General features: G+C 39.5%; 1 protein-coding gene and 2 long non-coding RNA genes across 4 annotated transcripts; 1 reads left to right on the top strand and 2 right to left on the bottom strand.

Moving 5' to 3' along the window:
• Positions 1-21,729: 21,729 nt before the first annotated feature.
• LOC143742418 (uncharacterized) lies at positions 21,730-28,824 on the top strand. Its single transcript, XM_077235266.1, has 17 exons — positions 21,730-21,816; positions 22,445-22,574; positions 22,868-22,936; positions 23,439-23,831; positions 23,974-24,075; positions 24,155-24,387; positions 24,683-24,861; positions 25,088-25,181; positions 25,612-25,738; positions 25,850-26,025; positions 26,285-26,402; positions 26,492-26,583; positions 26,767-26,884; positions 27,657-27,761; positions 27,869-28,054; positions 28,141-28,320; positions 28,571-28,824. The coding sequence occupies exons 1-17, from the start codon at positions 21,745-21,747 to the stop codon at positions 28,822-28,824; spliced, it is 2,628 nt and encodes an 875-aa protein (XP_077091381.1). The 5' UTR covers positions 21,730-21,744.
• Positions 28,825-33,344: 4,520 nt separating this feature from the next.
• On the bottom strand, positions 33,345-34,851 carry LOC143741484 (uncharacterized). The gene is made up of 4 exons (XR_013205073.1): positions 34,423-34,851; positions 34,229-34,380; positions 33,789-33,850; positions 33,345-33,412 (listed from the first exon to the last, which is right to left on the bottom strand). It is a non-coding gene; the product is annotated as an uncharacterized LOC143741484 (long non-coding RNA).
• A 1,189-nt stretch (positions 34,852-36,040) lies between these two features.
• Positions 36,041-45,947, bottom strand: LOC143741485 (uncharacterized). 2 transcript variants are annotated; one of them, XR_013205075.1, is made up of 4 exons: positions 45,751-45,947; positions 38,436-38,518; positions 36,219-36,302; positions 36,041-36,125 (listed from the first exon to the last, which is right to left on the bottom strand). It is a non-coding gene; the product is annotated as an uncharacterized LOC143741485 (long non-coding RNA). The 2 variants fall into 2 exon arrangements; XR_013205074.1 differs by lacking the exon at positions 36,041-36,125 and having other exon boundaries at positions 36,168-36,302; positions 45,751-45,944.
• Between the last annotated feature and the right edge of the window lie 26,142 nt (positions 45,948-72,089).

Raw genomic sequence — 72,089 nt, 5'->3', positions numbered from 1 at the left:
TTCAACTGAAGCCCGCGGGCCACCAGAAGGTAGACCCGCGGGAATCAGCAGTTCACTAGCGGGCACCGTCATTGAAGAGGGGGGCTGGGGTCGCGGACACATAGTCGGCGCCTTGTTCCAGACCGTAACCCTCAGATCACCCTGGCCACCAGCCGCAGGACGGGGGGTGGATGAGGGGACTCTCACTCTTGCGAGTTCACGGAGTCTCGACCGTAATGACGCGATGGTCATGTTCCCACAGAGAGAACATGAGTCATCCACGAGCGCTGCTCTAGCATGATCAATGCCCAAACATACTATGCAACGCTCGTGCCCATCAGAGTCCGATACCAATCTGCCGCAACCAGAAGTACACGGGCGAGACATCTTTAAAAAGACGTGCCACGTGTAAGCTCTTTTAGTGAGAGAAAACTCAAGTGTTGAAGCACCCGGGGAGAAACGCACCGACTGGCAGACCACTGCAACAGATCAGCAGGAAGCACGCTCTCGCCGTAGATCGCCGTCACACCAACACTCGAGGTACTCGTTTGTAAAGCTGACAATTCAGAGATGGCTTGTGGAGAGAAGAATACACTTGGCTCCGAAGCGAAAACATATCTGCTTGCTGCCGGCTTCCTCCTTTTATACCCACGAGGTGGGGCGGAGTTACGCCATGCAAATTCCGCAGACCCATGGCATTCTTCGTTTTGTAATACTCGAAGTTGATAGGCTTTCTAAGCGAAACCCCATTCGTCGTCATCCGACGTAACTCGGAGTGACAACGAAAGGGAACGTAAAATGCATGAGCCGTTCTCTGATTGTTTCAGGAAAAGATTCGAAGCATCAGGAATGTTGAAAACAGTGCCATCTTGTGGCAGGTCAAAACCCCAAATGTTTACAGCTTGTTGTTTTATCAACTAAGCACAAATAAAAAGCCTGACAATGCTAAATGTTTTTTGATAATATAATACATTTACATAATAATAATAATGAAGTGTTTCAATAAATTAATGAATACAATTTTTCTGGCTATTAATTAAGTCATAAGAGCTTTTTAAGTCACTCCAAGACCATCGCAAAGATTAATTTTGATCCTGAATTCATCAGCTCTATTGTGTCTTGTTACTCTAATTTAAATTTCTGATTAAATTGTAAGAATTTGACACAAAACATGATGCATACATCTAGCACAGCATTCTCAGAAAGGTTGAATCTGTTATGATAGCAATTTTTTTAACTAATAACTGAAAAAACATTATTTCCAATTATTGCTCTTGATATTGTAATAATGAATAAAATAGATTTATTGAAATGGAAAGAACCATTTAGGAATCAGTTAATTGATTTTTACGCATTAGAGAAAAAAATAAAGTCTATCTATCAAACTTTAAACTATTTTAACTGTAGTTCATAGCTGCTTTGTTCATTAATAAATATGCTGTCTGAATGAATCTGTTGAATCTCAATGACCCACCCAATTAAAGTGACCTGCTAGTGGCATTTTTAATTTCACATTTAAATATAATGCAAAACACATTAATTGAGATGTATCAACAAACTTTTACATTTTTCATGCATTTGTGTTAACGATTAATATAGGTTTAAACTCAATGACTCACTCAATACAAGTGAATTGCTGCCACCTAGTGGCGGTTTTAATTTAACATTTAAATTTTAGTTTATATTTTATTTTATTTTATTTTTAAAGTAAATGTATAGGCCTATTTAACGTTTTATGTTTAAAACAAAGTATTGATAATGTCCTTTACTAATTAAGCCATTACTAATTCCCTGTGAGCTGCATTAAACAATGCTATTTTCAGATGCTGCATCTGTTTTACCTCAGCATTACACAGATTATTTTTTTCACTGATTGTATCAGCTCTATTGTGTCTTTTTACTGTAATTTAATTTATTATTTCTTCGTAACTTCATAAAAATAATGAATTTTATTTGAAATGAGTGGGGAAATTACTTCAGAAAATACATTTTTCTGTCAGAACCCCTTCTCAGACTAAATCCTGTCAGAATATATTTGTTGTAATTCATTGATGAAATGCAAGGATTTGACACAAAAGATGATGTAGCAGACAGCATTCCCCAAAAGGTTGAAGCTGTTATCAAAACCACTATTTACCTTGTAAGTGAAAAACATCATTATTGTCGATCATTGTTCGTGATATAATGATTAATGTCATTACAAGAATACAGTAAACGTGTACTCAGTAAAAATGTGTGGGCCCGGGGTCATTCTTGTGTGTCGCAGTCAAGAACCGTTTATGAATTAGTTAATTGCTTTTTATGTATAAGACAATCAAGACATTGTTATTTTAGTAGCATGAAAAACAAAAGGATTATAAATCGATATCTTACTTACATCGTATCTGCAATTTCCCACAAAAGAATTCGCATCTAACTGTCTGACTGACTGACTGAGGCGAGCATGAATTTTCTTCACCGGAAACTAAACTAAACTAATCTGATTGGATATTGCATTATGAGCTCAACAGAGACTTGTGTGATTGGTGGTAATGCTCAACGATGCAGAAAAGTATAGAAGGTAATCTTGAATGCCACGTGAGCATCTTTAACTGTAATGACGCAACACTTTTTTTTTCACTTTTCACTTCAATAGTGACAGTTTTAATAGATTAATTTAGATTGTGTAGAATATATTTGTTAACCCTTGTCGAATATGCAGTTTTGTCCATCTAGGGGAAACAGGGCAATTGTGTCTCAAAATGTAGCAATTTCATTTCCTCATTTCCTTCACCTGGTTACTGTGACAACGCGCGGCCATCCCCACATTAGCTGTTCTTACAATATAGCTAATCTTATTATTATTACGAGTTGTTGCTATAAAAGTTATAATGAAGATTTTAAAATATGCTCACTGATAAAATTGAACCATTGAGGCTGTAAGTGTAGCATACACATCTATCTATCTATCTATCTATCTATCTATCTATCTATCTATCTATCTATCTATCTATCTATCTATCTATCTATCTTACTTTAAACTAATTTAAACTATAAACTAATTAAACTATAAACTACTTTAAAATTCAAACTAATTTCTTTCTTTTAAACTTAATTAAGACTAAATTAAACTTTAAACTAATTTAACCTTCAAACTACTTTAAACTTCTTCAAACTTTTTGTTCCAAACTTTCACAAGCCAACTTAAAGTTTGTCTCGACGAACTTTTTCTAGTTATTATTATTTTTCTGAGACTAAAATTTCCAACTCTATCTCCTCCTAGAGCTTTAACTCCACATACTCCAAACTCGGCTCAGACACTCAAACTGTTCCGACTCGAGTTGCTATATCTTTTCTAACTGATCGGACTTAAGGCCCGTTCACACCAAGCACGATAACTATAAAGATAACGATAAAGATAACTATATACGCGTTCACACCAACAACCGATAACAGTCTTTTTATTCTAAGCACGCACGCGCCCGCGCTATGGTTTCAAAGTATCGAAAATGGATGACCTGCTGCTGCTTTACGCTACAAAAAAATATCAAAAGAAAAACAGGCGCTTTTGGGTACACGATAACCTTAAAAGAGGAGAGGAGTTGGGAGAATCAGAATTTTATTATAATTGTTGTTTACAACATGTCATTGAATATGTTTTTGCTGTTCTTATTGCCTTTACACGTCTTTGCCAGCAGATGTCCTCAGCCAGCATGCTATGTCCCGAGCAAATCTAAACAGTGAATCTAGCAAGTCTAGTGTAATCGATCTAATCTAACTGTGAATTTTGCTGACGAAGTCAATGATGGGATAAAAACATCGACTAGTCAACACCTTTATGTATACAACGCCCTTTTCGCTGCAACTTCAGCAATGTTGTCAAAACTAGCGCTGGATAGCCTAACTTACCTGAGGTAATTTTGTTACACTATGCTAAACTGCATAATATCTCATCGTTAATACTTCTCACCATTTATTCCCAGGATACGACCGATTGCTTTCCATATATCCATCTTTTTTAACGTATCCTTGAAAAGGGGGTTTGAACTGTCAAACAGTGGGGGATTTTTTTGTACCTCGACGATTAACTTCTCTGCAGTGTCATCTTCCATTTTAAATGCGCGAGACCTTTAAATTAGAATGGATTCTGATTGGCTGTCAGTGTTTTATCGTTCGACAGCTGGGATAAAATCATTCTGAAAGTGATCCCAATGATATCGTTCCTCATATCTTTATCGTTATAGTTGTGGTGTGAACTCTGTTATTCTTTAATATGGAGAACGATTTTTAGAATTAAATCTTTATCGTTACCTTTATAGTTATCGTGCTTGGTGTGAACGGGCCTATACAGTTTTCCTAAAAATGACGATCAAACTCAGAAAAACTCCCATTGACTTAACATTGCGGAATGTTCAGATTTTCAAACTGTCCAACTGTCAAAATTCAAATCTATCTAAACTTAAACTCTTAAACTCATAATAAATCAATAAACTCTAAACTTGAACTCTTAGACTAATTTAAACTTATAAACTCATAAACTCATACACTTATAATCTCATACACTTATAAACTCATGAATTCATACACTTATGAACTATTAAACTCATAAAATTAATAAACTCTGAACTCTTAGCCATTTAAACTTATAAACTCATAAACTCATACACTTATAAACTCGTGAATTCATACACTTATAAACTCATGAATTCATAAACTTATAAACTCATACACTTATAAACTCTTGAATTCATACACTTATAAACTCAAACTCATGAATTAATAAACTCTAAACTCCTACTCATTTAAACTTGTAAACTCTAAACATATAAACTCATGAATTCATACACTTATGAACTTTCATGAATTCATACACTTATAAACTCAGAGCTCATAAACTCGTACACTTATAAACTCATGAATTCATACACTTATGAACTGTTAAACTCATAAATTAATAAACTCGAAACTCTTACTCATTTAAACGTATAAACTCTAAACTCATACACTTATGAACTCATGAATTCATACACTTATGAACTTTTAAATTCATAAATAGTTCACCATAGCAACCACCAAGAACACCCTAGCAATCACCCAGAACACCCTAGCAACCACCCAAAATACCTTACAACACCCTAGCAACCACCCAAAATACCATAGAACATCCTAGCAACACCATAGCAACCACCCAGAACACCCAAGCAACGACCCAAAATACCTTAAAACACCCTAGCAACACCATAGCAACCACCCAGAACACCCTAGCAACCACCCAAAATACCTTAAAATACCCTAGCAACCACCCAAAATAGCATAGAACACCCTAGCAACACCATAGCAACCACCTAGAACACCCCAACAACTGCCTAGCAACCTCCCAGAACACCCTAGCAACCAACCAAAATACCTTAGCAACCACCTAAAATACCTTAGCAACCACCTAGAAACCACCCAAAATACCTTTGCAACCACCTAGCAACCACCCAGAACACCTTAGCAACCCACTAGAAACACCTTATCAACTTTAAATTACCTCAAACTATACTTTCAACTACTTTAAACTAATTAAAACTTTAAACTACTTTAAACTAATTCAAACTTTAAACTAATATAAACTTTAAACTAATTTAAACTTCAAACTAATTTAAACTTTAAACTAATTTAAACTTTAAACTAATTTAAACTTCAAACTACTACAAACTTCAAACTATTTTAAACTTCTTCAAACTTATTGGTCCAAACTTTCACAAGCCAACATAAAGTTTGTCTCGACGAACTTTTTCTAGTTGTGATTGAGGATGTAACGTTACTAAGAAATGTGCGCATCTGTGAATCTGACAATGAGCTAGTATTACGCCACACACGTCAGAGCCGGCCAAGGGGCGTTTGCAGTGCGCTACTGATCCACAGTTTCTGTCCACTAGCCTATCAAGTGATTGCCTCCTGTGATGCGAGTGTTCCCCCCACCCCCTCCCCAAAATATATATCATATATTTTTTGAGGGGGATAAAATCATATATGATGAAATTTTGCAACTTTTGGGACTATAATCATACTTTTTTTGTTTTTCTTGACCCTGTAATTTAGTAACTATAGAACACATTGAAATTAATACAGTTTCTTGTCAATCTATGTCTATTTTAATGTGAACAATGCACTGCCACTTTTATTCAGTGCGGCACTCAACGGACCACGCCTTAACTTCGAAGTCGTTTTCTCCTGCCGCCGTTCACCTGTGGTTATCCGGCGTCGACGAATATCTTTATTATTGCTTTTAAGAGCGCGAAGCGTTGTTCCAAGTGGCTCGCTCATCTTGTATCATGTGCGGATGCTATCTGCAGGAGGCCGAAGGACACACGAGCTGCATCTCATGCCTGGGAGTTCACCTCACAGAGACTGCACTCTCTGCCGGCGGCTGCTCTGCCTGTGAGAGAGAGGGGTATGGCGTTTATTTAGTCTCAAAACTCGCGCACAGGATACGAGGGCAAAAAACAGTATACGCGCGCAGAATGCCATCCACGCGCGGGCGCGTTTCTGCACCGCGAGCGCGCACAATGCCATCTTTGAGGTGTGATTTATGCATTTACTTTGTAAACTAAGCAATCATCGTGTCGATCGTCACGTACCTTGCCGTGACCAATGACGTGTGATAACGTACGCGTGGATAAATATGGAACGCCAAAAGGGTCAAATTTCGGCACTAACCAAACGCGTTTCATTCTCAAAACGCCGCTTTTTACGGCGTTTAAGACGAAAAGACGCCGCAAAGTACGGCGTTTACAAAGCAAAAGCGCCGTCATTTTCGCCATTTTTTATATCCAGCCAATGACGCTGTTTCTGACGCCGCAGGCCATCCATAGTGCGCCGTCTTTTGCGGCGCTTCTGTCTGACAAAGACGGTGTAAAAAGCGGCGTTGTGTATAATATTATAATCAGCCCCACCCTTTTCTTCAAAGTTCAGCCCATCTAATGAAGTAGATGGAAAGACATATGTAGTAGATTGTGGATCTGAATGGCGATCCTCTTAAGGCTTCTGTTTTTTTTATGTTGTTAGGACTGGTGTTGGGCTGTTATCGTGTCATATTTTTATTTCTTCATTGGGCACATCCAGGCCTATCCCCCTTTTTCCTTTATCATATGTGGGTATATACAGTACAGTATGATTGTAGACTCTCTTTACATTCATGTCTGTGAAATAAATTAGATTACCAAGCAAATTTTATATCTTCAGTAGGGCATTGGTCTGTGTGCATGGAGAGCAGTGTCGTTTTGCTATTAATGACAGGGGTTCTCCAAGGTCCGACCGTATTTTTATCTCCGCTTTGTTTCTTTTGTATTGGTCTGTTGGTGTATGTCTTTTAAATTTCGGAAGAATACCCGACTGCTGACAACATTGAGTAGCAGGCTGTAGGCTACTTATTAACGAAATGACAGCAACAACTGTTTTAAGTCCGTGTACAGTGGCTGCTGTGGGTCGCTTTATTGCTGATTATAATGATTTAGATGGGCCAAGGTATATGCTTCACGATATAGTCCATTTCGCTTTTTAGTTAATAAGACTATTTTAGCAGTTCACAGGATACACAGGTAGAGCCTTCCTATTAATATTGTTAGCAGTGAATAATATATTTTGACCTACCTTGTTCAATCTGATGTCATATAATATAACGATTTTATGACGTTTTTTTTTTTTGTAACACTAAATTATTTTATTTTCTGTAGAATCAGAATCAGAATTTCTGGTGTTATTTTTAGGAGACCATTGCAGAAAAAGGGGGCTAAAGATGGAAAATGTCATTTTTTTACGGAATTTTCCATTAACTCTAAAACACAGCACAATAAATGCCTCAGTAAAAATACACAAGCATTTTTTATTATGATCTGAGAAACAGACATCTCACCAAAAAACATAAGATCCCGTATTATTGTTATTAAACAGTTGATGCTGTCATAATTTGTCAGTGTGTGATAGAATAACTTGCTCCGGTCATTGCTTAAGCAAAGTAATGTATTCTTAGAAAGATAGATAGTTATGTTATTGTAGTTCCTACAGAGTGAAGCGAAATGCATTTTGTCATTCAAGGAAGTCTGCAAGGTTACAATGCAATGCTTAGTCTTTCTGCCCCAACTTGATGATCTTGATTTGAATGGTTGTTTTCAAAGCTGACCTTCTGAATTAATTACAAATTCAAAAAAGTAATTGTCATGACATGTGTAATAACTACAACAATACAGAAGAACATGTTTTACTTACCATTTCATTATCAGCATTATCGTCATCATGATGACTTAGTGAGGATACTTCACTTTCATTGATGACCTACACATTAACAGGCAGACAAACAGAAATGTAACAGTAATAAATACTAAATTAAAAAGTGAAGAATTAAGTCCGATTCACAACACGTTAACGCAGAGGTATAGTTACACTCACGGTAAACTGTAGTTATTTGCATTAATGCAAGTTCATTACTTGAATCCATTTTAAAGGTTTGTGGTTTCAACTTTTCATTAGCGTGCTATTCTCATAGGTGTCGCTTACACTCAAAGAGCGCATACATTAAATAGCAGGTTATTACTGGACTGAATTTATTTTTAGCACCCAACACTGTCAAATACATACAAGGTTTACAAAGTACTGTTTGGTTTGTCTTAAGTACTGTATAAGTATACAGTTGGATGAAAATAGGATGTGTGTCTGATATTAGATGCCTGCAAGTCTTAAAGGGGTAGCAGTAAACATGCTGCAGCTTTCCATTAAAGGGATAGTTCACCCAAAAATGTATATTCTGTTTTGTCATCAATTAAATCCAGTGTTGGGAAGGATACTTTCAAAATGTATTTCGTTACAGAATACAGAATACATGCCCAAAAATGTAATTTGTAATGTATTCCGTTACGGTACTCAACCTGAGTAACGTATTCTGAATACTTGGATTACTTCCACATTGAATTGCCTTTAAAAGTGTAAGAATGCGGCCATCAAATCCGGCTTACAAAACAGGCCTATTCTGGTGGGGTGGGGGTGCGGTGGTGACGTGTTCCTGTAACATGTAAGGGCGGCGCTGCCAATAAAGTATCTAAAAGCTGTCACAAAGAACCGGCAAAAGTAATGATTATGAATATGTCAAATATAGCAAGGAGATATTTTAATTTTTGTCGGCTAAGATGAAGTTGACGATGCTGACTCGCGATCTTCAGTAGTGAACGTGCCAGAGAGAAATGCACATTTCATACGGATTACAAAAGCAGAGAGCAGTCTGTAGTCTGTTTCCTTTTTGTTTGAATTGTTCTGTTTAAAAGTAGACATGTCTGTGAGGCAAGTAGGTTACCTTATACGCTGAGTTTCGGTTCATTTATGAGACGAGCTCCAGTTCACGCGCTGGCGCCTCCGTTTCGTGATTATCTATCGTCTGCTATATTTACTAATTATTTATTAAATCCAGGCAATTGGTTGATGAAACATTGATTAAAATTAAGATACAGTTAATACAAATCGAAATTCAATTTAAAGAAAGTTTTTGTGCTTTCTGTTTGATGTCTCTGTGAAAGTTTTAAAGCATCTTTTAGTGCCGCTTTCAGAGCGCTCAGGTCCTTAACGGAGAACTGTCGCGTCCGTAACATTGTTTTTCCTCATAAATGCGAACACGAAAAATAAAATAATATAAAATGAATATTTTATGTTCTGTGGAGACTGAGAGCCAACCCTTCTTCATCCGGTGGGTAGTAGTATTACTTTGGTTTGCGCAGTGTAATTCACAGAATTACAAAAAAATATTTTGCCACCTAAAAGTTAAATATTGTTTTGTGTCACGCATGTTTCCCTCATATTAAATATAAAACCCATGTGTAGACAAATATTTTTCTAATGTCTGGACTCCTTTATTAAGGGAGTATGGATATAAACAGACGTTTCAATATATTGGTATTAAATGCATTTTCTGGCAGAAAGAACCAAAACATATGCGGCAATCTACCTGTGTTTTGTCAGCGTATGATAATTCTTTGTACGAAGAAGCTAAAAGGAGATATAAGGTTAAGCTTTTATATAACCAGGGTTCATGTTCTCTGCCTGATCCATATCACCTGAGTGAGGATTGGAGCAAAAGCCCGGACACATGGCCTGATTTGACATTCGGCGACATCAACCTGTATCTCATCGACACGCCATCTATGTTTACCAGAGAGTCAATGAAGGCGTACAAATCTTTAGATGCCTATAAGTCATAATTACGATTATTACTTGTTTTAACTAAGGATTTAACTGGTTAATGTGTTACAACTAGAGTAAAATAGAGGTGCAATTTGTCCATGGGCTATATTTCGAATCAAAATTATCTTATCTCTGATATATAAAATTGGTTAACATATAGGCCTACGTAAAAATGTATCAAAGAAAATACAATAATTTGCCCTTAATGTATAAGGGTATGTACACAGATGATACACAGTACAGTAGGCTACAGTACCCAATCTTTGGGTTAACTTATGTCTTTATAATGCTGTGCGGCAAACGGCCATTACTTTTCTGCCAACCAGAGCGCATGTAACCGCGTCGTGACGTCACGGGCGAAGATCCCTATAGTTTTTTTTTTCTCTCATCAAAATCGATAAATGTCTATCAGTGGTTTTATATAATGATATGCAACCACTGATAAACATTATCGGTTTTGAGGAGGGGAAAAATTATATGAGTGCGGATTACAAGCCAGAGAACAGCAATAATAACCAACTGACACGTTTGTTTGCATTTTAATTTGCGCTTTAAACGGAACGAATAGAATCTCTGCAACGGATTTAAGCGCCCGTCCGAGTGAAGACAACACATTTCAGCACTAGATCGACTCTTATTTAACAAACGAATGCTGCTAGTTAACGGGATATGGTTTATTTGTATTGGTACATCCGTGCCGCTAGATGTTTCAAAAGTGGTGGTGGGGACAATATCGACACTGGCAAAAAGTGGCGGGGACATGTTCCACCCGTCCCCCCCGTAAATGACGCCTATATATGTAAATAGGTGTAATTTGTGTTTTAACAACGTTTATCTCGAGTTATTGACCCGGGAAGATCGAATCTGTGATAACTGTCAATTTCACTTGAGTTAGGCCTATAGCAGCAACCGCATTTCTTTATATTCGAGTCCAAGTTCAATGAACCGCTCCATTGTTAACGTACGGAGCTCAATGCCAATTACACCCAGAAGAAAACCACACATTTTTAATACGTGGGCTAGGCCTAACTTACTTCATACTTCATAATAAAAACGCTATTCGATTTTCCTAAGTAATTAAATCTTGTTTAAGCCTTCTGTAGTCATGTTAGCGATTTCATCTGTGGTTGCAAGCAATAAATGTCATTTAAATTACCAAGCTTAATTCCAATGAAGTGAATGTTCAAAAAAAAATAGGGTAAAACGAATAACGTAACTAAACAAGAAAAGGCGGGGTAACGACCGCAAACTATTTCTAAGGTCTCTTAAAAAAAAAAAAAATTTAAAATAGCACGGGAACATCGCAATGAGTAGCATAAGTTACTATTTTGCTCAGCTATGCAGAAACTATGGAAGAGTGCAACATACCGAGCCCATTATTAGACATTCTCTCAACATACCTTTCATTTGGCGATGACATCTCCTGATCGTCTTCTGTGCCTCTTCTTTTACTGTAAACACCAAAATTGAGTTCTTAAGTTAGATATAAATAACGGTATCCCGACCCGACCAAAGCTTTGCCGAACAAGTTTTTATACGCAAGTTAGTTTTGGACACTTTGTAACATTGACATTCACATTACACAATAGGCATTCTTATTGTTATGCGTGCTTGAAACATCTCTTCTTTTATGTTCACATTGATAATTGAGTCGGTAATTTCAGGTAAAAATGCATAATCACGGCACAATCAATGCATAACCTCAAATATTGAATATATATATATATATATATATATATATATATATATATATATATATATATTCCAATTACCATCACTGCTGTCGTTGCTATTTTGAAGCAGCTGTTAAATAATACAAGAATAGTAGGCACAAATTTCTTACCAACAGTCTCTAACGTCGTTCACCTTAATAGTGTAGTTTCGTGTTTCGCGGGGTTTTTTTGAAGAGCCAAGCCCTGCCTTCTTTTTATTTTTTTTTATTTTTTTTGATTGGCCAGCTATGATCTTTGAATTTCATTTAAAAGAAAATGCTTCTTTCTTGGTTTCATATCTATAAACTCAATAAGTCTATTCTTATTTTATTTAAAATAGTCGTTTTAAAAATATGTCCTTATTCTTTCAGAGCTGGAAGGCTTTCAATATATTTAAAAAAAAACACAAAAACATTTTTTAGTCCGCGTTTTTTAATGAAAATGGTCCTTTATGGTCACTTGGATGGATGTAGGTTTAGTCTTGCGATATACACTTTACAGAAAATATACAATATATTTTTATCATAATAAGCATAAATATAGGCTATACTATTTAATTAAAAACACTTAATAAAGAATTATATATTATATTATGTATATTTGCCATAGTTGCTGTTTTGGGTCTGCTGCCCTCTAAATCCAGCATTACTTTAAAATAAAAATTATATATATATATATATTCTTTTAAAGTAATACTGGATTTAGAGGGCAGCAGACCCAAAACAGCAACTATGGCAAATATACCAGGGCACTACATATAAGGCTCTTGAAATGTCTCAAATACATCAGAAGATAATCAGATGGCTTCCAGACTCACTGAATGGTATCACTGCCAGATTTAACAGTGGCACAGGAATAATTATTTCATAATGTCTCCGAAAGCAGTGATAACTCGCCTGCCACTTGAACACCTTTTTTGTTTGTACACATTCGTTTAACATCTCTACATGCAATAGGCCTACATCCAATTTTGTTTTCATTGATGTACAGCCACGGGGAGTATTGTTTCCTCCATATTTCTAACTGATTTCTCCAGTTATCAACTTCCTTGCTCTGAGTTTTTGTGGTGCTGAGCCGTTCAGAGCTGTTGGTGGGAGTTAGCTGTTCTGAGCTGTTGCTGACCTGCTCTTTGCTTTTGTTGATCTGTGCTGAGCTGCTGTTGCTGGTACAGACACATATAAAGCTGTTATCACTGCATTTGTCCTCTTCTGAGATCTTGTCGCTGCTAACCTGTGCTGAGCTCCTGCCACTGCCCTCTGCTAAACTGGAATGGCCTGTGCTTGCCTTGGAGGTCCTCTTTACCTGCACACTAGACAATGCCATGTTTTGGTTTCAATTTAAAAAAAAAAAAAAATACACATAATGAAATGAAATATACACTATCAGAAGTTGAGATCTATACAATTTTTAAATGTTTTTAAAAGTCTCTTCTGGTCAAAGCTGCATTGATTTGATAAAAAAAAAACAGTAATATTGTGCAATATTATTTTCTATGTTAATATATAGTAAAATGCGTGATCAACGCAGAATTTTCAGCATCATTACTCCAGTCTTGAGTGTCACATGATCCGTCTGAAATCACTCTAATATGATGATCTGATGATCAACAAACATTTATGTAATAAACATTTATTTTATTTTTCAGGATTTCTTGATCAATAGAAAGTTCAAAAGAACAGTTTCTATTTGAAATAGAATCTTTTGTTACATTATAAATGTCTTTACTGTCACTTTTGATCAATTTAATGCAACCATACTGAATAAAAGTATCAATTTCTTTCCCAACATCTTTTAAAAATACATTCTTACTGACCACAAGCTTTTAAATGGTAGTGTATAATGCTACAAAAGTTTATATTTCAGATCTGAAGGATCATGTGATGAAGACTGGAGAAACGATGGTTAAAATTACTGTTTTTACTGTATTTTGCATCAAATCAATGCAGGTTGGGTGAGCAGAAGAGACTCTTGAACATTTGAACAGTAGTGTACATCCAACAGAATGATTCTAGCTTTATTTACCAATGTAGTTTTTACCCTAAAAACAACTGGATGATTAAAGTGGATTATGTGACACTGATAATAATGTTTGTTCCAAAAGACTTGATTAAATAGATGAAACTTGTTTATTAGATATTAAACGTATAGATTGTGACAAAACAGACTGTCAGTCTGTGTGTTGGTGGGGATTTTTCAACTATTTCAGCACATGCGATTTTTACATAGTTACGTCCAGTAGGTGGCGGAAAAGCACTGTTATGAGTGAGCAAGTCAGCAACTAGGCTATTCAACCACCATTTCAGTGGAAAAAGGCTGCTTTATTCAGAAACAAACAATGCCATGGCAATCAATGTCAATTATTGCTATTTCAAGAGTGAATCCCGCATAAATGCGTATGTAATTCCTAAAACTTTGTGTTTATGTGGGCATTTGGTCCTGGCAGCATGAAAAACAAGTTTTATACAAATTCTGAATGGAAATTAGAAAGCATGGAAAGCACACAACGATCGCTCCCTTTACTAAAAAGCTGTTATCCATCTCCGTCGAGATCTCTAGCACTCCCGTAGAACCAGGACTATTAATAATGAAAAAAATAGTAACTTAAGCCTAAATGTTTCCAATTTACGCAAGGAATACAAAAGCCCCGATATGGTGTGGGTAGATAAAAAGTAGAAAGATATATAGAGAGAGACAATTACCCCTCAAAAAAGTCGGTAAGAAGCTTTCTCTTCCCGACCTCGAGTGGAGGTTTATTTTTCTCCATTTTTTAAAAGTTAAAATTACTCTTTAGATGTGGGGCGGGGCGTTTAGGCCTACATTTTAAAGAGACATGGCAACTAGCCAACTTAAAGGTGCTCAAAGCGATGTCACGCGTTTTTTAGGCCAAAACATTTTTTGTCACATACAGCAAACATCTCCTCACTATCCGCTAGCTGCCTGTCCCATGAACACACTGTAAAAAACGCGGTCTCTGCAGACACCCCAGGCTCCACAAACGGCAACAAAAACAAACTGGGCTTACCCGCACCACGAAACACAACAAACTGTTCCAGCCAATGACCGACAAGAAGGGTTTGGGGGTGGGGTTTGGGGGCTAGTGCGCGGATGAGGAGGAGGGAGGGTCTAGCTAGCCTCCGTTTTGTTTGACAATAGTTCGAACGTCAACAAGAAGTGATGTCACCCAGGATCGCTTAGAGAACCTTTAAAACAAATTATTGTAAATAATCAATTCACGAAATTTACCGTATCCTTGGCATGCATTTAATCAGATTTGTTATTATCATTTTTTACTAAAATAAAAATATCTGAGGGAACCCCCTAATTCTATTTTTTACATCTAATCGTGCAATCTTTCAAAGAGATATTTGCACTAAACCTTATGTAATTTCCTATTGTAGCAATTTTGTCAATATGGTGGATTGGAAAACAAATGTGGATAAATTGTAAATAAATTCAGAAGTTTCTTTTGAATTAATATATTAGCAGCACATTAGCAGAATGTGAACACAAAGCACTCACTTACTGTAATATTAGACTCGGTTATGGTTAAGCGTTTTTGCTTTACTTTCCTATAGAAGCGATAGGAAAAAGTGTCTATCGCAATCACGTTAATACTATGGGTATATCTGCTTGTCTATATGTACATACTCAAGTGTACTGGGTTGCCAAGTAATAGTTTTAATACATTTACATCATCACGAATGAGTGTTTGATTATTGTTCATCCAGACAAATTTTTAAGTTAAAATATAGAATGTTCAATAGAAAGGTAAATCGTTTTTTTTTATTATTGTTCTTAAAGCTATAAGATGTTATTTGGTTTCTAGGGTACCTGGGGTGGTTGCTAGAGTATTGCTTTGCAGTTGCTTTGGTATTCTGAATAGTTGCTATTTGGTTGCTAGGGTATTCTGGGTGGTTGCCATGCCAGTAGATTGGAAATAGTAGATAGACAGAGACATAGACAGAAACTTCAAAATGTCTGTTACAGACCATTTGTAAATGAGCAAACAATTTCAAAAACACATCCATAGATACAAACTTCCATTTGACATGTCTGATCTGCAAGTGTGCAAAGTAGAAAAACAATTGGTGCAGATAGCCTTATGGGTAGCGCACTGACACAGGACACTGTTGCGCTTCTGGTGTCCCGAGTTCCGGCTTGTGGACCTTTCTCGATCACATCCCCCTCCAATTAGGCTTCCACTTAGCTTTTTGTCCATTCTGTACTGTCCTGTCTAAAAAAATGTGAAAATAACAAAAACTGATAAATAAAAAAAATACAAAAAAGTAAATAAAAGTCAAGTCATATGGCTAGTTTGGAATCCACATCCTCCGAACCTAAAGGAGTTAAATGAATGGTAGGACAATGAGGTTCAGATCCATTTTAGTGATTTTTCACTACTGAATGTTGTTCAAAACACTTTGAGCAACCATCAGTGCCTCCTGGTAAATATCCACACCAAACAAGTCACTGTTTTTGATAGGGTCAATGCTACCCTGGAGTTGTGCCTCCAGCATCTCTCGAAGTGCTGGTTGCGTCATTGGAATGTCAGTTTATTGTCGCGGATCTTCAACAGGAACTGGTCCATCCCAATCAATACCCCAGTCAGACATTTCAACCTATAAGAAAAATAAATAATAGTAAGGTACGTTAATAATTTGTAATAAGATTTGTAAATATAAACATTGGTCAAGAGTTCAATATTGAAGTAAATCTGGAACTGTTTATACCTCTTCAGGGAGCTGTTGTGGTGCAACAAGTAGTCCAGCCACCCACAGCTGCTGGGGAGACTTGTAGCCCTCCGAAGAGAGGGGATGTCGGGCTCAGGTGTCAGAAAAGAACTTCAGATGCCAGTTCAGTCTCGGAATCATCACAAAGTGTAGGCATGTGATATGAACATCACTGTTCGGGTCAAGAGCTCCAATGTCTTCCAGGTGGCGGAAGGCCGCATAGTAAATATGGATGACTGTGCACCATAAATCTCGCCATAGCCTCTCTATGCGTTGATTATGGACACTCTTCCCTGTGATGTAGCTCTTGCGCTCTGCCAGAGAATGTAAACATTTAATAATCTTAATTTAACAGAAACATCAATAATTCAATAATTCAACAAAAAAAAAACTGCAATCAATGGAAATATTCACTGATAATCTAACTAGGGATAGATGACAGCCAATCCTTTTCTAAATGTGATACAATAATGAACACCTGCGTAGAATTTATTTATATATTTATATGTTGTTTATATATATATATATATTGTTGAATGCGCATGCGCAAACACTACTACGTCATGATAATGCACTAGGCTACTTGCAGTATTTGTGTGTGAGTGCGCTGGTAATCCCTACGTTCTGAGGAACAATTGACCCCACAAATATAGTAATAGCAGTAAATTTTGACCTTGTGGGAGTGTTTTGGTGTCCATGAGGAAACAATCTTATAAATCATACAGAAATATGTTTTCTAAAATGCATAATATTCAGACTGGTACATTTTGTATGTGAGGGAGAAAATGGATGTGCATGTAAGCCTCATTGTCCTCCAGACTCTTTCTAAATGAGAGTTTTAGTGTTGTAACTGAGTACAATAACTGACAAACACTTAAACGAAATATAACCTTGTTGATGCTTAAGCCACTGCAAGGATTCAAAAGAAACTATTTTGATTATATTATGCATTCCTTTGGAGTTATAGCGGGGGGAAAAGGTGATTTATTACTGTGCCACCTTTGTGACTGTTCATCAAATTCAGCACACTTGATTCACACAACACATGACTGCACTGGTTCTTATAATGGTAAACCATTCGGATTATACATCAATATGCTACAAAATGACTAAAAAAAATAAAAAAAAAAATAGAAAGAAGTGGGGGAAAATGTAAAAGAAAATACAACTTGATTCAGGGGAACAATCTTTTTTGTATAGCCTATCCCTTGTTGTTCAAGGGTTATTAACATACAAATACTTGAGAGACAGTGCAAAATCTTACACAAATATTGTACACTTACACTAACAATAGGCCTACACTCTAATGGTTACTTGATGAGAGAAATGAACATATTGTACATACAGTAAACTATCACATAGAACTCCCTCGATGATTGTCATTTATTTGCAAACATTTTTAGGGACTGTATTTTACCATAAAAAAGGAGACCTCACTGTTTCCCAACCCTGTTCCTGAAGATACACTAAACACAACACATTTCCCTGCTCTTCATCATAAGGATCATCATCTCGATCCACACCACAGCTCTTCAGTGGAGAATCTGAGACATAGCCTAAGCAGTGAAAGGAGGAAGACTTCAGCAACGGGTCTTCAGGGTCAGGAAACACTGGACTACATGACTAGTGAGCTTCAGAAAGAGTTTGGTGACAAGGCCAAGAAAATGTTTATTTTTAGAAGAGGTGAAAAATTATACATTAACACAATAATTCAAACACAGTGTTGTACATATTTATCCCAGACTATTGTTGGGCTGGTGCAGTATAGCACAGGAGTCCTGAAGTCACCCCATCACCACACATGCTCTTATGTATAAAGCCCATGTTAATGACCTGATCTGAATCAGATGCTTTTGATTGAGGAGACAATGCAGAATAAACAGAACAGACTGAGAAACCCATAAAACATTATCCGTACATAAACCATCTCATATATGCACCTAGAGAGAAATGCACATAATGGATTATAGACAGTAGTGTATTTATTTTATTTTTGAATTGTTTAGTTTAAAGACATTTCAAACTTTCTATATAGGCTATTTCTCATAATTTCGTTTAATTTATGACGAGATGTGCTCCAGTTCACGAATTCACCGGGCTCGCTACTCCATAAGTCATAGGGACCCCCATAAAAAAAAATATTTTTGGATTTTGGGGGGTCCCAAATAGGCTATAGCCTATTTTAACATTAAAAATGATTGTGAAAATTATAGGTCTTTAATGACGCTTTATATTTATAACAGTAATTAATTCATTTCCTAGCGTGAGTCAGCAATCAGGGCAGTAGCTATAGCACAGGAGTCCTGCCACAGGGCATTTCCATCTATTATTAGCAGAGTGAGTTGTTGTGGTGCACCCGCTAAATAAGGACTGTACAAAGTTGCACTGTTGGGGCTCGGGCAGTTATTTATAACATATTAATTTAGAGTTAAGAAACGATATGCTACACACGACCAGAGTGCTGTTTTCCTGAATGCCATCACTATTGAAATCAAAATATTGATTTCATAACAGTTCAATAAACAAATAGGCCTAGTTAAAATTAAGTTAGGCTACTTACGAGTCAAAGATTCAATTACCCATTATTAAACCGCCTCATTCTGAATAAATGAGCCGTTTGAACGAATCGTTTAAATTAATGACTCAATGACTCGCTCATTAAGACGGCCGCCTGCCGCCTCGTACTGTCGGTTTAGTTTCAAAGTATCATTCTTTTCAACATTCCTTATTTGTATATAAAAAAAAAATATTTAAAACAATCTCATAATCTCATTTAATACAGTTATAATTTTTCAATTTAACTTACCGGTAGGCCTATGTAATTTGATTGGTAGCAGCCACTAGACTAGGCTGTCTTATTATTTGAATTGAATGTAGCCTATTAATAAAATCTAAGAATTTGAAATGAAATTTAGAGCATACATTAAATAAAATTAGGGGAAAAGCGCCCTTTATAGAGATACAAAAAAATATTCAGATAAGAGTGTTTTCAAAAATGAAACATTGACAATTTAAGTTTAAAGGGGGTAAAGCCTCTGAGTGCTTAGGCTATAAAGGAAATGTAATTTTGCCAAAAGAAGAACTTTTCAGTTAAATAAATGTTAATTTTAAATCGGTCTACTTCAGTGTGATATATTCCCATATTATCATGCTTAATTGAATAATTGTAATGTGAAGATCATGATGCAGATATCTGAATCAGATATGGGTGGTTGGCGGCTGGATTATCATTTATTTTTAACAACAGATTCGAGTGACAACAAAGTGCACCTTGGGGGGGGGGGGGGGGGGGGGGGGGGTTGTTGCATGGCCCCCGGATCCCCCAGTGTTAGGATTTTGTCACCTCTGCCTCATTTTGAGACAGGAAAAATCCTGACATTGGTCCATATATATTTTGCCTACAGTAGGGTACATAGCAAGGTAGTCTTCAGAATTTATAATTTTATAATTACATAGCCTACATTTTCGTGGACCCCCCAAGAGTCATAAATCAATTCGAACCCTGCCCATAGAAAATCATTAGGCTACAAGAACGCTTAAAGTGGTTTAGTGCAGATTAGACTGTCCCGTTATTACGTCGAAATAACTATGTCGAAATAACAGATTAGGCTACTTATGTTGAAATTAGGGCTGGACCAGAATATTCGAATATTCGTTCGGTGGGTTGGTATTCGATTTGAAAATTTGACATTCGAATATTCGTTGTTTTTGGTTTTTTTTGCACCCCTGGGATCTCCCGCGAAACGGTTCTCACTCGCGCTTGAATAAGGCCGGCGACACACTGGCTGCATGGCGTGAGCGTCTCAGCTGTGTGGCATGTACGTTTTTATTTCAGCTCCCATGTTAACAGGTTGGAGTTTGCACACTGCCTGTGTGAAACACGCGTCTCAGGCGCGGCTCGAGCCACGCGGACCCGTTCTCATCAATCTGCGTATAAATAACACGACTTTACACTCTCAAATTGCGTGTAATGCATACGCCAAAGTCCAATTTTGCGTGCATATGATACGCCAATCCTTCCCATTAACTTCGGTGGAGAGCAGATGCGTCTAAATACCACGCATCACCTTCAACGGCAATGACGTCACCAATGACGTCACCAGCGAGGCTCAGTTCGCCCAGTTCACCTGATGCGCGTACATCCTCAATCAGGTAAGGAAGGGCAACAGTCCTTTTTTGTAATTAGATCACGGTGTTAACTGTATTATTTTAATTATTACAGTGTTTCTGCATTACGTTAAATAGGGCCATGTGTCAAAATTGCAGCGAATGCGTTTAAATGAGTTAGTGAACTGAACAGTGGGCCGCTCTATCTGCTTCTACTGTAAACAGACCTGTTGCAGTTTGAAATTAATAAAACCGTTTTCAGTCATGTTGTGACATGGGTCTTCCGCTTTTTGACATGGCTGATGACAGCACTACAAATCAGCAGACTGAATTAGTGTTTGCTAACGGTTTTAGCTAAAGTGGTAACGTTAGCCTACGGGACCCCCCAGGGGTCAATAATGTGGACTAATCAGTGCGTATGGAATAATTCAGGCACGCGCAGACATTACTAGTTGCTTGCAGATGCATGATACTGTAGGGTTGGATTAGACTCCTATCCCCAAGATATTTGATTTCTAATGTCATCATATATAGTGCATTTTACCTAAATTGCACATTGTTGGTTTGATTGCTTCTATTGCTCTCTTGATTTGTAAGTGGCATTGGATAAAAGCATCTGCTAAATGATTAAATGTAAAGGAAAATTAAGCAAGATTTAGACTAGACCCTTTGTCTCCTGCTGAAAAACTGTAACTGCTTACAAAAAAACAAAAAAACAAAAAAAAAACATGAATCTGTAGTTGATAATAGCTAACATGTTAGGTGACGTCATTGTAGCCTTGGTAAAATAAACAATTGAATACAGAAATATCATTATAGTTACAACCAAAGGTTGTTATGAAAATCTGCATTATCCTGCAAATAGTCAGACTCCACTATCCTCTACCGGAAAATGTAAAATTTTAACCTTTACCCTCATATCACTGATGTGATCCAAACTTTCCATTCAATTATAATAGTCAGCAAGTTTGAGTTGCAGGCAGATCTCAGATCTAACTGACACCTTTATTTTTTGTTTAAGTACAATGTCAAGAGGAAATAAGAACAAACTAGAAGCTGTTCTTCAGCTCGGGGATGCATTTGTTGAAGAGATACAGGCAAGTTTCATTCTTGTTATACACAAATTGATAATACCTAGAATATCAAAATCGACTGCTGGCGGTAGATCCTTTTCCTACTTAGCACCAAAACTCTGGAACAGTCTTCCTACCATTGTCCGGGAAGCAGACACACTCTGTCAGTTCAAAGCTAGACTAAAAACACATCTCTTTGACCTAGCATACACATAATACATTATAGACTTCTATAATTCAATGTTAGGCTGCATAGATTAGGTCAGCCGGAACTGGGAACACTTCCCTTAAATCCAGATGTACTCGTTACATCATAAGAAGGATGGCATCTACGCTAATATTAGTGTCTTTGTTTATCCCGAGGTTTACCGCAGCCTGCCGGATCCAGGTCGTGTCCAGATCTGATGAAGGACCTTCGCCTGAACCCGATGACAACGCAGTGCTGAAGTGCCAACTAGCCTCTCCCTATGGAGGATCCAAACCAAACCAATCTCTGTTACCTTAAATTATATTAAGTTTATCTCTGTAAAGCTGCTTTGAAACAATCTACATTGTTAAAAGCACTATATAAATGAGGATGACTTGACTTGACAAATGTGTAATTAATTAACTCCAGTTTCACCCATCTACTTTTCATTACATGTGCATAAAGAAACGTAACACAGAGTTACAAACTCAGAAGGCTGAAGTCACAGGACAGTCTAAAGTGACCTGGTGGAAGAGGGACCGTGATGGGCAGCGTGTGACCACCAGCAAACGGAGGAAAAAAGGTTCATCTGCTGGTTAGTGTACATCTTATCAAATTTATGTCAAATACTTTAAATGGAGAGTGATGATGTGTGATTTAGAGAAGGTGCTGGTTTGATAATGCTGTTGTTACTCAATATTCTATGCTTGCACATTCATAATGTAAATTACATTATAATGCCAAATACATTTAGGTTTGATAGTTTCCATGTTGCAAGTTTGCCAAAGGTTTCAGTTTTTATTTTTTTTGTACATCTGGCAAAGAGTTTGAAAGAATTATACTCTAATAAGAATTCTAATGTGGTTTGTTATTTTTACTTCCAAAAAGTTGGTACCGGTACTTCTCCATGTGCTAGTTCCACCATCACAACTTCATGTACTAGCTACCAAGATCCTGGTAAGTAGAAAAACAACTTTAAAAACACGTTTAATAATATGGTATGCTTCAAATGAAAACAAGGAGTTACGTTAAAAGGGAGCCTCATTATACCTGCACTTTTGCTATGTTTAGTAACTAGTCATCTAACGATGTTCCTTTTCTAAATGCCTCAAATATTAAACTTACCACAATTTGGTGCATCGAGCCAAATTGTCAACATGACAGAAATAGGAACACTTTAGACAATAGCATCACTGTTTCTCAGCAAAATCACATGGTGGTTGTTTAGTTTCACAATTAAGTGGGCAACACTACTGACAGCCAGCACCTACACAGAATCTTAAGGGTCATGGATTTGATTGCCCATTTCCAACTGTCCTTTCACCCTCTGCCTTCTCTGCTATCACTGGACTGTCCCTGTATTAAAAGCAATGGAAATACCTCAAAAGAAGTCAGTGGTAGTGGAATTGCAATGTTGGATTTCTAGTATGTTTTTATTTTTCTCTTTCTCTCTCTGAAGATTTTAATATGCAGAGGCTTGAGGACCTTCTACGGGATTCAGACAGCATTGATGGGCAAGATTTTGCTCAGCAGCCATCTTTGTCCAGTTGGTGTCAAAGACAAAAAGGGGTCCAACAATGTTGGCAACAGGCGAGGCCACAAAACATTCACAACTTGTTGTCAGCTGAGAACATTGTCCAGATGAAGTGCAACCACTGTCACGTGGCAGAAGCCATCATCCGTTGCAGGGAATGTTTGCCCTCAGAGTGGTTTTGTGCAGAGTGTGATCAATTGGTACATAAACGCCACACTCTGCACAGTAGGCAGACCACCATGTATGGCTTTTATAAATACATTCCCCCAACAGAGTTTGTGAAACTCCATGATGATAAGTACATCATCTGTGAACAAGGTTGGTGTCTCTTTTTCAGTTGATTTGCTTTTTTTTTTTTATCAACACACAACATTATTAAATTATTCATTATGTTTTACAAGTACTTGCTAACAATCCAAACATTCTTTAATGTCATCCTGATTGTCATTTGCTCTTGCAGATTGTTTGCTGCCAACAGCCTATCCTCAAAATATATGCTCCTGTGACACTGGTGATGTTGCAATCTCTGTTGGTAGATCCATCATACTGGTTTGCATAAATGGTAGGATTGGGTTAAAAAATATTGTTTATCTAACATATTACTTTAGTTCGTTATTTATTTGTCTTTCATGTGATCTCAGGCCGTTATAATCTTCACGTTTCGGTGCTAAAATGCCAACATTGCAATAAGCAATGGGTTCCAGAAGTCAGTGACTTTGTAAGGAGTGGTTACTGGCCCGCTACCATGCAAGCACAGACACTTTTCCACCAAGATCTGTTCCATTCCTTTGAAGCTATGAAGACAACAGCTCCAGGAATGTCAGTGAAAGCCTTCACAGCAATGTTGGACCAGAGAACAAAGCGGTTTGGAAGAGTGAGTAAAATTTGAAGCTGAAAGACAAATGCATTTGTTATTATAAGTAGCTGTAAGGCTGGACAGTATGACAAAAAGGGTGTTCAAGTCCAAACAGGGTGCAAATTCAAATATACCCACGTATGAAGTGGCTGTAATATTTCAGGTTACTGAAATGAACTGAACTGAAGACCATATTAGACCGCATTGCCAATTGCATCCTTTCTTGGGTTTGAAAAGGTACATTGACAAAACATAAATGGGGTGACCTTGTAGTTCATTGTCATTTAAAGCTGTTCTATAAATTGTTTTTCAGACTGGCAAAGTGAATACAGATGCTTTTCAGAGGAGCTTTCTGCAATATGTGTACTGCAACTCTGAAGAGGACCAACTTCTGGAAAAGGAGCCATTTGTCTGTCCAGCCTGTAGTCCTGAAATGGTGGCTGTTTCAGTGGATGGCAACAGAAAACTCTACAGGTTCCAGAAAGCAAACCAGTGAGTTTTGTGTACACATTAAAACCAGCCAATGTAGTTAATGTATCTACTTGCTATTAACATTATCATAATAATATAGTTCTCATTTTGTTATTTAAAACTAAGCTGTTGAATATAATATCCATGTCGTATAGTATAGTATCCATATAATATCTATTATTATAATTTATTATTATTATGTAAGACTTCTTACTACAGTGATTATCCAGAATACATTTTGTTGTAGGAGTGAAGAGCCAGGGTTCTTTGATGGAGTGTTTTTATCCCAAGACTCTGAGGTGTCCAGTTTTGTTGAGGAAGTCCGGGGGGCTGTCAAGAGTGTAAGTTTTCAATCAGGCTGAGCAGCGGGTATCTCTGGCTTATTTTATAACTAATTGGAAGTAACAACACTGTAGCCTTATTAGGTGTTCGAATGAGGGAATCTTTCATCAGGTGTTGAGATGGCACGTGATGAGTGAAGTTGCAGAGCTGGATGAAAAAAATACAACTAGATTCTAATCCAGAGAGCACAGTATATCTATAGTATTGGTTGCTGCACATACAGTATGTCTGACACAATTTCTGACAAAGTTAGACTATTGCAATTATCCTCCTGCATGCGAAATGGCAAATCATTTCAACTGGTTTGTTATACTCCAGGGAGTTGCAGATGGAAGATGGGTCAGGCAATCAAAGACAAAATCTAATCAGACTGTAATTGTTGATGTGTTTGAGCATGCAGCCCTGCTATTTAACTTTTTACTTTGGTAGACGGCAGGAAGAGCGATGTGTGGGGAATCCCACTGGACAGCAGCAAGAGAGACATCAAGGCAGGCCAACAAGTTGGATGAAGAAGGTGTAGAAATTGCTGTGTGCAGGCATGGATTCCTCCTCAAAGGTTGCTATTGGTCTTGATAAATTGCAATGAAAAATATTTGTAGATGAAACATCTGAAGCCTATTCTTCAGTGTGCAATGTGCTCTCTACTTAATTTCTTTTTTTCCAAAAGGTCTGAATATGTATAGAGGAGAAATCTTTGCATATCCAATGTTTCTCCAAAAAGAGTTCCAGGGTGCTGCATTTTTGGCCATGGATGTGACGTGCCGTTATGTGCCATACCTGGAGAAGGTGTCAGAGGCCCTGACTCATCTTCAACCTCTTCAGAAAATGAGACGTTGCTTGTCCGTAATGCATGCCAAAGCCCACAATAAAAAATGCGAGGTGATGCTTTTAACTACTTTTACATTTCAGAGTGATGTAGCCAACAATTAACGTAAAGTACCACAATGTATGATGTTGTGACCCAAACAACAACCCAGGAGTGTGTTTTGAGTTGTACATGAGCCCCTATGTGCTGTCCTCTACAGCTGGTGACCTTGGGATATGCATCAATATTGATCACCCTGTTGTCCACCCTGTTTAACAAGTCCACTGCTTCCTGTAGATTCTGTGGAATGCAAGGAACCAGGAAGGTGCCGGAACCACTCTTGGTGAAGAAGTAGAGCAAGTCAATAGTTTTCTCTCCAGATGTGCCCTGACCACAAAGTATATGTCCAAGTCAGGTTTGTAGGCTTCTTTGCCCCCTGTTCCCCTGCAATTGTACACATTGACATTTTACAATTTATTGTGATTTTTCTATTGTTCTTTACAGTAAGAACTGATATGCTTACTGTCCATGCTATTGGGTGGAATCAACGTAAAGAGAATGGCCTCCACATTGCCTTGTCTTCCAGATTCAAAAAGGTATGTTCATGAATTGAAAAAGGATGGACTATTTTAAACCGTTAAATTTGAACTTAAAGTCCACCCAAAATGCATCACTTCAGCTATATGTAGTCGAATATGTCATTATATTAAATCAGACAGGAACATATACTTTTTGGTATTTTATGAAATGACAGTGTGTTGTGTGTTGCTGTTTTGCAGACAGTAGAAAACACCCTAGATGCAACAGAGAGCCTGAAGAAGATGCAGGACCAGTTGCATTGCAGTGATGACATGCTAAAGCAGTGGGTTGTTGATGTCAAGCAGTGGGCCAGTAGCGGTAAGGGCAATGTTGTTTTATACATAAACACTGTTGGAGTAATTTGGTTGTAATGCATGTAGCTGTAGCTTAATGTTAAATTATGATGTGAGGATGGGCACTTTTTGTGTCACAAGTCTTCAAGTAGTATTTTGACTTAAAGAAAGTAAACAAATTTAGCAATGAAAACAGAAAGATTGGTGCATGTTCACGCAAATCAGACCAAAATGGAACAATATTATTTGAGGGTAGGAAATGACAGACCAAACACAATGTACCAGTAAAGCCCAATTTATACTTCTGCGTCAAACTCCTGCCGTAGCTACGTCGTAGGCTGTGTGTAGTGCGCGTACGGTTTGGCGTACCCTGACGCGCACCTCTCCAAAAATGTAACAACGCGTCAATTCTACGCAGACGCAAGCGCTGTGATTGGTCTGCTAGAACCTAATAACCTAAACCCTGATAGGACATAATCCCCCATCAATGACTTTCATAAAGAATGACTGTGGACTATGGACTCTCATAAACACAGACTCTTGAAAAGTGATGATAATAAAGATATCACACAGATTAGATGCCTATGACTCTTGGCCTATGTTGCTTTGTCCCTAATTGTTGCTGAAACATGCAGTCAGTGTCCAGTACGGTATGAGAAAAACATACGAGATAGATATTTCTGTCCAAATTAAACATTGTCCTAAACAATGTTTTAGCTGCTGCTGCTGTACTATGTGCAATTAAGAAAACTTAAGTGTGTTTGAAACATTTCTCTTTCTTCTTAACTTGAATTTAGGAAATGCAGCAGCCAGTTCTGTTAATGCTCGTGGTTTGCAGATCTCCATCGAAGCACTCTTTGTGAGCATTTGTCAGAAGAAGCACTACCTTTATAGACAGAATGGTATGTATTAGTTAATGTAAGTTATGCAGATGGAAGTTATATTGTTTCTGTTCATTAAATGCCATGGCAGCTCTTTTGTAATACCATTGTTTTTGCTCTTATTACAGATCGCAACAAAAGGCGTCAGAAGATTACTCAGAAGATTGCCCAAGAAAAGAAGCGCTTGCTAGATGAGATCCAGAGATACAACCAACAACCTGATGGTGATCCTGTGGACACACACTCAGTTGTGCAGAAACTTTCCAACAAAGCTGCAGAGAGCATGATCTGGCCTTGGCAGGAACAGAACACAGGTGTTGTATTAATATTTAACTTTGTTTATTTAAAATGTATCATCATCAAATTAGTTTATTAATGTATGATGTTTTCATTCCTTCAGACGGTATAGACATTCTCGTCAAGAAGAAGCTTTTTGACCAACTAATGCTGGTCTCACGACTGACAGAAGAAAAGCAGATCCTTGTGAAGGAGATGATGCAGCACTGTCAGTACCTTAAGGACTCGGTTGCAAAGGTCCAGACACTGATAGCCACCATTTCAGATTGCATAAAAACAGGAAGTAAGTGTAAATCAAACAATTATGGCTTTATGCACTTTAATATTCATAGATCAAACTATTTTCAAGTGAAAAGCAATCATGCTAGTATTGGCTCAAGAACTAAGGACACATGGCCTTCAAAGATTATTTTATCCAATTATTATTTTCCAATTTGACTTTGTATTTAACATTTGTTCTAACATAAATAAGCTCTCTGATAAAATGTTTAGTGTGACGGTAATTCCATTACTCTTCATGTGTGGACTTATAGGCTATCCCAATGGATTCACAGAGGAGGCGTCCAGGGGCCTCATCAGTCTACTTAAGAGAAGACTGCATAACCTCAGATTTAAGCAGCAGACTGTAGCATGCTCATACAGAGGCATTCTCGAACCAACTCCTAGGCTGGTGGAAGAAGATGAAGGGGAAATGGAGGAAATGGACTGGCAACGTGACCTCAGCTCTGAGGATGAGGATGATGATGAGGAAGATAATGAGGCTGAGGTGGGGACTCAAGTCACTTGACTTGGGACTCAAGTCACAGTTGTAATCCCTTTTGCTTTGACCTGTACTTTGATGACTTGAAAAGATCTTCTGTCAAGACTTTAGAAACCCTGTTTTTGTAAGTGAGTTAGATTGAAAGTGACAAAGTGACTCCTCACTTGTTTGTTCCTGCAGTTATCTGTATTTTGCTACATATGCTCTCAGATTATACTTTTGTTTTATGTTACTGGAATTGTAATAATCATGGTTATGTTTGCAACTGATAATGTCTGTAAATATTTGCTGATACCTGTATATATGTGTATGGAAACAGAAATACAAATTTGATTTGTCATCAGACTGAGTTGACTTTGGCTCATCACACATCAACCCTTACAAAAAGAGAGAACTGGGAGCTTTCAGATTCAACCTGAACTACCAACATTTTGGAACATTAGAGGTCACTGACACCAGGTCACATATTAAGATAGATGTATGAAACTTACATACTGTACACTGATAGTTACTGGCAGTGTAATATACTTCAATACTGACAATGTAAAACAATTGTAGTTATTGTCTAAATATATATCAACCATAGTTAACCAAATGTTAAACAGATGATCGGTTAGCAGGGTTGGGTCAGATTGCTTTGAATATAAACAACATGGCAAAATTAATAATCATCAGTTATGCAATTTACCTTTTAGCAACAACCCAACTTGGAATATCATTTTAAGAAGCTCAGTGATCTGAGGCCATGCAGAGTAAATGTTATGACCATATCCATCTGATTATCAACTCATCCCATGGTAGGAACAAGCCACATATAAGATGTGGAGACTGTTCATATCAGTGTCATCTTCAGAGATACATGTAGGAAACTTTATAAACAGGGATATTGAGGCTACTACATTATATAATCCAGACCATGTAGGACCATTCAGGTGGTTTGGAGGAGCTAAAGCATGCCAGAAGGGGCATATAAAATCCCAATATATGCCTCTGTGTCAATGGTACCTTCTCACCCATGCCATGGGCACTGATGCACACATATCCTAACTTTTCTGGAAATGGGGTTTGTAGTTTCTCACAGTGACAGGTTTTGGTATGAGGAAAATGTAAATAGAAACCTATTTGCCCTTTTTTGTAGAGATCAAAAAAAATCTTTACACAGAAATAAATACAGAGGATGCAACAGGGCCAATATGTGTAATGCACTCTTGTTTTTAAATACCAATTATAATGTTACAAGTACAAGAGGAGACGACTACCCATCATAGACCATGATCTTTTATTTTTATACCATCATAGCAGCATTAGCATAAATAGATATGCATATAAGCCGTGTGTGTGTACTTTTAATATCTTTGTGAGGACCAGTTTGAGTTTTAGACCATCGGAGTAAGGACCTTTTGACCGGTCCTCACTTTCTGAGAGCCTGTAAAGGTCAGTTTGAGGGTCAAGAGCTGGTTTTAGGGATCAGGTTATATTGAGAATTTGGGCGTGTTTAGGGTCAGGGTTCAGGTCAGACACTTAGTTGTGATGGGTAGGGTTAGAGTAAGGACCTAGAGATTGCATTGTGTCAATGAATGTCCTCACAAAGATAGATACAAACGTGTGTGCGTGCGTGTATGTGTGTGCCTGCATGTAAATCTGTTTACACAGTCAGAAACAAACAAAAAGCTTTATTTTATATAGGCTATTGAGCCTGCGTGCTCCCTGAAACTAGACCTGAGATGGCTTGTGTCCGTGAAATGAGAAAATTAAAACTTTGTTTTATAGCTGAACCAAATACATTGTTGGAAAGGCCGTGACCTGGAGAGTAACATATGTTAGTATGAAGATTCTACATGGCTCCTGCTTTGAAACACTGACCTTTGAAACTTCACCTCGGTGCATGTTTGAAGGCTTATAATTCAGCAGCAAAAGGGGCTACAGATATGGGACCAACTGTTATAGAGAGCTCTTGACCTGAGTATAGTCAACAACTGGGGGCAGTTAACCAAATATGGATAACATATGGGTTAATTTAATTTGACCCCATTTAACAATTAGATATTTAAAATCTGATTGCATAGATGTGTTTACCATCCCACTAAACCCCCCACTATACTCCCAACTCACTATTTACAACCTCCAATTGTAAGAAAAACACTAATGTTTTAGAAACTACAATTCCCTTATATCCATACCATGCAGCTTGATACAAATCAGCACTACAGTTGTAGTTCTTCTGGTTTGCAAAGTAGGGTTGTAAAATAGGGTTGTAAAAAGATATATCTACTGAATATATTACATATCTAGTACAGCCAAACTAGTAATTACACTGCATCTAGATGATCTATGTTAACAAATAGTAGATATGTTGGTTTATTTCAGATATTTTAGCCAAAACAGGAGTATAACGCGCAAACTCCGCCCCACAACACAATCATGCACTTCCGTAACCTTATGCTACCAATTTTTTTTTTCTTATCATTTTCCAAGGAGCAATTATTAAAAGTGATAGCCTTAACATGAACATAACGTGTTGAGTTATCAATTTGTTTTTCTGTGGAGAAATGTTGAAGATATCGTTAAAAAAGTGGGTGTCTGTGAAGAAAATAATTTCCGGGTGGAAGCGATAGCAATTAGCAACATCAATAGCAACCACCATAGCAACGAACTAAAGATAATATGCATTCACTGAACGAAAATTATGAAAACAAAATGCAACTGGTTATTCTTAACACCAAAGCTGGCTATATACCTTGAGTACTATAAGGATTAAAAAGGTTACCCTTATGGAACAAAAATATATGGGAATATACTGCAAAATATAATATTACCTTATTATACATATGCGAAACTAGTGCTTATATTTGTCAATATACTGCAATGCATTGCAGCATTGACCATGTGTGGCTATATATTGATTCATATTAAACATTTATAAATGAAGACAAAAATAGCATTACATGTAATTGTATCCTTTGTTGTGCACATATATTGCACATACCTGTTCCCATAAATGTGAATGTATTATACACACATATATACACCCATTCACGGAATGACTTACAATCACTGGTTACAACAGACTTCTAGTTCCCAGCATGCTTTGCCTCTATGTTAAAAGACAGTAAATGTTAAAAATAAGTGTTATTTCATGTTTTGCTCAATATGAATATAAGGGATATCTATTTGTGTGTAATTTTCTATTATTTTGGTATTTAAAAGTTTTTGGGGTTACTATTGTACATGCAGTTGTGCTTGTGCTTTATAACTAGCTTGAATTTGTGGGGCCAGAATGAGGTGAAAATGAAACTTTATCATAGGACAAAATGAAAGATATTTATACACCCTCAAGTACTCCCGTAACAATGTTAATTCCATGTTTTCAGAGAAGGAGAAACAACAACAAAACTCACAACAGAACTTTTATTGTGAAATATTGTAAAGTGCCAGACAATGCAAATTAGTTTTTCTGGGTGGAAGGTTGTGAAAAGGCGAACTGCACAATAAAACGATTGGCCTTTTGGATGAGAAAAGTATTGGATGCGATGAGGTCCTTCCCAACACCCAGCCCTAATGAACAAAAAATGAAACAAATTTATAAACACATACTTTTAATTTACAACATATATGTAATCAATTCTGCGCAGTACAACTTTATTGTTGTCCACATGGCCCAGTTTAATGGACACAACATTTGTTTCACAACATTTGTTTTCTTTGCACCATCAGTGACAACAGTATTTTTTAGCAGACCTTCCTTTATGACACAGTCATTCCAATGTTCTCCTGCGGTTCCCAAGATGGGGGCCAGGCCTTTTGGCTGAAAGAAATGGCAAAATAAAACGTACAGAAATTATGTATTTAATTGCTGAAATAGGTTCAATATAAGGATAGCCTCTGACATGGTTTATAAACCCTGTTAGGCTTCTACATATTTCCCTGACAGAATGGGGTGGAGAAAGCAGAAGAGAATGTATATTTATATCCAAATTATATTATTGTCACTTTGTAATGACATTTTCATGTATGTTGTAGTTGTGTAGCTTAATCTCTCTGTAGGCAAAAACAGATGCCACATGTGGAGAGATCTTAGTTCATCCAAAATTAAGCAGCCCGCCTGACTTCCCAAAAAGAAATGTAACACTGGTCTAGGCGCTTTACCATGAATTGGGAGTTATTTAAGTTTATGTGTTAATCAGACAGGCTTCTTAATTAGGTTAACTGTCACTTTAAGGACAACCCATAAGTCAGTTAAACAAGAAAGCTGATGTTACCATGATGGACATGGGAGCCAATGGACCAGGACTTCTTTACAGCCCTTGGGAAGAGGGTAAAAGACAAACCAAAGTCATACTTTTATTTCATAATTAAATATTTCATTTATTTTTCCTCCTAGCCTCTAAAAACCAATCGCCATATAATTACCAAAACATCAAAGTTTTGGTTTAATATTTAGAACGCTCTAACAGCAAATTATTTAACATGTTAACTACTTTTTATTTAGACTTGTTTTTATTTATGCACCTACAGTCGAACAGAAAGTTCTCCGTATAGCTACTCACCTTTTTTTCACGTGTCTTGGACACATATTGCACTGGAAAAATCTCCAATCTGCTGTGATACTGGCAAGCTGTAAAGAAAAATGAACAAATTAAGTTAGTACAAACCATTGCAATGTAACCGTATAAACCCAGAGAGAGGGTATTGTATGCATTTCTCTTTGAAATATAAAACCAGAAGTAAATGCACATCATAATTTCCCTGGATTATTCCGAAGCCCCAAAAACTCCAATGTAAAATGAGTCAATTAGGCAAGTAAAAGACATTTTCAACTAATATAACGTTAATAGTTTTATATTTGTTATCAGGCCTGTAATGTACTAAACTAGCAATAAGAAGATATTATATTGTGGGCCAAAAAGCTATTAGATTAGGATTAGTTACGAGTTTAGGAATTATTATTTAATTATTTTTGAATTAAAAATACTTCATAGCATTTTTCCTACCATCATTATTGTTTTGGCTTCTTTTCCTTTTCCTTTTCGCTGAAATTTTGACAGCTGACTTCCTGTATAGAGAAACAAAAAACATGTGTAAATTGCAATAGAGGTGTGTGGTGTCTGCCTTGCAAACCAAGTGAATACTTTCGAGTACACCGCAATGCAGGACAATCTGTTGACACTTTCTCTGATGACTTCACCATTGGGCATTGCCACATTGCTTTATGGCACACCGGATGCCAAACTGCTGCCATACAAATAATTCCACGTTATAAGAAAAAGTAGAAAGAGAGCAACTTGTGAAATACCATCTGACTTCTGAGTCTAGTGTGGTGTGCTACTTCTTTTTGTACATGGGCACATTCTTTACCATTCTGTATCTCATATTCTACATAGTCAAGATTGCCCTTAATGCTCTGCCTCTTCTATTCTGTATTGACACTTACCTGTTTGCTGCTACTACTTTCTTCTTCGCCTCAATCTCTTTTTCCCCCATTTCTTCTGCCTGTTCTCTCTGCTTGTCTGTCTCCATCAGTCCCAACTCTTCGAAGTCTTCCTGTCCCTCCATCTCTCGTCTCTCCACTTGGTCTTCCTGTACCTCTATCTCTCCTCTCTCACTCTCTCCTCTCTCTTCCTGTACCTCTATCTCTCCTCTCTCTTCCTGTACCTCTATCTCTCCTCTCTTCACTCTCTCACTCTCTACTCTGTCTTCCTGTGCCTCTATCTCTCCTCTCTCTTCCTGTACCTCTATCTCTCCTCTCTCTTCCTGTACCTCTATCTCTCCTCTCTCTTCCTGTACCTCTATCTCTCCTCTCTTCACTCTCTCACTCTCTACTCTGTCTTCCTGTGCCTCTATCTCCATCTCCTGCATGTCCCTCCTCTCAGTTTCTCCTATTTCACGTTGCCCCCCGTGTCCTCTCTGGTCTTCACCATCTATTTCTCTTTCTGCCTCATCTTCTTCTCCTGTCCTCTCTTGCTGCCCCACCTCCTCTCTTTCAAGATCACATGCTGTGATAAAAAATAAAACAAAAGACATTTAAGATGCAGTATGTGGTTCAAAATGTGAGTAACCAAAGAAATATAAAAAGTTTAAGACAAAAGATAAGTAGAACAAAATTACCCACCACCAGCAATCTAGATTGTGTGAAAAATTCTCTGTACTGACATTTAAAACCGATCCAACTGGATAGCTACACAATACAGGATCAATCTTAATAGAGAGTCATGAATGTACTGATGTTGTGATGTGACCTACCTTCTAACAAACCTTCAAATAGGCACAATATCTTTTCCATGACCGCATGCGCTACCACTGGCAGCTCAAAGGGGCACTGGAGCTGGGCCATCCACTTTTTTTTTGTGGTCTGTACGTTCCCCACAGCAGGAGGGGAAAGTACCCAAGGGCCTTCAGTTTCTCCACCTTAACATAGAAAAACAATAAGCAAACACACAGAGATTTCTAAGACAGGGTTACAAAGGCAAGAAAGACGTTATTATTATTATACACATACAAGCTGTCTTTAAAAAAGTTAGTATGGGTTTTTATAAGGGTGAATGTCCTTTCTGGAGTAACTGAGGCATATGCAAATGTTTCTTTTCCTGTAAGAAATCAAACTTTCTCTCTAAAAGATTCTGTACTGCCCCTGCATCAGCAAGTGACTTAACCTACTCTACTGCAGGACCACACTGTAAAAAAATATCCAAATTTTACAGGAAATAACTGATTTGTCCTGTAGTTGCTGATGGCATGATATATATATATATATATATATATATATATATATATATATATATATATATATATATATATATATATATATATATAGTTAACCGCAAGAGATTTACATTTTATAGAGAACGTTACACAATAATCACCTTGGAAGTACCTGTAAAATAGGCCTAATTGTTTTTTGTAAAACACTTATGAATTAGGATATTTTTTATATAATTTAACAGTTTTTGTTTGGCAAACGCTTCTGCCAGTCATTGACCATTTCTTTTTTAACGATCTTTAACCAATATTTTCATTAATGGTAAACGTTTGGCACCCTGTGCTGCCATGCATTTCACAGGTTTGTTTTACAGTGCAGTGAACCTAAAGAAAAACATCTTAGTGTAAAGTTGCCTTGGATACTGGGGCTGAATGAATACAAGTTGTAGGCAGGGCTAAATTCTGTGTATTGTTTTAATATTTATGTATGGACGAGCTCATTATTATCTGAAATATTGCAAATGCAGTTGGGTTGATGACATCATGACACATAACTGCATGACATTACCATAGTTGCTGCTTTTTTGCACAATGTAAATACAATTCTATATTTCTGTAATGTTGACAGGAACCTGAAATGCCTGACCAAAAGAGAAAGACAAAATGTTTATTACCAGAAGGGCACTGTTGTCAAAAATCTTTGCCTGATTGCGGGACTTTTTAACTTTTTGTGCCCATTCCTTGGCTCTGGTCCGGAACCCTTTCATACGGGCCGTCTGCCTGGACTTCATGTCCAGCAGCTTCCCACACTGAGTAAGGGAGAGAGACAAGAGAGAGCAGTATGACTCACAGGAAAAAAAATTAAATATCTAAACTGTGGTCCAGTTGATCAAGTATTGCAGATGTTCTAGCCCTCTATTTACAAGGACCTAAATAATAACTTGGATACCAAGTTTATGCAATTTATTGAACAGACAGACTAAATATGCAGTTGAGTTAATGCACCGGCACATTTTAATAATATTAAAGGCATAATGCTAAAACCTAGTTAGGTATCCATATTTTAATGGAAAATACGAATGTCCATTATCTGGCCACAGACATTATAACTTAAAGGGATAGTTCACCCAAAAATAAAAATTGTCATAATTTACTCACCTTCAAGTTGTTCCAAACCTGTATGAGTTTCTTTCTTCTGCTGAACACAAATGAAAATATTTTAAAGAATGTTGGTAATCAAACAGTTGAAGCACCCATTGACTTCCATAGTATTTTTTTTTCCTACAATGGAAGTCAATGGGTGCTCCAACTGTCTGGATACCAGCATTCTTTAAAATATCTTCTTTTGTGTTCAGCAGAAGAAAGAAACTCATACAGGTTTGGAACAACTTTGAGGGTGAGTAAATTATGACAATTTTTATTTTTGGGTGAACTATCCCTTTAAGTTGTCATTATTGTATGCGCTAGTGGAGATGTTGCCATTTTCCACAGTTGAGATTCACCGCAATACAAAGTACTGTCAGTAATAGACAGATTCAATGTCAAATATGTAGCATTGTAAGAGGATGTTATTTAAAGGAACCAATAGTCAAAAATTCAATAACAACAGGTACCTTTCCATCGGGTGGGAAATGTAACATTGTGAAACATTTACAAATTTGTAGTGTAACAAAACAAAACTCTTTCTGTCTTTTGTATGATTAACTTAATGTCTCCACTGCAAACTCCTGTTTTATTGTCACTCTATTGCATGGGCAACAAATACTGAGATATTTAATGCCAATAAAGTTTATTTTAATTTGGACTTAATGGCCCTCATTTATCATTCTTGCATAGAAACGGGCGTATATGTTGGCGTAAGATTATGCTTACACTCCTCTCACCGCCTGATTTATGAAGCTGTGCGTACCTTTGAAATCCAGGTGTACGCAATACCTGCCCTTGATAAATCCCGCGGCTGAAAACGATCGTCATTAGAATAACACGCCCCTATATATTCAAGTCTCCGCTTCCCCCACGTCCTCATTTTACGCCATGGACACACGGAAGACGGCAAAGAAGAGAAACTTCTCTGACGTGGAGCCGAAATGACCTATCACAATGCAATATTTTACAGCACGTCTTCTGAATTAGCATTCAATTTCGAATCACGTTACATGTATTGGGGTGTACAATAGTGATGATGATGATGTGATGTGGAGTAGGCCTACCATTCATTCACATTAATAATTGCATGACAATTTGTAATATGCTTCTTATTATTAGTATGATTTGTATTATTAATGACGCTTATTGTTATTTAGAAGAAGAATGTCATTATTATTATTTGTATTATTATTATTATTTAAAAGAAGAAGAATGTATTTTTTATTATTTTGTCAGTCTGAATTATTTGTTGGTCATTGAAAGCCTTTCGTTACCGAACCCAGTCCGTGCGCACCTGCCGGGCCTAACCATGAAACGTCAGGGTAAAGCGCACAGGCTCGCAACTGAAGGAATACATATGCTTACAAATCAAATGCTTTGGTAAAGTCACACAAATTAAACATTGAAGTCCATGTTGCACAAAAATAAACACTGAAGTAAATAATTACTATGTTTTTGTTTTTTTGTTTTACAGTGGGTCATAATATATCATATCTTTTAGTTTGTCAGTGCATTTTATGGTGTTAGGAATTGTTTTTCTGCGCATTTCCGCACTAACTCAAAACGTGCGTACATGTACACCACCTCCTGAGCTGGCGTAGGATTTGAGCGTGCTATACGCCAACGTCCATTTTGATAAATTTCAAAGTCACCGTGGTTTTGGGTGTACGCTGGAAATTTGGTGTACGCACTTTTGATAAATGAGGGCCAATGACTCTGGCTTTAATGCATGAAAATGGGGGTTAGCAGTTAGACAATTAGTTAGACAGTTCAATAGCCTATTGTACATTATTTACCTTGGTGCATCTTCTATTGGCACAATTTATCTTTTCCAGGCAATGGGTGCACTGTCGAAGAGTTGATCCACCTGGCATTTTCACTACAAACAAAACAAAAATAAATTATAATTATCGGCATGCCACGTAACAAAATATTTAATTTTGTGGGAGGACCTAATGTGAGCATATCCTATGCCTTTCCAATGTCACTATAAAGATAAAAAACGACATAATTTTTTTTTATTGTCGTCCACCATGGATAAATTGTGTTGGACCTAGGGATGGGTGACATAGAACACATCAGACAAACTGCATATAACTTAAGTAATCCAATTGATGTTAATGATATTGAACTGCAAGGTAAAGTAAGTGTGTGATATCAAAGTAAGTATGAGTAGCAATTTACACAACACACATTAGAGGGTAATATCTTAATTTAAGATATTAAAATACCAACTTATTTTATGGTAATGACAAGTAACTTTTGTAATATTAATGTGTACATTTTTGGTAAAAATGTGTAATTATAAGCATTATAACAGTACTACATCAATGTAGGAATTGTGCACTCATTGAATAATTGAATGTAATACTTTGGAAGCATTGGCTTACTACTAGTCCTTTCCTTCTCTAATTAATAGAACTTCCAAATTCTTGAGGACAGATGAGGTTGGGTGACAGTACTGCAGTGGTGGAGGAAGTACTGAATCTCAGTACTTAAGTAAAAGCACAAATAACCAGAGACATTTTTACTTTAGTAAAAGTAGAAGTACCACAATGACAACCCTACTTAAGTAAAAAGTATAAAGTACCTGATTTTAAATGTACTTTAAGTATTAAAAGTAAAAGTACTTGCATAACAATTTATTCTCTTAATGTCTATATTCTAATGATTAATAAAACAGTTAATTCTAACTCATTCAACCTAATACTCATATAATGTTCAATATGATGGAAAAGCAGTTATATTTTAAGTTTGTCACCATTTCTGAACAAGCTTGCAATTAGGCATATAGCCTACACATCAAGCTTACTATATACCCTTACTATATACGGTATATATATATATATATAAACACATATTATGTTAAAACGCTGTATATGACGGCGTTTGCTGTAAATTCATTTATGGCGTAATTCTGAACCTCTTGGCTTGCCATGCCATACTAATCACATGCACCCCACATCACTACTAAAACGACCAACGCGTTTCATGTAAAAACTAATTTTCGCGTATAAATTGCACGATAAACACCCTGCATGCTATAGAGACGCATTTAGTGTGACCGGGTTGATATGGCAACCAAACTTCACTGGTGAGACAAACGTGCGATGAACGGACGGTCAGGATGACGTTTTGGCAGGGAAAAACTGATCAGAAAATTTAACGAAAATGTAACAGAACGTTGTAGAAATGTAGTGGAGTAGAAAGTATAATAATTGCTGCAAAATGTAACGAAGTAAAAGTAAAAAGTATGCACTATTTATTCTACTTAAGTAAAGTACAGATACGCGAAAAATTTACTTAAGTAAAGTAACGAAGTATTTGTACTTTGTTACATTCCACCACTGCAGTACTGTAACCCAATAACTATTGTAAAATAATGGGAATGACACAATGGGAATGGCAGAATAAAGTCAGGCTTGATACCTTAATATTCTTTTGTTTTTCTGCTGGAGACAAAGACTCTAATCTAAATCGTGCTCAAATTTTCTTTAGGTAAAATGCACTATATGTGATGCCATTAGAAATCAAATATCCCGGGAATTGAAGCCTAATCCAACCCTACTGTATCATGCCTCTGCAAGCAACTAGTAATGCCAATTATTCCAATGTGCCTGTTATTCTAGCAGATCTCAGATCGGCTGGTATAGTGAATGTAACGTTAGGCCGTATGATCCGAAATACTGATCTGGTGTCAGCATCCACGTGTAATATAACGTTAGAGCGATAACAGGGACACCACACCAAAGTTACATATAACGTTAACATTTAGATGCAGCATGGAGTATATAACGTTACATACCATTTCTACAGGCACGATTTATAACGTTAGCCAATAAACGGTTTGTCCTGTTGCCCAGAATTTGGGAATAAATCCGGTTTAGGAGTCCATGCGCACTAATTAGTCCACATTATTGACCCCTGGGGGGTCCCGTAGGCTAACGTTACCACTTTAGCTAAAAACGTTAGCAAACACTAATTCAGTCTGCTGATTTGTAGTGCTGTCATCAGCCATGTCTAACAGCTGAAGACCTGTTGAGCATCCGAGTGCGCAATTCACCTTCACTCGCGTGCAGGAAAAACAAACGAAACGCGGTTCAGTGCTGTTTATCCTCTTGCAGGATTTTATTAGCAAGCTTCACTTGAACATCACATCAGTTCACATGTTCTCTCAACTTAGAAACATGAGACGTAAAGAAAAACGTAACGTCATCACGTACATAACCGTATACCTTCAAATAAAACAATACGGGTAGTCAATACCGTAATACAATGTATAAGGGTGCAATACGTTTAACACCCCCACTCACTCTTAGCCCATTGTATTTTCTATAACATCAAATTAAACATAAAATAAAATTTTCTCCTTTACATAAATTGAATGTATACAAAACATTTTTACACTTTTAAGTTCCAAACATATCCCAACTAAACCTCTTTAACTTCTGCTTGGTGGCTGGCTTTGTCATTATGTCAGCAACCATTGTCTCTGTAGGACAATATTCCAAAATAACTTTGCCATCATTTACAATTTCTCTTATGAAATGGTATTTGATATCAATGTGCTTGCACCTTTGCCTACAGATTGGGTTTCTGGCTAGTGCAATGGTACCTTGGTTGTCTTCGAACACCTTTGTTTGTGCATATTTGTATGTGTCCATACCCTTAAGCAACTGTTCTAGGTAGATACATTCCTGCATGGCTGATGCCAAAGATATGTACTCTGCTTCGCAAGTAGATAACGCTACTGTCGGTTGTTTTCTGGTTTTCCATGAGATCAAAGAGCTTTCTTCACTCAGATTAACACAGTACCCTGAAGTACTACGTCTGTCTTTTGTGTCAGATGCCCAGTCGGCGTCACTATACACTCTCAGACCTAGCCTCTCTGTATCATTTCTCCTGAAGCATAATTGCTGTTCTGCTGTACCTTTAAGGTACCTGAACACATGTTTAACTGTGTTCCAGTGCTGTTCTGTTGGTTCAGCAAAATACTGAGATAATTTACTGACAACAAAACTTAGGTCTGGTCTTGTACAAGTGGACAAGTATATTAAACTTCCTACTGCCTCCCTGAACATCTTTGGCTCTTTCATTTTTTCTGCATTTTCTGTAAAATCAAGTTTTGGTTCACATGGCGTTTCCCTTGATTTACAGTTCTGCATGTTGAAACGATCTAGTATTCTTCTCACATATCTTTCCTGTGACATTTTAACTAGACCCTCTGCTTGTTCAAAATCTATGCCCAGGAAGTGTCTCAACCTTCCCATGTCTTTCATTTTGAACCTTTGTGTGAGCATTTCTTTTACACTTTCCAGAACACTTTCACTGTTAGCAGCTAGGATTAAATCATCAACCCATACTATCAGGATTACTTTCTCATCTGGCTTTTCTTTAGTGTATACGCAATTGTCAGCTGGGTTCTGTGTAAAACCGTTCTCAGTCAAACATACATGTAACAAAGCATTCCAGTTCCTACCAGATTGCTTAAGGCCATAGAGAGATTTTTTTAGCATGCATACTAATTTTTCATCCTTTTCAGATTTTTGCTCATAACCCTCTGGTTGTTCCATATAGATTTCGTGATCTATAGGTGCATGCAAGTAAGCTGTCTCGACATCCATTTGGTGCAAGATGAGGTTTTCCTGTGCTGCTTTTTGCAAAACTATTCTCACACTTGTCATGTCAGCTGTTGGGGAGAATGTCTCATCATAGTCAGTCCCTTGTTTCTGACTGTATCCTTTCGCCACAAATCTTGCCTTGTATTTTTCAGATCCGTCAATGTCTCTTTTAAGTCCGTAAACCCATCTTCCTCCGACTGGTTGTTTTCCTGGTGGTAGTTTAGTGAGTGTGAAGGTCTTGTTCTCTTCCAATGATCGCATTTCTTTGTCCATAGCATCCTTCCATTGCTTGGATTTTGTTGATGTTATGGCATCCTGGTAGGTTTGAGGTATATCACATACTGCCCTGTAGCAAAAATCTATGCATGTTTGCAGTTTGTCTTCAGCATCCTCAGTTTCAAAATCATGTAGGTAAGCTGGCTTCTTCCTGGTTCTTGGGGGGTTCTTTCTGATCTCGGATTCTGTAGCTCTACCCGATTGATTGGGAGCAGCCTGTTCGGGCAAAGTCTCTGAAACAACACTTTGAACACCATGATCTGGTTCATCCTCCACATTATCGGCGGCACTGACTTCACTGCTGAAGATATTTGGATCCATGTCTTCACATCTTGTGTATGTCTCAGATGTTCGTTTTTCTCTTTCACTGGTTGTCTGTGTTGTGAACTTCACCAATCTGTGTTTTTGGACTTTTCCGGTGTTAGGGTAGTATACTAGATAGGCGGGGCTGTTCTTGTCGTAGCCTATAAAAACACCTTGTTCGCATCTTGAGTCCAGTTTGCTCTTCTCTTGTTTGTAAGCAAAACATATTGATCCGAATTTCTGCATTTTTGAAACATCTGGCTTTTTCCCTATGAATAACTCATATGGCATTTTCTTTGTGCGTCTACTGTAACACCTATTTCTCACGTAGGCTGATGTTTGCATTGCGTAGTTCCACAACTCATCTGGCAACTCACTCTCTATCAGCAAGCATCTGCTCATATCAAAAAGTGTTCTCCATCCTCTCTCCGCTGTGCCATTCTGATGTGGCGAATAAGGTGCAGATGTTTCATGTCTAATCTTACTCCTTGTCAACAGCGTTTGGAAATCTCGACTCATGAATTCAGTGCCGTTATCTGAACGGATACACTTGGTTTCTCCATAAGGTGCAATGTCAGCTAAAAACTTCTCAGTAGCTTGTATTGTGTCACCTTTAGTTTTCAGGAAGTACACAAACATCGTACCTGAATAGTCATCTGTAAATGACTGTGCATATCTGTGTCCTTCTTTGCTCTGTGTTGGCATGGGACCGGCCAGATCCGTGTGAATCAGTTCCAGAGGTTTCTTTGCTTTTCTGTCTGGCTCCCGGTTTCTGGTCTGCGTGAATTTTCCTTTTGTACACACTTCGCATAACTGTTCCGGTCTCATTTTGTTTCCTCTTATCTCCATGCCTCTTACTACACCTTGTAGCTTCTGTACATCTTCATGGTTACAATGTCCCAAAATTTCATGCCAGGTTTGTAAATCATGACACACTTTGCACTGGTCAACGCCCTCTTCTAGTGTTGGTAAATAGTACAAGTTTCCACTTTCATGTATATCAAACCTGCTTCCGTCTTTGGTAATTAAGTGGCTGTCTCCCTTTTTGAAAATGACTGTTGCTCTTCCATTTGTTGCTCTAGCTACCGAGAAAATGTCATGTGGGTATGAAGGCATGTATAGTGCGTCCCGTAGCTGTGCAGTGTGCTGCTTTCCAGCATCATCTATGAGATAAATCACTGCCGTTCCTCTTTGTTGCGCCATTCCACTGCACTTCGTACCGTCGGCTAATTCTACTGAATGAGTCTCTGGTTGAAATGAGTTATCAAAACTTCTGAATTTTGTGATGTCACTCACAATGTGAGACGTCGCTCCAGCGTCTACCATGATGCCTTTCATCTTCACTTTGTTCTGCGGTTTTTCATATTCTGAGTGTTCAGCTTTGAAGAGATGATCTTGGTCATTAACGTGTTCTTCTTTAACCTTTCTGACGCCATCTTGGTCGCCCTTTTTCTTGCACAGGAACTCCGCGTGTGTACTATTTTTACAATGACTGCACCACACTCTCTTGTAACACTTTCTCGCTCTGTGTCCCTTTATTCCACATTTGTAACATGTCACATTTGTGTCTTCCTCTTTTCTTTCTTTTGTGTGGTACCTGAGAGGACCTTTTCCTTGTCTCGTCTGCGTCTTCATCACATTATCTGTGGATTCAGTTACTTTCATTTTCTCCGCCTCTTCGTAAATTCGCAGTCTTCTCTTAAAATCTGTGAACGTAACGTCGTCCTCATTCTGTGTTATGTGGACGGCTAGCGGTTTGAAAATATCTGGTAATCCACAGGGAATCATTGCTATGGTTAATCCATCACTCATGGCTTCTCCAGCATCTCTCAGTGCTGTGATGATGTTTTCTGCTCTTATCAAGTAGTCAGTAACACTCTCGTTGTCTGCCATGCGTAGCTGAGTTAACGATGTGTACATATTTATTATCCGTGGCTTGCTTTTCCCAGAATAATGCTCTTTCAGTATTTTAAGGGCTTTCCTGCCATCGTCAGCAGCTTCATGTCTTATCAGTGATAGGCTTTTATCATCTATCAGTCTTACAAGTTCAGCATAACAATCAGCATTCTTCCGTCTGTCTTCGGCTAGCTGTTCCGCGTTAGCATCAGTGGGCTCATGCAAGATAGTTTCTTTTAACTTTAGAGTGTGTAAACAGCTTAAGAATCTCGTTTCCCAAAGATCATATTTGTCTTCGGATCCATCAAACAAAGATTGATTTGCTAGGACTCCTACCGCTCTGTTTGCCATCTTCCCGCCGACTTTTCTTCTTAGGTCACTTCAGTTAGCTGCTTCTCTAGCTTCATAGAACGCGTAACGTTGATACGGCGCGTCTGTCTTTACTCACGCTCGTTTGTTTCCGTGCCTGGGCCCATAACCTGTTGAGCATCCGAGTGCGCAATTCACCTTCACTCGCGTGCAGGAAAAACAAACGAAACGCTGTTCAGTGCTGTTTATCCTCTTGCAGGATTTTATTAGCAAGCTTCACTTGAACATCACATCAGTTCACATGTTCTCTCAACTTAGAAACATGAGACGTAAAGAAAAACGTAACGTCATCACGTACATAACCGTATACCTTCAAATAAAACAATACGGGTAGTCAATACCGTAATACAATGTATAAGGGTGCAATACGTTTAACAAGACCCATGTCAAAACATGATTAAAAACAGTTTTTTATTTATTTCAAACTGCAACAGGCATACAGTAGAAGTTAGCTTAGGCTAATGTCAATGGTAGGATACCAGCTGTGCTAACGGAGCAGCTCACGGTTCCACTAACAACTAATTTTAACGCATTACGCTGCCATTTTGACACATGGGCATGGCCCCATGTAACAGAAACACTGAAATAATTAAAATAATACAGTGATCTCATTACAAAAAAAAACAAAAAAGATTGCTGCCCTTACCTGTTTGAAGGTGTAACGGTACGCGCATAAGGTGAACTGGGCGAACTGAGCCTCGCTGGTGACGTCATTGCCGTTGAAGGTGATGCGTGGTATTTAGACGCATCTGCTCTCCACCGAAGTTAATGGGAAGGATTGGCGTATCATATGCACGCAAAATTGGACTTTGGCGTATGCATTACACGCAATTTGAGAGTGTAAAGTCGTGTTATTTATACGCAGATTGATGAGAACGGGTTGAAATAGAACCGACGCCTAACTGCAACGGGAGTGTTCTCTGGCTAGAGCGCAGAACAGCGGAGTTTGTATGGACCGAAGTGCATGCCTGAGCTTGTGTTTTGGGTTAAGCTGCGTTGCTTTGACATTGTGGAAAATAGAATAATAGAAACAAAATGTATTAGCCTTTTACCCGTTATTATCAATCTAAATTAATCTCGTTTTTAATTTAACTTAATTTCGTTTTTCTTTATTTACATTTTGTTTTTTCTTTATTTAAGTTTCATTTTTCTTTATTTAAATTTCGTTTTTTCTTTATTTAAGTTTCATTTTTCTTTATTTAAATTTCGTTTTTCTTTATTTAAGTTTCGTTTTTCTTTATTTAAGTATCGTTTTTCTTTATTTAAATTTATTTTTTTCTTTATTTAAATTTCGTTTTTCCTTATTTAAATTAATTTTTTTCTTTATTTAAATTTCGTTTTTCTTTATTTAAATCTACCCTTTACTGTGTCAGTAATTTGTTAGTCAGAAAAATATTAGACTACCTTAAAAGTACTGCTTAATTTAACAGACCTGTGTGTGTGTGTTTTATATCATAGTGGAGTGTCCGTTCTCGGAGCATATAAACCCTGCCCGCGTGAGGTGCGCTGCTTCCCGCTCGCGCTGTTCTGTAGCTGACTAAAAGTTTATTAATTCTGAATGTGTCGCGTCTCGCGTGTCCATCTATTTTGCACCAAATGCAACACTGCACTCCCTTGTGAAGTCGGTTGGATGAACGGTTCTCGAAATAATCAAAATGCAAAAAGACAGACCAACACAGAGATTCCTGCCTTTATTAGTGAAAAGAATATGTTCAGCCCCCTCTCGCCGAAGCTTCGAATATTCGATGTTCATTACTACCGAAGCTTCGAAGCTCAAAAAATGGTATTCGGACCAGCCCTAGTTGAAATAATGACTCAATATCTCGAAATAGAAAGTTTTCTTTTTTCACTGCACCATTTGTTTCAGGGCTGCAAACACAGCCTGATTAGGTTAACGTTAATTGATTCCAGAAATAATATTTGGCGGTGCTTTGGTCTTTACTAGCCCGCCCTAGCGCCGCCCATTATTACCAATATTAAACACACATAAATATATATAACTTAAATGAGATATATAATAGTGTTGTAAACCCCCAAAAACATGAAGACAGTGTTAGTTATGATCAAATCCCAAATTAAAAAGGTACAATAGTGAGATGATAGAATTCAGCCTAACTATTAGGTTAATAGCCAGTCGTTGATCCAGACGTTGATCCAGACGTTGATCCACACGTACGTTATCCAGACGTTATCCACACGTTTATCCACACGTACGTTATCCAAACGTTGATCCACACGTTTATGCACACGTACGTTATCCAGACGTTTATCCACACGTTTACCCACGCGTACGTTATTCAGACGCAAAGTAAAAACAATCATTTTTCAGCTACGTCGCCGCGGACTTTGAGCGCAGCTCCAACACGTGACCGTGACGTGTGACGTCTCAAATCTTACGTCTGACGCCTGAATACTATGGGATTTTGGCCAGACGGCTCGCGAGCGTATACACGTTAGTTCACCTCTCAGTTTGCTTAGCGATCGCCAAAAAGTGCATAAATCACACCTCATATGCCAGCTGCACTCTGCATTAAAAAAAAAAAACATTTTTTTGGGGCGGACTGGATACCCATCTGTACCAGCAAGCTCCAGCGGCGGCAATCCCAGGCTCGTTTGCCCGCTCATGAGTCTCGTCCCAGCCCCGAGCATTCGCCGCTGGTCCCGTCCAGCACAGAGCCTTCACCGCTGGTCCCGTCCAGCACAGAGATCGCCTTGTAATATTATTTGATGATATTGATTTTGTTTCCTGTATGCACTGTAATGTTGTTAAGTTAGCAACATTTTTGTCGTTAGAAAAACTAGTAATAGCAGAAGTTTTCTGCCCTCCTTACTGAAATTTTCTAAACCTAGCTAAGTTACCCCTTTAGCTAAAACTTAATTGGTAAAATTATTAGCATACAAACCTGTGTATGCTAATGGGAAAAATGCATAAAGTTACATTATTTTCGTGATTGAGTAAGGGTTAATTCCCGACGAGGTTTCCATTGTCAGGTATTAACGTTAATGGACAACGGTTTCCTCCTTCGAAGTCCATTAATACCTAGACAATAGACACCTCGAAGGGCATTAACCCGCTTATACCATGGTCACTTGCCAAATAACACATTTTTAAAACATGAGTTTATATTTTAATTAGTTTTACAATCGAAATCTAAAGTTTGTACAAAACAATAACTTAGTTTCCCTTGTTACGCCATTTAGCAACCGGAGATATTTATAGTCCGCTAAGCTCCTAGAATCGCCTCAGTTTAGCTAACTTACGAGCCAGAAAGTTAACATATATTTTTTTTCATGTAAGTTAAGCCTGTCTAGCCATGGGCGTTACACTTTCCTTTTTTTAACCTATAATTAAAACACAGGTAGGCATAGTATAATGGCTAACTAGATGTTTGTTTTGATACAATAAATTGTAAATGGATACTTTGACTGCCTGTTGCTATGGTTACTCGCAGCGGATGTAGCCAGCGGATTTATTTATTAATTTCGAACGGTAAACAGTCAGTTTCACCAAAACTCCTGGTGTCCTCTATCACTTTTTAATGGACACCTTGCAGCCAATCGAGTGTTCACCCTGACCATGGTATAATAATTTTTAAACAGTGGTTTGTGTGCGAGACATTATTAACTATACTTTTACTTCCTGCTCAGCTACTGTTCGGACGCTCTCGCTTAGTGCTCCGCGCTTTGTTCTATCGCTTTTATATTTCTATATTTTATCTCCTTTTATCACCTAATTTTAACTTCAGCAAATCAGCACAGTGCTCAAACGTTTGGATTACTACAAAAAAAAAAGCAGAATTATTTTATTCGACCAGCCTCCCACTGAAAGCTTACATTCCGGGGAAGAGAAAACAAAACTGCCTACATTCATAAGGATAAGAAAATGCCTCCTCTGGAATCTACTTGCTGCTCCAACTGCCACAGACTTTTACAAAGGATTGCAATTCTTGAAACAAAGTTAATTGCGGGACCACCAAACCAGACGGAACACACAACAAAGCTTCGTCATGGACGTCCTCAGCATACAGCCGGTGAGTCCCATGAATCTAGTGCTTCTCGACAGGCCATACTGAGTGTAGAGAAACAAGCCGATCGTTTTACTAATCGATGGCACAAACAGGGTGCGAGACCCAAAGGCACTCGAGACATCAGATTGTCACGAGCATCACATATTACTGCAGTAGCATCCTCTACCCCAGATACGGCTCTGACAAGGACTGCAAACACTGGTCTCCTACCACCGCCTATACATCTTGAGAACAGATTTGAAGTATTAATGAATGAGGAATCCCCAAATTTGATGAATGTGATCACACACAGACAGAATCAGCCAGTAGCTAACACTGATGCTAACTGGGGCTCAAGGTCGAGCAGACAGCGGCACTCAGCTCACAGTGCAGCCGAGCCCAGGACTCTGATAGTGGGCGACTCCGTAATCAGAAACATTAATAGCAGGGATACAACAACGTGCTGCCTTCCACAAGCAACAACTTCTGATGTAAACAGGGAACTTCAGAACATTCTGATGAAACATAAGACTGCAAATCGACTCATCATTCATGTGGGGAAGAATGATATTCATAAAGAGCAGTCGGAACTTCTTAAAAAGGATTTCAATGAACTTTTTGAAACACTTAAAAGACTGAAAGTTCAAACATTCATCAGTGGACCACTCCCAGCAAGAGGAACAAACAGGTTTTCACGGTTGCTTGGGCTTAATACATGGCTGCAAAAAACCTGCAATATAAAAGGAGTGAACTTTATTGACAACTTCAATCTTTTCTGGAGTCAGAGGCCACTGTTTCAACAGGATGGCCACCACCCAAACAAACTTGGTTCAAGAGTGCTAAAGGACAATATCTACTTCTCCCTCCGTCATCCTTCTGCAATGTGTGCCAATCCACTCAACCTGAATGGCACACACACACCTGGATACAGTATGAATGACCACAGGATTTCACTTCAGCCCCTGAATGGACATGCGGTTGACACATCACACAAGGACAGTGATAACACCACTCAGCCACAACAACCTCTGCTCACGGACACAATCTCAGCTGAGCCCTGCCCACAGAGCTCACCACAGACAGACTGTGACATACCAGCACTGCTCCAATATACAGCACCCAAGGACGACTTTCTGGAAAACAGCCAGGGAAACCAGGACAGCATATTACAGCCTCCAATAACACCAGAGCAAAAATCACTCTCACCGGAAACATTATCACTCTCTCCAGCATCTCCACTTCTGTGCTTCTCAGAGAAAATGGAACAACTGGTGCATGCTGGAACTAGACTATCCCACTCTTTTGCTGCGAGCCCCCAGATACCAACCAAAAAACGCCAGGCCCCACAACCACCAAAGCCTACGGGCCCAGCTCGCCCTCCCCCTCCTCCTGTGAGAGCTCTTCGGCCTCTGCCACAGCGCCATGGCCCACACCCTCCTCCAGCGGCTCGAGGTGAACCAAAAACAACTGATACCAGCTCTCAGTGATATGTGTCGGGTCCCCGCTATGATAACAATAACTTTCTCAAATGTTTACAGAACAAGCGGGAACCCAGTGTGCCTGTATCTTTTTCTATTGCTGTTCGATTACATGATAGAAAGTCTAAGGCCTTCAAAAGCCGTACAGCAAACCCATCTAATCTGGTGCCTATTACACGACATACCAAGATTGCTGTGGGGACAAAAAGTAAGACTGTTAAGTTAGCACTTTTAAACACCCGCTCACTTAAAAATAAATCACTTTTAGTCAACGACTTAATAACCACATACAACCTGGATTTTATGTTGCTAAATGAAACTTGGCTAGAAGAAAGTTGCAGTGCAACAGTCCTCAATGAAACAGCCCCTCCTAACTTTACTTTTATGAGTGTCTGCAGAGCTGTCAGAAGAGGCGGAGGTTTAGCTGATCTTTATAAAGATGTCTATCAATGTAAGCAAATATCATTTGGGAATTACCCGTCTTTCGAATATCTGGGTATTGTGTTAAAAGGTGCTCCACGCATTTTACTTATCATTGTTTACAGGCCTCCAAAATACTCTCCAGCTTTTGCTGAGAACTTAACAGAACTGTTATCAACAATTTCCTCAGAGTTTGACTGCTTTGCCATTGCTGGAGATTTTAACATCCACATAGATAATGCAGAAAACAATATGGCAAAAGAAATCAAAACTGTTTTAAAAACTTTTGATCTGACTCAGCATGTACATGGAGCCACACATAATCGTGGACACACTCTAGATTTACTTATCAGTAAGGGTCTAAATATTTCATCAATTGTTATTAAGGATGTAGCACTGTCTGATCATTTTTGTATTTTCTTTGATATATTGATCTCTCCTGCCATTGAAGCTAGATCTGTGTCTGTCAAGAAGGGATGCTTAAATGAGAACACTAGTGTACTATTTATGAAGGCTATATCTTTAACACCAAGCATATCTGCTGACTCTGTTGATTTTCTCCTTGATTCTTTTAACTCAAAAGTTAAGAGTGTAATTGATGATATTGCTCCTGTGAGAGTCAGGAAGAAGAATGGCAGACAAAAAGCACCTTGGAGAAACTCAACAGCAGTGCAAAATATGAAAAGACAATGCAGAAAAGCAGAGCGCATGTGGCGGAAGACAAAACTTGTAGTCCATTATAACATCTACAAAGACAGCATCCATGCTTTCAATAAGGAACTAAGCAAAGCTAGACAGACTTTTTTCTCGAATATTATAAACAGCAATATAAACAACACGCGCACTCTTTTTGCTACTGTAGAGAGACTGACAAACCCCCCAAGCCAGATTCCCAGTGAAATGCTCTCAGAGAGCAAGTGCAGTGAGTTTGCTTCTTTCTTCTCTGAGAGAATCAATAATATCAGAAAGGTGATCAGCTCATCCTTGAGTTGCGCTGGTGTCAGGCAGATCAGACAACAGCACGAGAAAGTAGCCACTATGTCTGATTTCGAAGAAATTGATGGCAAAATTTTGGAAGAAACCGTACAGCACCTAAAAACATCAACCTGCGCCCTTGACGCACTTCCCACATCTTTTTTCAAAAATGTGTTACACAGCTTAGAAGCAGATCTCCTGGAAGTGGTAAATGCCTCACTTCTCTCTGGGAGTTTTCCGACCTCCCTGAAAACTGCTGTTGTCAAGCCCCTCCTGAAAAAGAGCAATCTGGATAAGACCATATTAAACAACTATAGACCGATCTCAAATCTTCCTTTCATAGGCAAGATCATTGAAAAAGTTGTCTTCAATCAGCTGAACAAATTCTTAAGCTCGAATGGATAATTTGACCATTTTCAATCTGGTTTCCGACCGCACCACAGTACAGAGACCGCGCTCATAAAGATAATAAATGATATTCGCTTAAATACTGATACAGGCAAATTATCAGTGCTGGTACTACTCGACCTCAGTGCTGCATTTGACACTGTCGATCACAAAATACTTCTTGACAGGCTGGAAAACTGAGTCGGGCTTTCTGGGATAGTCCTAAAATGGTTCAGGTCATACTTAGGAGGCAGAGGTTATTATGTGAGTATAGGAGACCATAAGTCTGAGTGGACATCCATGACATGCGGAGTCCCTCAAGGCTCAATTCTTGCGCCACTCCTATTCAACCTGTACATGCTCCCAATGAGCCAAATAATGAGAAAGAACCAAATCGCTTACCATAGCTATGCAGACGACACACAGCTCTACTTATCCCTATCGCCTAACGATTACAGCCCCATTGACTCCCTTTGCCAATGCATTGATGAAGTAAACAATTGGATGTGCCAAAACTTTCTTCAGTTAAACAAAGACAAAACTGAAGTCATTGCGTTTGGAAACAAAGATGAAGTTCTCAAGGTGAACGCATACCTTCAGTCTAGGGGTCAAACAACTAAAAATCAAGTCAGGAATCTGGGTGTGTCTCTGGAGTCAGACCTTAGTTTCAGTAGTCATGTCAAAGCAATAACTAAATCAGCATATTATCACCTGAAAAATATTGCAAGAATTAGATGCTTTGTTTCCAGTCAAGACTTAGAAAAACTTGTGCATGCTTTCATCACCAGTAGGGTGGATTATTGTAATGGACTTCTCACTGGCCTTCCCAAAAAGACCATAAGACAGTTGCAGCTCATACAGAACGCTGCTGCTAGGATTCTGAGCAGAACCAGAAAATATGAACACATCACACCAGTCCTCAGGTCTTTACACTGGCTGCCAGTTACATTTAGGATTGATTTTAAAGTATTATTACTGGTATATAAATCATTCAATGGCCTAGGACCTCAATACATTGCAGATATGCTCAGTGAATATAAACCCAACAGATCACTCAGATCATTAGGATCACATCGGCTAGAAATACCAAGGGTTCACTCTAAGCATGGCGAGTCTGCTTTTAGCTACTATGCCAGCCGCAGCTGGAACCAGCTTCCAGAAGAGATCAGATGTGCTCCTACAGTAGTCACATTCAAATCCAGACTCAAAACACATCTGTTTAACTGTGCATTTACTGAATGAGCACTGTGCCACTGTTCGTCCGACTGTTTGCACTGTATTTTATTTTATGTTTTAATTATTCTGATTTCTGTATTTTATCTTTTATTCTAAACTGTTTTAATTATTCTGATTTCTTTTGATTATTTTAATTTCTTCTATGTAAAGCACTTTGAATTACCATTGTGTATGAAATGTGCTATATAAATAAACTTGCCTTGCCTTGCCTATACTTTGTTCTGTCTTGCAACAGCTAAGAAACCACATTCTTAAAAGGCTTTTGCATAAAATCGAACTGGGATTCAACACAACACCACTGAATTTGGATTATTTCGAATTAATTTGTCGTCAGGAGCTGTATCAATTGCAGGCCCTATCCAATCATGTAGAAGTACCTCCTGCTATCACCCAGGCTTTGCAAGAGCTCTTTGACCTTGTGAGGGCACAACTGGAACATCCAGCCCCATCTTTCACAGTGGAAGTTGCTGGTGGTACCACAGGGCGGCCAAAATTTTTTATTGTAGAACAGCGCTTAAAAGAAATGCTCCATACTCTACTTCCTGTGTCTTGCATAGCTAAACTGATGGGTGTTTCAAGAAGCACAATATTCAGACGAATGGATGAGTACGAGCTCTCTGTCAGGAACATGTATAGTTCCATCAGTGATGATGAACTTGACAGTTTGGTTGCTTCAATCAAGAATCATTTACCAAATGCTGGCTACAGGATGGTCAGAGGGAGACTGGAGTCAATAGGCCATAGGGTTCAGTGGAAGAGAATTGCAGCCTCCATGCATAGGATTGATTCTGTGGGCATCATCTAAAGGCTGTGTTGTACGCAGAGTTTACTCTGTACCAGGACCCTTGTATCTGGTACATGTGGACACAAACCACAAGTTAATCAGGTTTGTATTAAAGTCAAGTTTATTTGAAGGTAATTCATCTAAATTACTGGATGGATCTTCCATTTTGGATTGGGTAGTTTTCATAGTGCACAGTGACTTTGTTTTCATTTTATTTATGAATGTTATTTTATACCCAATTGCTTTCTAGATACAACATTGTGATATTTGGAGTAGTGTATGGTTTCTCCAGAAAGGTAACTGGCTGCTGCTGGTTTTTAACATTTTAGAAATTCCACATATTGAACACTGGCTACACCATCAGACCATGTGCCTTTGGTAAATATTGTTATGAATAAAGACTTTTACATAACTTTTTAAATAACGCTCATGTAATGTCCCACCTTAAATTCATTGAAAGTATATAGACATAAACAGAGAGAAGTAACTCCGGCTACAATCTTCCGCAAGATGCATTGTATGCAGTTTTGTTTATTAACCGCTTGAGTGCAAGAGTTTACATGATGTACCTTTTAAGTAAAATGTTTAAATGTTTCTTTTGTAGATCATGTACTTAACTAGTTACAAATAACTGTGCATCAACGTCATTTTCACTTCTTCCATGAGGCAACTCAGCTGCAAGGTTTACCTTCAGGGTAGTGTATTTTCGAAAGCTAACAAGCTACAGTGTCATCTATGTAGGTAAATAGGCTGGGAAAATTCAAATTGTTCAATATGAGCTTCATCTTACATGGAAAAATTTGATTAATCTGACACATTACTTGAGCTTAGTTTCCTCAAAGCAAAATGTCATTACGAAATAATTATTCTATTTACACACTCATTCCATTGTACACACTTGTCCTTGATTGTGGGTTTATATTGGATGACATTTATCAATATCGACTACTTCTTGAGGGTTGTGTTCATTAATCTAAGAAGTTACAGAACCATCATCAAAAATATAAATCAGTAGTTCAATTAATTGGTACCAAAATTACTGTGATTTCAGGGTAAGAGCTGACTAGGGAGTGGAGAACGTGGACATTGCCCGGTTTATGTTCACTGTCCGTGACACTGATCGGGGAAGCTTCATCTCGGGGGAAAAGTGTGCACAACCAAAGGTACAATTCATTTCTGACATATTGTCGTTTTTTCCTGATATTCATACTCCTCCTAATTTTATTACAGAGTACATTTATGGTCAAGTTTGTGAGGTGTTATTGAAATGACAAACAAAAAGAGTTGAAAGACTTCAGTCTTTGTTGCATTCATTTCCTGTTTTCACTGTAAAGCTGTTTTGAAATAATCTGTAAAAGGACTATATAAATAAAGGTGACTTGGCTTGACTTTTAAGTACTGCTTGCCTTTAAAGGAATAGTTCACCCAAAAATGTAATTTCTGTCATCTATTCACCCTCGAGTTGTTTCAAACCTGTATGAATTTCTTTATTCTGCTGAACACCGTTAGATATTTTGAAGAATGTTGGTAACCAAACAGTTGATGGACCCCATTGACTTACATAGTCTTTTTTAATTTTTATTATTGTTTTCTTTGTTCACCAGAAGAAAGAAATTCATACAGGTTTGGAACAACTTAAGGGTGAGTAAATGTTGACAGAATTACATTTTTTGGGTTAACTATTCCTTTAAGTAACGCCTCTGCACCTGTCTGGTTCTCCTAAAATACGTGTGAATACAACAGATTTGTTTACTACAATCTTGTATTAGTAGTGGAATAATTAAACATAATATCAATGATGTATTTGATGCTCAAAGACTAAGTTAAATAGTATAAAATTCTCATAATCATATACGCATCTTGGCACATGACATGACTATGAAATTACATAATAGAACTTGAGTAATCTGGCCAATGTCCTATGCATTGTTTTTCTTGTTAACCAGAAACCGTAACATTTTACTTGTCACCCAGATATTCCCTTTAAACTGCTATTATTAATGCCACATTTCCATAATACAAGTTCTTTACATACAGTATACAGGTCCTTCTCAAAAAATGAGCATATTGTGATAAAGTTCATTATTTTCCATAATGTAATGATAAAAATTAAACTTTTTTCTTGTTTTCCCAACAAGACTTGGGACCAGATTTACTAACAGCTTGCACCAGCGCAAACCCTTTTGCAGTTTAAAAACTATAGGATTTACTAGGATTAGCGATAGACAGTTAATTTTGCGGGTGACATTGTTATATGTCCATTTGTTTCCCTGCCAGACCACTACATTTATGGGTAGAGAGTAAATTAATCATGCAGCGTGATTTACTAAGGTTTGTAAAAAGGTAGTTACTTTGGCAAACCTCTGATTTGTCTTGATGCATTAATAGGACCTTCAAGAGCCAGACATTGACTGGGACACTGCTGTAGACTTTGATGGCCCTGACTCAGAAACTGGTGTTATAGTGCCTGAATACGAGTGCCCTCTGACTGAAGAGGAGATGACGGAACTCCAAACTTTGGTTAATCCAGCTAATCCAAACATTACTGATGAACAGCTATACATTCTCTGCTATCAACACATAAAATGGCTGCGAACACACAGTTAACCTCTTCAGCTCTGATGTTCCCATCATTGGATTAATCATTGCAAACACATGTGGCCTTAGCGTGTATGTGATGTTTTCGTCCTCTATTTAACTAAGAAACTTTGCCTTAACAGTCTTTAAGTTTGTCTGTGTTTGAACAAAAGTTTTTTCATGTATTTAAAATATTTTTAACATTTTTGTTTATTAACACTTTATAACACTTTTGTCTATTTTTTATTGCACAATAATTTCAATACATTTAAAATGTAGAGATATGGAATTCATGTGTTTAAAATGCTTCTGAATTTTAAAAAAGTGGAATAATGCATTGGGTATGATGCGGAAAGCATCAGAAAAGTAAGAAAATGCATTGATACTGCATAAGCACTCCTTAACACTAATAAAGTACTACTAAAAACTATAAGATTTTGTTTATGAATGCATACCCAAAAATGAAAATTCTGTCATTAATTATTCACCCTCATGTCACTCCAAACCCGTAAGACTTTCGTTCATCTTCGGAACATAAATTAAGGTCTTTTGATGAAATCTGTTAGCTTTTTGATCCTCCATTGACAGCTATGAAAGCCCCAGAAAGGTAGTACAAAGTAATACATGTGACTCCAGTGGGGGATAGTTCACCCAAAAATTGACATCACTTACTCATCCTCAAGTTGTTCCTAACCCGTACAAGATTCAGTCTTCTGCTGAACACAAAGTTATTTTGAAGAATGTTGTTAACCAGACAGTTGACGGCACCCATTGAATTCCTTTGTAGGAAAAAAAAAAATACTATAAAAGTCAATGGCTATTGTCAACTGTCTGGTTAACAACATTCTTCAACATGTATTTTGTGTCCGGCAAAAGACTGAAACTTGAACAAGTTTGGAACAACTTGATGGTGAGTAAATTGTGGCAATTTTTGGGTGAAATATCCCTTTTACCTCAATTTTATGGAGCAAAGTGGATCATCTACGTCACAAAATAATAATTTCCAATGTGTGAATTTTTTTACACAAAAATAGATGTGTTGGAGATATTTTGTAAACAAAGAGGTAAATTATGTTTTTTGCACAAAATACTTGCGTTGATTCATAAAAGTAAGGTTTTATAAATCACTGGAGACGCATGGATTAAGTTAATGATGTCTTTAATACCTTTCTGGGGCTTGAAAGTGGTAGTTGTGTAGACTGTCTATGGAGAGAGAAATCTCTCAGATCTCATCAAAAAGGTCTTCCATTTGGGTTCTGAAGATGAATGAAAGTCTTACAGGTTTGGAACGACATGAGGGTGAGTAATGAATTACATAATTTTTGGGTGAATTAACCCTTTAAAAATTGTTCTGGAACTTTATAGATTTATCAATTTTATCATTGGTAACCTTCTTTATAATAGACCTGAACAATGAGATGGGTTATTCTCCAACTCACTTCCTTTCTAACAGCGGCCAAATTCATACCCATGGACAATGGCTTGAGAGATGACACTTTTGAACTCTGCATAAGTCGTCAGGTGTGTAACTGGCAATGTCAATGTCACAGTCTTCGTCTGCACCTGTCTGTCTTAGTCTGCACTACACTCCCCAGAATCCTCCTTGTCTCCACACCTGTACTCACTGCCTCACTTACCAGACTGTTCATCGCTATCTTCATCAGTGTCACCGGTCTTCACCTTGTTATGTTTGATTAGTGCTTGTATTTAGTTTGTTATTTAGTTTATTAGATGTTTTGTTTATTAGATGTTACGCTGTATATGTTTAGAGTGTTTAGTGCTTGTCCATTCTGCCAACCTGCCTGTATCTGTTTATTCGTTTCATTAGTTTTTGAGTAAATATTGGAATTATATAGTGATGGCAAAATGAGGCTTCCTGAACCACTGAGACCTTGCAGCCCATTGCTTCACCCAAAGGTTCATTACTCGAAGCTTCATTCAGCATTGCTCACTAGTGACACCTAGCTACTGTGCAAAGAAGTAGCAGACAAATTAATTAATTCTGGACCAATGACCTGAGCAGACATGATGTCCATATACAATCACTAGCCCCTCCCCTTTACTCTGACACTACTACAACTGCTTCTACTACTCCTGCAACACCCACAAGGTGGCGCGAGTTTCGAATCCCCTTTATCCGGAAGCGACACTCAGACTGAACCGATGACGTATCCACACAAACCGGGGCCTCGTTTGTCATTAGTCACGTGATTTTCACGTTAACAACACAAGCCTCGAATCGCGGCTTCATCTGGCACGCCAATTTTTTATCGACACAAGCTCCGACGCCTCTGTTCAAATGTCACATCACTAGAATTAGAGCTTTTGCCTCAGCCTGCCTTCTACCCGCACAACACCCGTGACAGAAGGACCGACCCGAGAAGTATGGAAGTTGCCCGCTTCCCTCTGACCCCAGCAGATCGTCTGATCCATTTCTTTCAAGGTGGCTGCTGCATTGAGGAGTATGTCGCCGGCTTCCTGGAGCTTTCTGTTGGGGTAAGCTGGTCAGATGAGGTCTTAAAAACAGTTTTTTGGGGCGGACTGGATACCCATCTGTACCAGCAAGCTCCAGCGGCGGCAATCCCAGGCTCGTTTGCCCGCTACCTGGATCATGTGCTGTGGTTGAGTGGCTCAACCTTCACTGTAGGTGAGGCTGATGAAAGCTGATGAAGTCCTCAGCCTGCCTTCTTCTACCCGCACAACACCCGTGACAGTCACTAGGTGTGAACAAGAATTAACCACAGGATAGCAGATGCTATGTGTACCATAGCGCACATGACAGTCATGGTCAAATTCCATGACAATTTTGAAATTTTCACGGTCTGCATGAATTAGTGGAACATGAGACTGTCCTGTCAGCCACTGGCAGAACATGCCAACATTAATATTCATGTCATTGATGCGTGTTTCTGCCTTAACATCTTCACGCTTCTCTTCAGGCATGTCTCCTATGTTGCCCTCTTCTGAAAAAGTGATAAAAAAATCATTGTTAGCGAAGTTCATTTTAAGTAGGGTTAAAAGCATCGTAACTTGCCAATATAAGTTAATCAAGTTATAGTTCCTTGTTTGCAATGAAACAGGATAACATTACTTCTATTACAAAGTAAAATATAGAACGGGATAGGATGAAATCACTCACGTGTCTGTATGAGACCGATTTCAACAATTAGATAGATTACCTAAATAGATTTAAAGAGCGACGCCCCTGTGCATGAGCGACTGAGCATGAGCATGCCTTGAGTTTGAGAAAAATGGTGTAAAGACTCTGGGGCGGATCTAATCCGTGGGGAATTTGCATATCATAATTAATAATTGGTAATTAATAATTATTCATACACGTTTGGATTAGATCAGTCTTACATGTTAATAAAACTCCCGATAAGGGATGATCAAATCAAATCAAATCCTTTTATTGTCACACAACCATATACACAAGTGCAACAGTGGGTGAAATTCTTAGGTGCAGTTCCGAGCAACATAGCAGTATGACACGATGTGACGAAAACAATTACAGCAAACATCAGATTTACATAGATTACACATCTAATGTGCGCACAATTACTCACAGTACCATATACACTAACAGAACAATAAATAATATACAATGTACAATATACAACAGTTTACAATATACAACAATATACAATATACAACAATTTACAATATACAACAGTATACAAAAATACAAAAAGAGGTAATTATACATAGAATAGATACTCGTAAGGTGCAAATATATATATATATATATATATATATATATATATATATATATATATATTATGTAAATGCAGTAGGTTATGTTGTGCTGTGTTGACAGTTAGAATGTTTATGGTTATTGATCATGAGGGATCAAGAGTTTAGAAATCTAATTGCTTGTGGGAAGAAGCTGTCATGGAGTCGGCTGGTGTGTGTCCTGATGCTGCGGTACCGCCGGCCTGAGGGTAGCAGTGAGAGCAGCCCATGGCTCGGGTGGCTAGAGTCTCTGATGATCCTCCGAGCTTTCTTCACACACCGCCTGGCATAAATATCCTGGAGGGAGGGAAGCTCACCTCCGATGATACGGCTGGCAGTGCGCACCACCCTTCGCAAGGCTTTGCGGTTACGGCTGGTAGTATTGCCATACCAGGCAGTGATGCAGCCAGTCAGGATGCTCTCGACGGTGCTGGTGTAGAACTGTGTGAGGATGTGGCGGTTCATTCCAAACTTCCTCAGCCGTCTCAGGAAGAAGAGGCGCTGATGAGCCTTCTTCACGACGGCCTCAGTGTGGACGGACCATGTGAGTTCCTCTGTGATGTGGACACCGAGGAACTTGAAGCTGCTGACTCTCTCCACCGGTGCTCCATTGATGGTGATGGGGCTGTGTTCTCTGTCGTTCTTCCTGAAGTCGACCACTAGCTCCTTGGTTTTGCTGATGTTGAGGGAGAGGTTGTTCCTCTGACACCAGTGCGTCAGAGTGAGCACCTCCTCTCTGTAGGCCGTTTCATCGTTGTTGGTGATCAGACCTACGACCGTAGTATCATCAGCAAACTTGATGATGGAATTAGAGCTGTGAGTTGCCACGCAGTCATATGTGTACAAGGAGTACAAGAGTGGGCTGAGAACACAGCCCTGTGGGGCTCCAGTGTTGAGGGTCAGTGATGAGGAGATGTTGCTGCCTATTCTAACCACCTGGCGTCTGTTTGACAGGAAGTCCAGGATCCAGCTGCACAGCAAGCTGTTTAAGCCCAGAGCCCGGAGTTTCACATCAAGCAAGGAGGGCACTATGGTATTGAATGCTGAGCTGTAGTCTACAAATAGCATTCTCACATATGTGTTCCTCTTTTCCAGGTGGGAGAGAGCAGTGTGTATTGTAGATGCAATAGCATCATCAGTGGAGCGGTTATTGCGGTATGCAAACTGCAGTGGGTCCAGTGAGGAAGGTAGAACAGAGCAGATGTAATCTCTGACTAGTCTCTCAAAGCATTTACTGATGATGGGGGTCAGAGCAACAGGGCGCCAGTCATTTAAGCAGGTGATGTTGGTTTGCTTCGGTACAGGTACGATGATGGACGTTTTGAAGCATGTGGGGACTACAGACAAGGAGAGGGACCAATTGAAAATGTCCGTAAAAACACCAGCTAGTTGGTTCGCGCACTTTCTGATGACGCGGCCCGGAATACCGTCTGGACCCGCGGCTTTACGGATGTTCACCCGACGGAAAGATCGGGTTACATCCGCTACAGAGACGGAGAGTGTACTAACCTCTGTAGCTTCAGCCGCGAGAACTCTCTCCGCGAGGGGGATGTTAGTTCCCTCAAATCGAGCATAAAAAGTGTTCAGCTCATCTGGGAGAGAGGCAGTGTTGTTCACTGTGGAGTTTATGTTTCCTTTATAGTCCGTAATGCTATTAATTCCCTTCCACATGCTTCTAGAGTCGGTGGTGTTGAACTGTCCTTCAATCTTGTCCCTGAATTGGCGTTTTGCTGCTCTGATAGTTTTTCGGAGGGCATAACTTGCTTGTTTTTGCTCCTCCGCACTCCCGGAGTTAAAAGCGGAGGTCCGCGCGTTGAGTGCTGCACGAACATCGCCATTAATCCATGGTTTCTGGTTCGGGTAAATCCGTATTGTTTTGATCGGAACAACGTCTTCTACGCACTTCCTGATGAAACAGGTTACGCTATGATATGATATGATATGATGATATGTCATTTTACCTGCATGCATGTCTGTGTATCCTTGCACTTAACCACAAGTTGATTGCAATTACCTGCACGGACCACGTCTTACAAAACAGGCTAAATTAATTAGCTCAATTGTCAGACTAATATCTGTGGGAATCCACAATATCATCTTACTTTATAGGATTTCAGGAAAAGCAATTCTGTGGCCACAAGAATTGGGTTTCCTGCCCTATAAACACATACTCTTTAAAGTATCTTTAATTTGTAAGCTTGTTGCTATAAGATCTTTTGGCACTTAAGGGACTTAAATGAGCAAAAAGGCAGTACATCAATCAGATGAATATAATGAATTTAATAAGGCAGAACTACTTATGTATTTACTACGGTTACATGGGATATATGTATTTACAAACATAATAAACAACAATACACGATAAGGCATCGATGAACGAGAAATGCATAGAGTGTGGACAATGGAAACACGTGTGAGAGGGGAAGGGACAGAGAGAGAGAGAGAGAGAGAGAGAGAGAGAGAGAGAGAGAGAGCATTGGCAACATTCCCCTGACAGTCCCCTGCCTGTGACAACACGAAAACATCATCTTAATGCTTCTTAGAAGCTCTATAAAGAGATATACTTAAGTTTCTGGGTCTCTCTGTGTCGCGGCATTCCTGCGCGTGCGTGAGCGGAGTCCTTTAGGAAGCGTCACTGGGTGCTGCTTGGCGCGCGTTGAACGGAGTTTCCAAGTCTTTGGGGTAACATTACCAAAGGAAAATAGTTCGGCTAAGTTTGTTTCACTTTGTGGAAGTGAACAGAGTCGACTACGGAAAACAAAACTTTGACTAACAAAGAAAAGAAATAAAGATCTCTACGGGGAAATCACGCGGAGTTAACGTCACATCTTCGCATGGCTGGTGAAGAAGCGTGTGTGCGTCTCTCGCCACGTGGTCACGTGCGCGTGTTTCTCCTTCAAAACGAGCGCGCGCTCGTTTAAAGGTCCCTTGTAGATGGATTTGCTGAAGAGATATGTCACGCGGTGTTCTTTTCACTCGTCGATTGGAATTAAACACGGAGACTTATCTAAGACTGAAAAACACAAACTAAACTAGAAACAAATAAAAGAAAGGCGAAGAGCTCGCCCGGAGGCGAGACTTTTACATTATGACAGTCGAAGTAACAGAGAGCGAGCGGAGGGGGGAAGCGTCATTTATCACCTTGGAGAAATCCGGCCTCTTCCTGTTGACTTGGCCAATTAGAGGGTTGGAATTTCACAGGCGGGACTTTGGTTTTTATTGCTCTTTGTCTAAGAGAGAGACATTTGAAACCGACGAAATTAGGGTGTTTAAGAGCAGAATCTTCACAATTCTTATAATACTAATGTGTCACAAGTTTAGCAAAATGTAATGTCAATTAACAAATGGGGAATGAAGATTGGAGTTTATCGAGACCAAACTTGCCACAAATGGATTTGGTTAAACATTAGTTGGCCAAGTTTAAAACATTATCGCATTAGAGTTGTCGAGAAACATAGACCAAACCACAAAAAGGCAACTCATGAAATAGGGAACTTAGATACATTGTTCATACAATTCTCAAGTGGATATATAATAGCATATACTGTATATATATGAATACAGGATTCATTTCTCCTCCTTGGTTAGAATTCAGAGAGGGTGGCAGTTCTGTGAACATTCCTTTGGGTCGTAAACGCCGTTATCTAAGAACACCAGTGATGTTAGTTTTGGTCTCTTTTCACTCCAAAGATGGAAAACATAGTAAACTATATTTTACTGGATTTTACTGTACGTATTCTGATTGATCACACCGAAAGCATTCTGGAGGTGTCCAGAACTATGTGTACAAGTTATGGGAATAGACAGTTATATTTAAAATGCATAATGAAGGTATTTATAATTCACTTTAAGCTACGATAAAATCATAGTCATTCCAATGTGACATGGGCAAATGGACACACATAAAAACACATTGAATATATCTGGTTGAATGTCTTTTAAAGAAAAGAAGTTTCTTTTCGCTTTGGAATCCACTTCCTTTGGGACATTCCGATCAGTCATAAAATGTCTTGTAATCGGACACCACGCTCTGTCCTGAGTGTGGTTTTCATTGGTGGGGGAATGTGTGTGCGTGTGTGTGTTTGTGTGTGTGTGTTTGGGTTAATTTACATTCAGAGATTTTTGGTCTTTAGCCGGATGTATTTAGTTATTCAGATTCACCCACTTAGCCCAGTCCCTACAATGGCCTTTTGAGTTTGACGTGGTGTAACTGCTTATATTTCTGCTGTTGGTATTGCTGATATTATTAGTCAAACATTTACTGCTAGTTGTACTGTAGTTCTTGTACTATTGTTGTATACTGTTGCAACCTAATCTAAAGTAAGGAAAGGTAATTGCGAGATAAAAAGTTGCAATTACCTTTTTTTTCAGTGTCGGAAACAAGCTATCGAGTTAAGGCCCGATATACTTCAAACGAAATCGAAGAGCAAACTGATATGACGTAATTTCGAACAAAATCAGGCCAAAACGTCCCGGGTTACGTATGTAACCCTAGTTCCCCGAAGGGACGGACGCTGCGTGAAATCGCAGTGGGAACGCCCTCAGCGTGACGCGTCTGAAGCATGAATGAAATCAGTCAATGGAGAGAATGAGCGTACGGCGAGTGACGTCATCGACCAGGAAGCTATAAATATCCCCTGAGTACACAATACGCCAGCTTAAAAGTTACTGAAGCAGCGACCCAAGGGGATGCCGAGAGAATGGCAGGACACGCAGCGTCCGTCCCTTCGGGGAACTAGGGTTACATACGTAACCCGGGACGTTCCCCTTCAGGGACTACCGCTGCGTGAAATCGCAGTGGGAACGCAATACCCACATCCCCATACGACCAAATCCCCGTCGTGTGTCATTAGGAGACACAAACCGACGAGAGAACCTGAGCCCCGGGAGTGGAGCTAAGATCGAGGGAATAAAATCTAACGAAAGTGTGCGGTGAGGACCAGCCTGCCGCATCACAAACGTCCTGAAGAGAAGCTCCTGAAAGAAGAGCTGTAGAAGCAGCCATACTCCGGGTGGAATGAGCCCTTACAGCCAAAGGTGAAGGCTGATGGGCCGAACCATAAGCAAGTGGGATGGCCTCGACCACCCACTTGCTCATCCTTTTTCTAGATGCAGGACACCCTTTCTTAGGTGACCCAAACAGACGAACAGTTGTCCCGATCTCCTCCACAGGGCAGCTCTGTGGACGTAAGCATCAAAACCCAAACTGGGCACAGCAAATTAATTTTCTCCTGGTCTGACGTCAGAAAAGGCGGAGGACAGAAAACCTGCAGAACTATAGGTCTAACTGAAACAGTTGGAACCTTAGGAACATAACCTGGTCTCGGAAAGAGAAAGGCCTTAACCAACCAGGAGCAAATTCCAGGCACGAGGGAGCCACCGAAAGTGCTTGAATATCTCCAATTCTTTTTAGAGATGAGATAGCGAGAAGAAGGATAGTCTTTAGAGTAAGAAACTTTTCCGAAACTTCCTCGATGGGCTCGAAAGGAGCAAGGGAGAGACCTTCTAAGATGATGGCCAGATCCCAAGCTGGTACCCTCGTGCGAACTGCAGGCCTCAGCCTCAAGGTGACACGAAGGAAGCGAGACATAAGTGGGTGTTTCCCGAGGGAACCTCCACTTGAAGGGGTGTGGTAAGCAGCTAAGGCCGCCACATACACCTTCAGTGTGGAGTGGGATAACCCTGTGGAGAGACGGTCCTGCAGGAAATCCAGGACTGTACCAACCGGGCAGTTAACTGGGTCCTGCTGGCGCTCTCCACACCAAGAGGTGAAAAGTTTCCACCTCGCGGCATATAACTTCCTCGTGGAGGGGGCTCTGGATCGGAGGATGGTCTCAACGACCTCAGCCGAGAGACCAGAATCTATGAGCTGGGCCCCCTCAGAGGCCAAGCCCACAGCCTCCATAGCTCTAGACGGGGGTGAAGGATCGACCCACTCGCCTGAGAGAGCAGATCTCTCCTGATCGGTATCTCTAGGGGAGAGCCGTTGAGGAGAGACACTAGGTCCGCAAACCATTCCCGGGCCGACCAGAACGGGGCTATTAGCAGGAGACTGAGCCCGTCCCGGCGAACCCTCTCCAGAACTCCTAGGAGCAGAGCGATCGGGGGAAAAGCGTACAAGCGTGACCTCGGCCACGGATGTACCATCGCATCCAACCCCAGCGGGGCTGGATGGCTGAGAGAGAACCACAGTGGGCAGTGTGATGTTTCTCGAGAAGCAAATAGGTGTACCTCGGCAAGACCGAAATGTTTCCATAGGAGTTCCACCACCTCGGGGTGAAGACTCCATTCCCCGGGCCTCGGCCCCTGTCTCGACAGGATGTCTGCCCCCTGATTTAAATACCCCGGGAGATAAAAGCTCTCAGAGAAAGAATTTTCCCCTGGGACCATAGAAGGATCTGACGTGCCAGTTTGTAAAGCGGGCGAGAACGCAAACCCCCCTGATGGTTGATATAAGAAACCACCGATGTGTTGTCTGTCTGGACAAGAACATGGTGGCCCCTTAGGTCTGGGAGGAAGTGTTTCAGAGCCTGAAACACCGCCAACATCTCTAGGCAGTTTAAGTGCCACAGACGATGATGGTCCTCCCACAGACCCTGAGCCGGGCGACCATCCATGATCGCCCCCCAACCCGTGAGAGAGGCATCTGTCATTAGCATAACGCGACGACAAGGAGCTCCTAACACAGGGCCTTGGGACAGAAACCAAGGATCTTTCCACATGATCAGGGCGTGATGACACCGTCGCAAACTCACGATCATGCGAAGCGGATTTCCCCTCGGGGAGAATCCCTTGGTCCTGAGCCACCACTGTAACAGTCTCATGTGCAAGAGGCCAAGAGGTATCACGTTGGACGCAGCTGCCATGAGACCTAGCAGTCTCTGGAACTGTTTTACAGTGGATGACTGGCCTAGCTTGACCTGATCTACTGCAGCGAGAATCAAAGCAATACGAGCAGGTGACAATCGTGCCTGCATCGTCGTTGAATCCCACACTACACCTAGAAAAGTGGTTCTCTGTAATGGAGAAAGAACACTCTTTTTGGCGTTGAGCCTCAGCCCCAGTCACTTGATATGAGCAAGAACGACATCTCGGTGCCGAACCGCCTGTTGTTCCGATTGAGCTAGAATCAAGCAATCGTCTATATAGTACAGAAAGCGGATGCCCTGTAACCTCAGCGGGGCTATAGCAGCATCCGTACACTTCGTGAATGTTCGGGGTGACAGTGCTAGGCCGAACGGAAGAACCCGATATTGGTACGCTTCGCCCCCGAAAGCGAACCTCAGGAACTTCCTGTGTTGAGGGAGGATAGATACATGGAAGTAAACGTCCTTTAGATCTATCATGACAAACCAGTCCTCGGATCTGATTTGAACATCCCCAGTGACAGACACAGCGCCCTGTAACGTACTGGCAGGGAACAGCTGGTCTGGGCACTCCACAACCCTCCTCGGAGGGGGCGAGCGTCCCTCGGGAAATCGCTCGCCGAGTCTCTCTACGCCCTGTGAAGGCAGGGTTAGTAGAGCAGACCCCTGAGGGCATCGGAAAAGACAGGGCACCGTGTTCTTGTGCAGTGAACTCAGGTCTTTCACGATAGGGACCACCCTCAGAACCCTGACGTTCAGCACGTCAGAATTTTTTTTTTTTCGATGAAGTAGTATCCTAACTCCCTGCTGGGTGGGGGACCCATTCCGCCAGGAACTCTACTAAGGGAACCAGCCTCTCGAGGCTGGCCTCCAGATGAACATCCCGAGTGACAGACACAGCGCCCTGTAACATACTGGCAGGAAACAGCTGGTCTGAGCACTCCACAACCCTCCTTGGAGGGGGCGAGCGTCCCTCGGGAAATCGCTCGCCGAGTCTCTCTACGCCCTGTATAGGCAGGGTTAGTAGAACAGACCTCTGAGGGCATCGAGAAAGACAGGGCACCGTGTTTTTGTGCGGTGAACTCAAGTTTTTCCCGATGGGGACCACCCTCAGAGTCCTGACGTTCAGCCCGTCAGGACTTTTTCGACGCGGCCTTTCTGGCGACAATGACTGTCCTCAGATCAGTCCTCCCCCGAGAAGGCCACGCCGGAGAGCGCCCCGCCTCGTCCCTCCAGTTTCTCTGCAGGGGGGCACGAGACGTGACACTCCGCTTCTGCTGTGCTCTTTTGGAAGACGAACTCGACGAAAGACTTTGCTCTGGTTGAACATTCTGCGTGACAGACACAGTGCCCTGTAACGGCGCACCGGCAGGGAACGACTGGTCTGAACACACTAGAACCCTCCTTAGAGGCGGCGCGCGTCCCTCGGGAAAGCACTCGCCAGACCCTTCTACGCCCTGTTTCGGCAGGGTTAGTAGGACGGGCCCCTGAGGGCGCCGGGAGAGACAGGGCACCCTTAAGGGAGGTGAACGCAAGTCTCTCTCGGCAGGGACCCCCCTCAGATTTCCTTTGAGCAGGTCGGCCTGAAAAGCCTGCATAAAAGTCATCGTATGCAAACATGCAGCCGCCTGCCGAGCCACCGAGTAAGCCTTCCCCACCAGCACAGAGGTATATGTGACCCGTCACAGAAACCAGGGACACAAGTCGGCGCTTTTGCCCCCGCCCTCCAAGTCAACCACATGGCTACTTATTATGCTGTGCTCTGGCCAGCTCTCTCTGATATCAAAATTCAATGAAGATGGATGCCGCAAAGATTGTCGCAGACGAGATGAACCGTCTGGCAGTTACACCGAAAATGTTTTCGCCGCACTTCGTGGGCTCGGGAAACTGAACCGGAGGTATGGGCGCAGCGCGCTCGCCCTCAGTGCTTCAATACGGCGGCTCGGCTCGCTGACAGCGGTGGCTGGCTGTTTCATATGTGACGGAGAATCGAAATAGAGGATGCAGTTAAGACCTTTGCTGCTGCGATGAAGGCCTGCCGTGCGTGTTTCTGAAATGTAAGTTAAGCTTCATTTGCTCTTTAGTCGTTATTTAAGATGCTGAACCTGCTGATGATATAATGTGCTTGCGGACATTTCATTTGTGTGTGTATACGCACATAAGAAAGTGGTGTAAAGAGATTTGCAACAGTAATTTGAGGAGGTGAAATGTGATTATTTGGAAAATTGCAGAAATGACTGCTTAAAGAAAAATGCCAGCAGGCATTTGCCTCCTACATAAACTTTAATATTGTTGACATTTTGGGCACACGAGCGTTGCGTACTATTTGCGCTATAGATATGTAGGCCTATGGCTTATTGGTCTTTGTTTGTTGTTGTTGGTTTTGCGTTATATGTATATGGCATATTGGTCTTTGTGTGTTGTTGCTGGTTTTGCGTTATACTGTATGTATATGGCATATTGGCCTTTGTGTGTTGTTGCTGGTTTTGCGTTATATGCAGGCTATATGGCATATTGGTCTTTGTGTGTTGTTGCTGGTTTTGCGTTATATGTATATGGCATATTGGTCTTTATGTGTTGTTGCTGGTTTCGCGTTATATGCAGGCTATATGGCATTATTGGTCTTTGTGTGTTGTTGCTGGTACGTTGCAAATAGAGGGGCAGCACAATTGTTTTTCGCCTAGTGCGGCAGAAGTGCACTCATTCGAAGTGTAAAAAAAGCTGTAAAGCACATGGAGGAGCTTTACAGGGGGTATGGCTTATCTAAATGAGATGTAAATGAGCCCTATTGTCACCCCCAGCAGCAGAGACAGGTGAGAACTGCACAATCTTTAGCTCGTTTTCTCCTCTTTGAGCTTTTTTAAGTGCCTACTTTAAAATGGCCACAACTTCTCCAAATATTATCAGATTTCCACATGTTACACATCGTTGGAAAGCTTGGATATTACACTCTCAGAATCTATGAATAACTCAAAATGCCCCAGAACCGACTTGTGTCCCTAGTTTCCGTGACTGGTCACATATATATTTATTTATTTATTTATTTTTTGGTGGAAGAGCCGGTGCTTTAAGTGAAGACGATGAAGCAGGAGAGAGATAGCTCGCAAGCGTCTCCTCCGCCTACAGTATCGTCACATAACCAGCAGATTTAGCACCAACAATGTTACCATAAGCATTGGACTGATTTGTGTAGATTCAGCTTGAAACCGGTCTAACCCAGGTCTTTGAAACCTCAGCATGAAGATCTGGGAAGAACGGTAAGCACCGGCTAGAAGGTTGAGGTCGTGCAGACAGAAATCTATCATCTAGATTGCTTTTAATTCTAGAAACCTGTCTATCAGCTGGCCACTCGATACTGTTATTTTTTTTTATTTTTTTTTTTTTTGCTTTTCAACAGCCCAAGATAATACATCCAACAAACCTTCTTCATTTGCAGTATAATGTGATAAACTAGTTTTCTCTGATGCAAAACTTTCGACATCCAGCTCCTCAGAACTGGAAAATCTCAATTCAACATCATCATGTGCCTCCACCCGGGCAGAAGTAACCGCCGCAGCGCGTGCTTCCAGAGCCGGGTGAGACGCACTAGATCTCGTCGGAGATAGCTGAGATAGGGCGGAGCCCCTCTCAACGTCGCCAGCGAGATCCATCTGCGAGCCCCAAGTCAAGCGCCGCCGCTCTGCCTCAACAGAAGCGGGACCCGAGCCTCGGGGAGCTCGCAGCAAATCACTCTCCTCGAAGAGCGATCGCCGCGAGCGCAGAGTTCTCAAGGGAAAACGCTCGCAATGCTGACAATCGACTCCCTCGAGAGCCGACTGGGCATTGCTGCACTCCCAAATAAGCCACACTTAGCTCGTGTGAATCCCCACCCGTGATGTACCGAGTACAGGGGGGAACACACTTCTTATACTGCTCGCTCATATTGGTTTTTTTATATAAAATATATATAGTGAAAACTCCTGACAAAACAGACAAACACAATCGACAGATTCAGACACACACAGAGCTGCTGAAGTAACTAAAGCTGGCGTATTGTGTACTCAGGGGATATTTATAGCTTCCTGGTCGATGACGTCACTCGCCGTACGCTCATTCTCTCCATTGACTGATTTCATTCATGCTTCAGACGCGTCACGCTGAGGGCGTTCCCACTGCGATTTCACGCAGCGGTAGTCCCTGAAGGGGAACTAACTTTATTTGGAGTTTGTTTTGGGAGTTGGAAACAGCTTCAGCGGTTTAAAGTCCAGCAAAGTTTGCTTCGGCTGGTAAACACCTTCGTAATACCATTATTTAATAGTTAGGTGTCTTCAGAGGTATATTGCTGCCATGAGTATATCAGGGTTTTTAGTGTTCTCTAATTTAATATGGTAACATTGTTAATTTGTACAAATTATTCACCTTCATCCTCCATGTCCTGTACAAAGTCCTGCAGAAAGTTGACCACTCTTGACTCTCTCTGAAGCCTCATTGTACCATTTTCACTGAAGATGGGTGAAAAGTGACTTTACTAGAAAATCAGCATC

Source organism: Siphateles boraxobius, unplaced genomic scaffold (genome assembly GCF_051911475.1).
Source record: "Siphateles boraxobius isolate OS27281-9 unplaced genomic scaffold, OSU_SipBor_1 19, whole genome shotgun sequence".
NCBI classification, from domain to species: Eukaryota; Metazoa; Chordata; class Actinopteri; order Cypriniformes; family Leuciscidae; genus Siphateles; species Siphateles boraxobius.
This window is presented reverse-complemented; position numbering and strand designations above follow the sequence as displayed.

Bases quoted from the DNA above. Each gene is read 5' to 3' on its own strand.
- LOC143742418 (XM_077235266.1), top strand. From the start codon at position 21,745: ATGTCAAGAGGAAATAAGAACAAACTAGAAGCTGTTCTTCAGCTCGGG. The intron at 26,026-26,284 runs GTAATGCATGCC...TGCTTCCTGTAG, and splicing joins AAATGAGACGTTGCTTGTCC to ATTCTGTGGAATGCAAGGAA. The intron at 26,885-27,656 runs GTAAGGGCAATG...ACTTGAATTTAG, and splicing joins CAAGCAGTGGGCCAGTAGCG to GAAATGCAGCAGCCAGTTCT.